The following is a 72,089-nucleotide window of genomic DNA, read 5'->3' as shown; positions in this document are numbered from 1 at the left end:
ACCTTCTAGCACTTCAGTTGTTTCTTCTAGTTGCTTATCTTGTCAGTTAGGAAAATTGGCAAAATTTCCATTAGCCTCAGTTGAACACACAAGCTGTACACCTTTTGATATTGTCCATTCTGATGTCTGGGGTCGAACTCCAATTCAAAGTAGCTTAGTGTCACGGAGTGAGGAATTTCACACGCTAACCCGCGCGGAACCTAGGCGATCTTGCTTGTGAAGATGCTAAGTAAGCCTTGAATTTTAGTATGAAAGTAACTTTGTAGCAAATAGGGAGAATAAGAGCTTGAATAATACAAGTTTGTATTGATAGTAAGTAGAGAGCTTTACAATGATTCATGTGTATTACAAATGAGGGGGGTGGGGGTTGCCTATTTATAAAGTTTCCACCTCCTCAATGAATAGTTAGGATCTATTTGATCCAATGGTTTATATTTTACATTCTAGAACTATCTACATTATTCTATACATTATAAGAAACTACTATATACATCTAGTACCTTCTAGAGAGTTCTAGAATATTCCGGATTAGTCTAGAGGATTCTAGATAATTCCTGAATAGTCCCGTGAAGAAGCTTCTAGAATGTTCCAGAACATTCTAGAGTGTTCCTAAGAATCTTAGGTGTTCTAAAGGGTTCTAGAATATTCCGAAGGATTCTAGAATGATATAGAGTGTACTAGATGATTCTAGAATGTTCTAGATGATTCTAGAATGTTTTAGAGAAGTCCAAAATATAAGGTTTATAGAATGTTCCAGTGGATTCTGGAATATGAGATTAGATAATGTTTTAGAGAGGTTTGGAACAATAACTTCTATCACATGCGAGACATTATATAGCGTGTGACATTCTCCCCCACTTAATCTCGCAACTCCCTCTTTGTGCCTTTTTCCTAGTAACGCTGAACATGGTCACAGAATTTCCATAGTAGATCTTCTCGTTCCCAACTAATCTCACTATCAGGAATATTTTTCCATTTCACCAAGTACTCGTTGTAGTTATGAACTTCACGTCTTTTTATCACACGATCGGCTAGGATGCTATCAATCTCCTTGTCAAACTCTGTGACAATAGCAGTTGGAGCTCTCCTCGACTACCCTCTCTGCGGATCATCTTTATCTTCATAATAAGGCTTTAAAAGACTCACATGAAAAACTGGGTGAATCTTGTGTTTAGGAGGGAGTTGCACTTGATAGGCAGCCTTGCCAACCCGCCTTATGATGGGAAGAGGTCTTTCGTACCGTCTTATCAAACCTTTGTGCACTTGGCAAAAGGACTTGAATTGATTGGGCAGTAGTTTTACCATTACTAGATCACCCTCGGCAAACTCTAATGGTCGCCGTTTATTATCGGCCCACTTCTTCATTTTACGAGCAACTTTGTCAAGGCAGCTTTGAGTGATATCAACTTCTTCTGGCCACTTTTTAGAAAATTTGTAAGCTGTAGGATTATTTCCTTCATAATTAGTGGCAATGGCATTCGGAGTTATGGGTTGTTGTCCCATAACAATCTGAAATGGACTTTTGCTGGTCGATTTGCTGCGTCGGAAATTATAGGTGAATTGGCCGATATCGAGCAATTTAGCCCAGTCTCGTGGATGCGCACTAACATAGTGTCTCAAATATAACTCCAATAACGCATTGATGTGCTCCGTCTGACCATCACTTTGCGGATGGAAACTTGTTGAAAAGTTTAAGTTTGTCCCCATCAATTTGAATAGTTCTCTCGAAAACTTGCCGGTGAAGCGGGGATCTCGATCGCTGATGATGCTTCATGGAATACCTCAATATTTAACAACATTTTTGAAGAATAAACATGCAGCTTCACGTCCGGGGAACATGCGATGAAAGTTGCATACTTCCTAAATCTATCAACCACTACCATGATGCTTCAACAGCCTTCAGATTTTGGTAGCGCAACAATAAAGTCCATGGAAACACTCTCCCATGGTCTTTCGGCAATAGGCAAGGGTTCCAATAAGCCAGATGGGTGTTGTTGTTCTACCTTGTCTTTTTGACATACAAGGCAGGTACGAACATAGGCCTCAATATCGTCTTGCATTAGCTGCCAGAAATAGGAATTTTGTATGAGAGCTAGCATTCGTTCCATACTTGGGTGCCCGGCCCATAATGAATCGTGGCACACGTTGAGGATCTCTTTCTGTAGACTCCCATATTTCGGAATGAATAACCTATTTCCAACCGTATGGAGTGTACCATCCTCCAACCAGAAGCGTCGTGTTTTGCCTTCATTGGATAATCTCACCACGTTCTTGGCCATCGGATCTTGTTCAAGACCTTCTTTAATGCGACCAACGAGGTCACTGTGGGGACTGCTCATGCATATTGAAGATAATTCGTCCTTTCTACTTAGTGCGTCAGCTACCACGTTTGCTTTGCCCGGTTTATACTCTAGCTTGTAATAAAACTAAGCAAGAAAGTCTTGCCAACGAGCCTGCTTCGGGCTTAGCTTCTTTTCCGTTTGAAAATAACTAGTGGCAATGTTATCTGTCATCACCACGAACTTGGTCCCGAGCAAGTAATTCCTCCATGTACGTAGGCAATGGATGATAGCATTCATTTCTTTTTCTTGGAGAGTATACCGCCGCTCTGTGTCGTTTAGCTTGCGACTTTCATAAGCGATGGCATGGTGATCTTGCATTAACACTCCTCCAATAGCAAAATCAGAAGCATCAATGTGTACTTCGAAGGGTTTTAAGTTATCGGGTAGTGCCATCACAGGTTCTTCGGAGATTACTTGCTTCAACTTCTCAAAAGCTTTCGAGCACTCTTCCGACCAATCCCATACTTTATTTTTGTTTAGCAAGTCGGTCAATGGGGCTGCTAGATTTGAGTACCCTTGGATGAACCGACGATGGTAATTAACCAACCCGAGAAAAGATCTCAATTCGGGAACTTTTGTTGGAGGTTTCCATTCTTGGATTGCTTGTACTTTTGTCGGGTCCATCATGATCTTTCCTTCCTTAATCTTGTGATCAAGGAATTATACCTCTTGTTGTGGAAAAGAATACTTCTCCACCTTGATGTATAGCTGGTTTTCGCGGAGGACTTAAAAGACTTGCTTGAGGAGTTGCACATGTTCATCTAACGTCTGGCCATACACCACAATGTCGTCCAAGTAAACAACCTCGAATTGATCTAAGAACGGATGAAACAACTTGTTCATGAGTGTGCAAAAAGTTGTGGGTGCATTTGTTAGACCAAATGGCATAACGAGGAACTCAAATGCACCATAACGCGTCACATAAGTGGTTTTTGGCTCATCTCCGGCAGCAATACGAACTTGATAGTAGCCTGACCGCAAATCGAGTTTGGAGAAGTATCTTGCTTTGCCCAATTGATGAAAGAGATCCGCTATCAAGGGATTGGGGTACTTATTCTTGATAACGATCTTATTCAATGCTCTATAGTCGATACACATGTGCAACGAACCGTCTTTGTTCTTTTGGAAGAAGACAGGTGCACCATACGGGGCTTTCGAAGGTTGAATATAGCCAGAATCTAGAAGGTCATGCAGTTTCCTTCTTAGCTCTGCCAATTCCGGTGGTGCCATGCGATAAGGGGCCATGGCAGGGGGTTTTGCACCGGGCTCTAGCTCAATCTGATGGTCCACCTCACGTCTGGGTGGAAGTTTCTTAGGCAGCTCCGAAGACAACATCCTTGTATTCATCAAGCATAACTCGGATAGATGGGTGAACTTCTTTAGGGCCAGATTGACCTTCCCCGTCGCTAAGTTCCCTTACGGTGGCAAGATAACATGGCTCCTTCTTGGCAGCGCTCTAGAATTGTAAGGCAGAAACCATTTTTGAGGATGATGTCTCCATGCATTTCGTTGGGACCATTCGTATTTTGGAGTTATCCAAAATTACAAGGGAGCATGATGCAGGAACGGGGAAAGCCAATGCCTTGTAGAAGAAAGCTAAACCCAACACGACTTTGAAATCGTCCATAGGAACAATAGAGAAGTCTAGCGTACCTTTCCAATCGCCAATTTGAGTAGTTACTCCTTCGATAATGCCAATTAGTGGTCTCGCATCGGAGTTAACAGCTTTCATAGTGCCATTCCCTTTCTTAATCTTTAGGCCCAATCGTTTGGCTTCTTTTTCATCGATGAAGTTGTGAGTGGCTCCCGTGTCGAGCATCGTACTCACATGTTTTCCTTCAATCACAGCGTTGGCGTATAGGAGGCCTTCCTCCTTTGAGGGTTTTGAGGAGAAAAGTTTTCTTATAGCATTCAATTGTTGGAGAGATCCCATAACAGATTGGGATTCCTCTTGCTGTTTGTCCTTTTGGAACTATACGGCCATAGCATTGATGGCCTTCTTGTTAGGAAAATCTCGAGTCCAATGCGGTCCATCACATATGAAGCAGGGTTTAGGCTGCTTCGAGGCATCATGATTAGTACCGAATTGTTTCACTTTTATAGCTATTCGAAGGCTTGTGCTTGTCATTTTTGCGGATTATAACCCCTTTTTGTCCATCTCTATCTCCCCCATTCTTATTCAAATTAGGCTTTTTGCTTTTGAATTGAGAAGAGTAGTCAACAAGAGATTCATCCGCAACGATAGCATCATCGAGAGACTGAACATTGCGTCTGTCTAGCTCAACTCTTGCCCAATCTTTCAACTAGTTTTTGAAGTAGAACAATTCAATTTTCAAAACAGTGGGTTAGCCGAGTTACCGATAACTAATAAGCTAACTTCACATGTCGGGCGATCCAAGTATAACCCGACCCAAATATTTTATCAAACTATAAACCAGAGTTTATAATCCCCAAAATAACTTTGATAAAATAAATATATTTATATCCAATTATAAAACATAGTTTACAATTATTAAAAATAACTTTGATAAAATAATAACCAAAATTTAGAACAGAACTCAATAGCTCACAACAGAAGTAACCAATATGATAATCAATTACTTCATTAAAATAAGTTAAGAAATTAATTTAAAGTTAACACGTAATTTTATCCAAATTAGCCCGCCAAGCCAATTTTTTTAAAAAACGACAATTATCCGAGTAATTATATGAATTTAGGTTATAAAATAAATATTGTTTTCAGATTATAAATATCAAAGTCATTCGATTTAAATTAAAACAAGCATATATATTCAGATTTAATATAATGTTATCAAATGGCAATTTAGCAATCAAAACGATAACTGAAGGTCCGATTTCAAATCGACATAACAACAAATCAATAACCTTTGATTAATAAAAATAAAATAAAACCAACCAATAACAATATTGAATCAAACATCCATAACTAATTTGAGCAACAATACAATATAATACTGCTAATTATCATTTCAGTTCAACATGAAACCAATCAAAAGAATGTGTATTTTTTTAATATAAAATATTAAACTCTTTAAGGACTATTGTTGCATATATTTAAGGACAACAAACTCTTATTCAATAGGCATTATTTGTACATGATTAAAATCAAAGGAGCATTGTTCAACGCCAACAAAAGAAATTGGTTTCTATACTCTATTTTAAATTGTTCCACCAAAACCATAATCTTAAATAAAATAAATATTCATTATTTTCTTAGTACTAAATATTACTTACTTTTATGATTTCAAATCCACCATAATTTATAACAGTAATGGCTTAAGTCATTAAACCCATTTGTTCAATATCAACGTTGGTCTTCTTTTGAATTCTAATGATTAATAAACTTAATCAAAAGACCAAATAAAACAAAGATGAGCACAACACAATAATATAATTGAGAAGAAAATAAGATACCTAAGGAGATGATCAGAGGAACGATAGTGGCTGCGACTCTTTTTTTATTTATTTATCCAGGTTTAGGTATTTGTAACCTATAAATATTCTAGGATTTTTATAAAAAAGATAAAATTCCAACTTAGCCTTATTATTATTATTATTTTTATTTTACTTTAATTTATTCATATTTATATTTTTATTATTATTTTTATTATTATACTTTAACTCTTTTTTACATTATTATTATTATTATTATTCTGAGTATTACACAACAAATGCTGGATTTTTATATAAGGCAACAAGTAATGAGAGACCAAATCCGGAGTTTATTGAACAAGTCAAACGAGACAACCGAAACACAAAAACAAGTTCGAAAACACAGGGTATTACAGGATCTCATCCACCTCCATTCTTAGTCTGCGAAGCTCTCTCTCAACAAATCCACGAAGATTTGTGAGTTCTCACACTAACCCGCGCGGCACCTAGGAGATCTTGCTTGTGAAGATGCTAAGTAAGTCTTGAATTTTAGTACGAAAGTAACTTTGTAGCAAATATGGACAATAAGAGCTTGAATAATACAAGTTTGTGTTGATAGTAAGTAGAGAGCTTTACAATGATTCGTGTGTATTACAAATGAGGGGGGGGGGGGTGTTTGCCTATTTATAAAGTTTCCACATCCTCAATAAATGCTTAGGATCTATTTGATCGAATGGTTTATATTCTACATTCTAGAACTATCTACATTATTCTATTCAATGTAAGAAACTAATATATACATCTAGTACCTTCTAGAGAGTTCTAGAGTATTCCGGATTAGTCTAGAGGATTCTAGAGAATTCCGGAATAGTCTTGTGAAGAAGCTTCTAGAATGTTCCAGAACATTCCACCGTGTTCCTAAGAATTCTAGAATATTCCGGAGGATTCTAGAATGATCTATAGTTTATTAGATGATTCTAGAATGTTTTAAAGGTTTCTAGAACATTCGAGTGGATTTTGGAACATGAGATTAGATAGTGTTTTAGAGAAGTTCGGGACAATAACCTCTATCACGTGGGAGAAATTATGTAGCGTGTGACATTAGGTTTTAGATATCTTCACTGCTGGAAAACCCATGTTTAGCGACGGGTATTTCCATCGCTAAACACAGTAAATTTGTCGCTATATCGTTTAGCGACGGATTGCCGACATATCTGATCCGTCGGCGCATTCCTCCTCGCTAAACGATTTAGCGACGAGGAAAATGGATGCTAACTAGCGACAGATCCATCCGTTGGTAAATACATCCAACCCGTCGCCAATGACAGTTTCAAACGACGTCATTGATGACAAAAGACAAGGGAATTGGCGAGGGATTTGTCCCTCGCCAATTGGTGACATATATTTTTGTCGCCAATCCCTCGGTAAACAACGATTTTGGCGTGGGAAAAATCCCTCGCCAATTCCCTTTCTTGTATTTAGCGACGGATCCGTCACTGAATACAAACAAATCTGTCGGGAAAAGTCAATATTTACGGGCAAATATTTTCCGTTTCCGACAAATTTAGAACCTGTATTATACAAATATTTCAATTTAAAAAACGTCGTATCGACAAAAATATATAATATCATAAATCCTTATCGATACAAAAATGTAATAATCACATTACAAAATAAGAAACTACTAACACAATAGAGATCAGTAGCGTCGCCATTAGTACGGGGTGGGGGTGGGGGTCGGGATGGCTGGTCACCAGACAGGCCCTGTTTACGTAGGTCCGCAACGACCTCGGCGACGAGCTGAGAGTGGGCAAGGTCCAACAATAGCTCTGTATGTACCTCGTCTCGAACCTCCGCCCGTAGCTCTGTACGTACCTCTGCCCGCAACTCTGTACAAAGCTGTTCCAAATCTGTTGCCTGCAAGGATTAAACTCCGCCAGTACGCCTACTGGAACCGGCCTGCGAGGCTACATACTCTGACCCGATGGAACCAAGCCTGTATATGCGCTGCTTCTTCACCTCTTCAAGGGCGAGAAACAGTTGGTCTGCATCCACGGGGGTTGATCCTATGCTTCCCTCCGCCTCCTGTGTGGCAGCTTTCATCCGCTCCTGAAATTGCTCTTACAAAAACAAAATGAACCCAATTAGTTTAACATCAATTTTAAAACCAAAATTAAATACAACTAAACAATTATTTCTAAGGCAATTGCGCAGCATTTCCTCTATAAATGGATCATCACCCATTTTTCAGGGACGTCCTATGAAAACTAACATTATATAATCTACTGCTCGGGGGCAACCGAGATTCCAACAACATTTTATAAGCAACAAAACATAATAGTCATATAGATATACAATTAACTTCCTAACCAAATAATAAATTAATATGAGTTACTTACAACATTCTTCTTGGCTCGCTCATCGGAAAATTATGTATGGTCGGTATTCTGCGTATGCATCCAATGATGCACCTCCGCAAGATTTGCTTCACGCCCAAGCTTTGTAGTCTGTTAGACAAATCATTTTATATTTCAAGTTACAATACAAATTTTATTAATACGTTAATTTACTAAATTATTCATACTAAAAACATACCAAAACTTCAGCATGTCTTAGGACCGACATAGAACCTCCTGTATGACAATACCGGTCCCGTCCCGTGCACGCATGGCTCTTTCATACGATTGGCTCGTGCCTTTGCCGAGTTCTCCCGGGCTTTCTCGGTGTCCTATTCCCTCTCCCATACAGCCCATGCCTCTACCAGAACTGTCGTGTCTCTCACACGACTCGTCCTCAAAGTGGTTTTATTGTCGCCGTACTGGTAACGTGCATGTTTCATGATCGTATCTCTGATAACACTCTCATCGTAAGTGTCGGTGTCCCACCAGAAATACTTCTGCAAAAGTTATAATAGTCGTATCACTGTTAATAAATGGCAAATTATAGCAATTAATTAAATAGAAATTGAATTACCTTAAATTCTTTGAAGTAAAAGGCACGGGTGACCTCGTCCAATCCGGCCCATGTGGACCCCTGGGGATCGAGCTCTAAAAATCCTCAAGCACTCTCGGGACACGCTAGAGGTGTCGAGAAATCTGTCCCTGCGTTTTGAAAGTAAATTTTAAGTTAGCTACAATAATATTATCTAAAAAAATATTTTGATAAATAAAATAAAGTTATTTGTTCTTACCTCCTCACATTGGATCTAACAAGAATCCTGCCGGTTGATGATTTTTCCAGATTAATCTTGATTTTTCCTTTAAAAAATAAAAGTGATGTTTTTCATATTTATAAGTAATTTCAATCGTTTGTTCAACTGCAATTTGATTCTTCTATCAAAGCTTTTCATTCGAATTGGTTGGGGGGGGGGGTGAATTTCAAAAAGTATACACTTATTTTAAGCAAAAAGGTATAATACATCGTATTGCGTGTACATATAAACACGAGAAAAATGGTCTATCTGAACGTAAATTACGACACATTGTTGATATCGATCTCACTTTATTTACTTTCTCACTCATCTATCCCTTTTCGATTTTGCCCATATGCCTTCAACACTAGTGTTTATTTAATTAACCAAATGCCGTCCTTGAGTGTAAATAACAATGTGCCCTTTGAAATTTTGTTTGGTAAGAAACCTTCTTACAAAAATACCAAAATCTTTTGTTGTGTTTTTTCCCCATATTTGAGGCCCTACAACAAACATAAGTTCTCTTTTCGAACAAACAAATGATTGTACATAGGAGACTCCTCCAACCACCATGGTCATTGTTGTTTAGATCTTATTACTGACAGAGTCTATATTGCTCGTCATGCTTTGTTTGATGAAAGCACATTTCCTTGCAAAGAACTTCCTGTTCAACAATCCCATCATTCAACATCGGCTGCCAACAGCCCCTAGATAACAATTTCAGCCCCCTCTACTCCTGTCGTGCACCAAGGTATGTCCCTCTCTTCACCATATATGTTTATTAATCCATCGCCATCACCTAGTTCTCTATCCTCCCGGTCAACGTCACCATTTTATACATTCTCTAAGCCATTACCATGTCCTTCTAGTACTTCTCCTCCTTCTAGTGATCTCATGGTTGATCTTTCTTCTTATAATCGACCGCCGAATCAGCTCCCTCTAGACCCATAAAGAACCATTCCATGCATCTTCGGGACACCACAATGTCTCGCCAGCATTGCCACCTTTCTACCAAGTCTAATTCCAAAGTCAATTATCTTATTTATGAACCACAAACATTTAATCAAGCCAAGTCCTACCCTGAATGGCAATGTGCAATAAGTGATGAATTAAATGCTTTGTTAACCAATAACACTTGGGAATTGGTTCCCCGTCCTCTTAACACTAATGTGGTTGATAATAAGTAGATTTGCAGGATCAAAAGAAAACCAGATGGCACTATTGACAGGTACAAAGCTTGCCTTGTGGCAAAAGGCTTCACTTAATAAGAAGGTGTTGATTACAAAGAGACATTCAGTCCGGTTGTCAAAGCTACTTCAATCTGAATCGTTCTGAAATTGGCATGGATGAAACAATGGAAAATTAAACTTGATGTTTCCAATGCATTTTTTCATGGCCACTTAATAGAAGAAATATATATGACACTTCCGGTGGTATTTACTGACTTATCCCGACCGACCTTTGTTTGAAAGCTTCGTCGGTCTCTTTATGGCCTGAAACAGGCACCTCGGGCCTGGTTCACATGTCTTGCAATTTTTTTACACAAACTACAATTAGTCTCCTCCAAGGCTGACACTTCACTATTTATTTTCAATAAAGACAGCCAGACCGTGCTCTTGTTAGTTTATGTTGATGACATAATCATCACTGGTTCTTGTTTTAAATCGGTTGATCATTTTATAGCAGCCATTCAGGCAGAATTCCCAATACGTGATCTCAGCAGTCTTCATTATTTCTCGGTGTCGAAGTTACAACGTCCACAATAGGTATGTTGCTCTCTTAATGGAAATACATCATTGACCTTCTTCAACGGCTTGGCCTTGACATCTCAAATGACTATTTAACTCCCATGGCAGTTACTCCAACTTTGTCCAAAACCAGCAGCAGCCTGATTCCAAATGATAGCGAGTGTCGTAAACATATTGGTGCCCTTCAGTACATTACTATCACCAAACCCGATATAGTGTTTTCTGTCACAAGCTTTGTCAGTTCATGCATGCCCCTACCGATGAACATTGGAAGGCATTGAAGAGATTGCTTCGTTATTTAATAGGTAAATCTGATATGGGTCTCTATATTTCTTCTTCCGGTACTTTGGAACTGACTTGTTATGCGAAAGTGATTGGGGTGGGGACACCGATGACTGTCGCTCCACTAGTGGTTATGGTATATTTTTCGGCTTATCACTTATTTCATTGATGGAAAAGAAACAGCCAACTATTGCTCGCTCTTCCACTGAGAGTGAATACAAAGCCATTGCTAATGCAAAGTCCGAACAGATATGGCTCAAATCATTACTTCATGAAATTGGATTTCCTATTCAGTCCTATATACTTTGGTGTGACAACATTGGTGCCATTTACATGTCCTCTAACCCGGTGTTTCATGCTCGCACAAAACACATTGAGTTTGATTATCATTTTGTACGAGAACTGCAAGTGGTTCCTTAATAATCCGTTTTCTGTCCACAATAAAACAACTCGCAGATATATTCACAAAGCCTTTGCCAGTCTCTCACTTCCGCACACTTTGCGATCAGTTTCCTCTTCTAGACCGCCAGGGCTTTCCAGGGGATGTTAGCGGTATAAGAGTTTCTCTATAACTCTACTGCATATAGTTGTCATTATCTCTTGTTTAGCTATAGATATATATCAATTGTATAGCTAAGAATTAGAATTGTAAACCACAGCTCATAAGTTGTTTGTAAGTTAACATATATATATTGTTTTTGCAGTAATCAAATATGTTGAGAATTTTACTCATCAAACCATAATCTCTGCACTCGCAAGGGCTACACTTCCATGGATATTAAGCTTCGTAAAAGCTTTTAGAATGTCATCGTAATAATAATTACTGGGATAGTTCTCAAAGTATATGATTGTTGGTTGAGCTGTCGAACATTGCTGATAAAGATTGCTGGTTGCTGGCGAATGAAAGGCGACTGGATGAAGGCTGACTGCAGTAGTGTCACGACCCAAATTATTGAGCCGAGATCGGCGCTAGGGAATGGGAGTGGTAGCTCAGAAACCCGTATCAAGCCTAAAATCACTAATAATATTTCGCAATTAAAACATAATATAATATATAAAACATTTTCGGAAAAACTCTTTTGAATAATATACTTATAGATATTGGAATATTATGTTAGAGTTTACATTCAAAAACAATTATTGGAAATCAATTTACCAATCATAGCCTGACACCTACTGACTACTGCAGCTCAAGGAACTCATACTTGTGCAAGTCCAATGACTTCTGGCACAATGGAGATGGTTTGTCTGATCCGACTTCTAATACCTGCAAACATCAGAGTGAGGGGTCAGTATTTGGGAAAATACTGAGTGAGTATGCAACTTATTATCGGTATTATCAAAATACACATCGCATACTCAACATATATAAATTAGTCTCAATATAATATGAAAATAGCATAATATTCACAAATAGCAGATCTGACCGAAACCCTAATCTTAAACTCCTAACTTATCTTATCCCGAATATTCGAATCAAACTGATCCAAATGGTCCGACCCGGGAGTGTTCACACTCAACCACGTCAGCCGCGACCAATCTCTTAATCTCAAAGTGTGAGTCCAACTCACTGGTGGGTCCAACCCACTAGATACGGGGCTCAGGTTACACCGTAACCGAGTTCTCACTCATATCATATTCATATCGTATGCGCATTTCATAACCTCATAGAAAATCTAGACACGCTAGACTGACTCAAATACTGGTGATCACACAGCCTATTGACACCCAATATGTAGTTGGTTTCTTCGGATCGCACACTAGATATTCATATTGAAAACAATGAATATAACAGCATTCATGTAATCTAATTCACCAAACACAACGTCTTATACGAGCGAATCATATATATTGCGATGTATTAATAATATTCATAATATATGAAAATAACTTTTATAATAATAATACGCAAAACTAAATTGCCACTCACTGTGACCGCTATCCAGAACTGCATTATCGCCACCCGAATACGTAAGATCCGTGCATCGTTTGATCTCATAGCTACTCTAGCTCGACGGCCTGGTAGCTTAACGATACGTCCAGTTCCTATTCAAGTCATATGTACGTTTAATTCATAAACGTAGACTTAATCTCAAAACCCTAAGTTATAAACTTAGGTTAATATAATCGTATTTTAAATACGATTCTTAGCTTTAATATTATTTTAATGCTTAGTCGAGATATTCATTATCTCTTATTCATGGATTCTTAGACTCGGGTTCCTTATATCCCGAAACCCTATTCGAACTCGTTATGTTTGATATCCAAATTTCTTATTTTTGGGGTCCGTGATTCACTTTTAATGTCCGGCGTACTCAAAGTCGGAAATCTAAGTCGAAACGGGTCGAAATATTCAAACAGGAGCGATGGCTGGCTGTGCGAGCGCACACATGGGTTCCGTGCGTTCGCACGGTCTGGTGTGCGTCCGCACACCAGCAGGTGTGCGTTCGCACACTGGTGTGCGTTCGCACACCATATGTGCGTCCGCACACTACGATGTGCGTTCGCACACCAACAGAAGCTCCCGGAAAATCCATTTTTTGGGCGCTTCGCCGCTCGCCGGCACTCCCGACATGCTCCCACTTCATTATAACACATATTCCAATCCAATTCTCACTAAAAACGACTATAGAAACACGATTGCGATTCGTTTAATTCGTTAAACTGAAATAACCCTTATTTACCAATTCTCAAAATAAAAACGTCAAACTTACCTTGATTTGAAGCTTAATGATGATAGAGAATCGAATTCTGAACGAATCGATATAAAGAACTCGTGATTTGGGCGAGAAACGGCAAAACCGCGGCGGAACGAATCGATCGCCAAAACCTTTCTTCGTCTCTCTGTTTCATTTCCTCGGATTCTCTTCTTCTTTCCTTACTCTTAAGGAAAGATTATATATATATGGCTAATTAACATTTTAGTCCTTTAACTCTATAACTTAAACCATTTCTCTTTTAAAGTTTCTAATTTAACCAAACGGTTAAATTATCCTTTTAACTCGAGTCCATACGTATTATTTATATTCAAATAAATAATACTATTCCGAAATTATCATTTCCCATTAATAATCTTTCAAGGGCTATTCTCGAGACTTAATTGGCTAATTTACAATTTGGTCCCTAAACTTTCGAAAATTACAATTTGGTCCCTAAACTTTCCAAATTTTAAAAGGTCTCCGATTGACCCGAAACTTTTACCATAGATACTATAAAACATTTCGCGGTCCTTGGCGAAATTATTTCATTTCGAGATTTATATGGTTAAATTACCACTTTAGTCCCTGAACTCTAGTTCAAGACTTTTCTTATCATTTTTCCTTTTAATTTAAATTCCAACTTTCGAATTGGAATATGATATTAAATTCCTTTAATTTCTTGGAAATTATTTTCGATATCGCCACCCTGGCGAATCAGAACTGGACACATAGTCCAATTAAATACTTAAATATTTTGGGGTATTACAAGTAGCTTCCATCGAGCTGGGACTAGGGTTTAGATATGGTTACTAAACTCTTTATTTTAGTCTGCAAGAAGTAAGTCTAAATCACTCTTATATATAATTGAATTTGTATATATAGTTTGGGGTAATATCATAAAAATTCACCAACTTTACACGTTTTCTCAATCTAATCGCGCTCTTTAAAACTTCTCATAAACATACACCAACTTTCATTTTTTAAATTCATACACGGTGCTTATGTGACCTTGCTTTGCGATAAAGGCAAAAGCAATATATACTGAATTAAATATAGTGCAAATTATTAGAATGAAATTAAATTAACTTAACTTATTAGAATGAAATTAGTTCTATAGTGAAAATTAAATATAAACTGAATAGCAACTTAAATTAAATTTATTATAAGTTTAATATTAAATTAGTCTAATTCAATTTATTTATTAAATATTTGCACAATAAAACAAAATATACATATATTTATATCTTACACTCTTTTTTAATACATGAGTGAGACTAGTAAAATATTTCACTTGTTAAAATTGAAAAATATAGTGGTTTGGTGGTCGGAACCGAGGTGGTCGTGGTCGGATATGTTGTAGCGGGTCCCGCCGTGGTGTAAGAAAACTCAATATAAACTCAATGACGACTTAATGTCAACTTAATGACAATTTAATGTCAACTTCATTATTTATACTATTAAAAATAATTTATACAATGACAAATAAACTAATAGTAATTTGATAGTAAATTATCTAAGTTTTTATTAAAATGAACCGAAAGTAAATTTAAAATAAGTTAACAGAAAATAAACTTAATGCAAACTCAATGTCAACTCAATATAAACTCAAAGTAAATTTAATGTGAATTCAATATAAATTCAATGTCAATTTAATGTAAATTTAATGTTCATTGAATGTCAACTCAAAATAAATGTTTTGATAAAGAATTATAAATCTAAAATGAAATAATTTTTTATTATTATAGTAAAGTTATTTTTCTATAATTTATACTTTTAAAAATAAATTAATAGTAGACTAAAAGTATATTATTTAAGATTGTTCGCAGTGATTTGTGTAAATTTAATGTCAACTCAACGTTAACTCAATGTCAACTCAATGATGACTTAATGTCAACTCAATCTAAACTTAATGTCAACTCAATGTAAATTTAATATTAAATAAAGGTCAATTCGAAGTAAATTTTTTAGTATATTATTATAATTTTATAAATAAACTTAATATCAACTCAATGTCAACTCAATGACGACTCAATGTCTACTCAATATAAACCTAATGTCAATTCAGTGTAAACCTAATGCCAACTCTATGTAAATTTAATGTCAATCCAAAGTAATTTTTTTTTAAATTATTTTAATTTTGAAATGTAACTTAAAATCAACTCAAAGTAAACTTTATATGTCACGACCCATTTTCATGAATCGCGACCGGCGCTAGGGTATGGGTAATGTAGTATCAAAACCCGTAGCTAGCCTTTCAATTAACATACAAACACATAAACCTGCAGAAAACCAATGCTCGGGGGCAACCGAGATTTCAGCCTAAATCTAGCAATTATAATATTCAACAGTTATTATAACATTCTTATCCAATTCTGAGTCTAAAATAGAGTTAACATAAACCAATGTAAATAATGTAACATGCAAAAGCAATATAACTAGTCGAACAAATCCGACAAACTATAATAATAATAAAGACGTCTAGTTACTACTGCGGTCTAAGAATAAAACAGTTTTACAGTTTATCAAAAATAAATGAAACCTCCGAAGAAAAGTAAATGCGGAGATCACCAGACTCTCTCAGATCATAACCCTGGGAAAAATTGGGAAAACAACGGGGTCAAATATACTGAGATGAGTTTATACCACTATCTACGTTTATTAAGTGGAAAACTTTTAAAACCGTTTAAAATATTTAATAACGATATTACGATTAATAGTTGGAACCCTAATCCACAATTCTAAATATATCCATAATCCAATAGGTCTTGTCCCGAGAGCTAAGCTACAACGAGTTACCACTAACCACACTTTTACCATATCCAGAGTCCCGAGAGCTGAGCTACACCGAGTTACTCTATTTGGTCCCGAGAGCTATGCTCACACCGAGTTACCGTATTTTCATATATACCTTGCCTAGATCATTATCGGTGCGCACGCAGTCTTAATGATGCCCATTAGGTAGCAAGTTCTAAATAAGAGCCATAATATAAAAACAGTTCGAAATATACGTACAGTATATATATTTAATATTAAAATTACAATTTACTTAATAAAGCGGTAAATAGTAAGTACAAACTCACTGCTTGCTAATCCACGTGATAACCGGCAAGCAACTAATCCTGGTTCACCTCTGAAGCACGAACAGTAGACGGGTCTAGACAAATAAAATAATTATTAAAAACCGACCATAACTCTAGAGAGTACTAGACACCACATAAGACTAGCACAATTAACACGTTGGAATAAAACAATATAGAACAACACAGAATACCCAAAAGGTAACAATGCACAATTATTACAAGTCTATTGAGTTCTCGCTTAAAATCCGATTTACAAATATTATTTAATAATCTTTGAATAATAATTAATTTCCAAATAGTGGGTTAGTCGAGTTACCAATAACTACCAAGTTAACCTCACTTGTCGGGTGACCCAAGTCTAACCCGACTCAAACCGTTTATCAAATATGAACCCTGATTTATATTTATTAAATAATTCGATAAGATAATAATCCATTTTAAAAGCGGAACTCAATAACTTCAATTTCAAGTAACCCAAGTTACAACCCAAAAATCTAACCATTTTAAGTTTATTAAAGTTCAGGGACTTAATTATACCTTAGCCAATTAGGGACTAAACTGTACTTTAACTAATTAGGGACTAAAATGTACTTTAGTCAATTTGATATCCGAAATCAAATTAATTGCTTTTGTTTATAATTAAAATAAATATGAAGTTACTAACCAAAAACTTAATTAAATAAGTTATAAAAATATGTCCAAGGGCTATTTGCTAAATTGTAATTCAAACGGAAATCCAAAAGTTATCCTCGATATAAAACCAATAGATAAAACTTAACTTAAATAAGTTTTTAGAAATTTTAAGGGCTAAACTGCAATTTAGCCATTTTGACATTTCAACTAAAATTAGATAAAACTACCCGAGAAATTATATTAATTCAAGTTATAAAATATTTAACGTATTCAAATTGTATATTTAAAATTAAACAAGTTCAAGTTATTATCACAACAGGATCAAATAGGTAAAACTAACTTGAAGGACCTAATTGATTTAAGCAAAACAAATTGGTAAATCAACTTGGCTAATTAGTCATCTCCTTCATTTAAAATCAAACTCATCCGCCAATATACAATACTTAAGCCAATTATGAAGTCAAAATTGAAAGAACCAAACTAACAGAACAAATCAAATTCTTGGTTCCTACTTAACAACTAACTCAGCTCTTTATCACCTAAACAAACATAACAATTTAACAACCAACAATCAGATTAATAATGAATAAGAGTACTGAGAAGAAAATGTAAGACAATCGATGATTGAACAAACATGAACAACGGAATTAAAGATCAAGCAAGGCATCAATCATTAGGTTTAGGTTAAACACTCATCAAATTATAGTCTAAGAATCACATAAATAGCCCTAGTAATTTAAAACCAATCGGCAGCAACAACATGAAACAATCTCAGTTAATAACCAAAAGAAAACGGTAAAACGGCGGCGATTGAAACGGGATTATTTACGTACCGTTTAATGAACTCAAGATAAGTAATCGTAGAGGATCGAGTGTATAACGACTGAGACGAATCGGTTCTCCAAACGATGCTAAAACGAACGAGAACAATTAAGAATACGGAAGTATCGATTTTTGCACATAAACTGAAAACAAAAACGAAAACGATGAATCCTTACCACGATTTCAGAGGAACATGAGAGTGATTTGGATAGTAAATTTTCAGTGAAGTTTATGAAGAATACGGCTAGGGTTTTACGAGGTGATGAGGCTTGATTATTAGGTTAAAAACGGAATTTAAATAAGATGGGAAAGCTAAGCCAAATAACGGCTGTGACACAGCCATGCTGGTCTCGTACGAGACAAGCAACATATTCAAAATATTTGTAAAATAGAAAAAATAATTTTTTTATAAAATTTCCATCCATTAAAAATTAAGAGCTCAACTTAACCCAACTGCTAAACGGTAATTTAAAATCTCAAATGAGAAATCTTTAATCTCAAACATTTATTCCGTAAATTCCAAAAAATTTAAAATGCTGACAGACTACAACATGATAAAATAACTTCAACGTTAAATTCTCAAAACAATGACTTATCTCATAAAATATCATTTGAAACCATCGCTTGTTAACACCAGACCCAACATAATATTTCAAAATATTTACTGGCAACTCAACCAAAAATCATCTTTTTAAGAATTTAAAATTAAACTTCTCTTATAATTTTAGGTCGAAACACAAATCAGATAAAACAATATTCTCAATAAAAATCTTTAAATCAACATGTGGTCAAACAATGCATGACCATCAAACACGTTTTAAGGTTTAAACCAAAATCTCTTTAATTGAAAAACAAGATCACATTTAAAATCAACAATCGAGGCCAAAGCCAAGATGTACTTTATTAACAAGGCAAAAGCAGTTCAACGCATCATGAAAAATAACCGTAACTATTCCATATATTCTAAATTGTTTCAGGCATAGTCGCCAAATTTATCACACAACACCATACTCAAGTATGAGTTTAGAAAAATTTACCAACCTATGATTTCCCGAGATCGAAAGCAATAATAATCACCCAAGTGAAATAATCTCAACATGATAAAACACAGCAATTAACATCCAAGTGAAATAAATGGTCAATCATAGCATCAACATCAAATAAAGACTGACATACATCCCCTATAGGATGTAGGCTAAAAGTTTGAAAATAAAAGATGACGTTTTTAAAGACAAGACACGAATCCTAATTCCGCAGTTGTTCCTAAGACACGACACCACTTATCATGCCATAACACATAACAAATAACATGCATAAGGCCTTGGTTTGAAACCAAAGCTCTGATACCAAGTTTGTCACGACCCATTTTCATGAATCGCGACCGGCGCTAGGGTATGAGTAATGTAGTACCAAAACCCGTAGCTAGCCTTTCAATTAACATACAAACACATAAACCTGCAGAAAACCAATGCTCGGGGGCAACCGAGACTTCAGCCTAAATCTAGCAGTTATAATATTCAACAGTTATTATAACATGCTTATCTAATTCTGAGTCTAAAATAGATTTAACATAAACCAATGTAAATAATGTAACATGCCAAAGCAATATAACTAGTCGAACAAATCCGACAAACTATAATAATAATAAAGACGTCTAGTTACTACTGCGGTCTAAGAATAAAACAGTTTATCAAAAATAAATGAAACCTCCGAAGAAAAGTAAATGCGGAGATCACCAGACTCTCTCAGATCATAACCCTGGAAAAAATTGGGAAAACAACGGGGTCAGATATTCTGAGATGAATTTATACCACTATCTACATTTATTAAGTGGAAAACCTTTAAAACCGTTTAAAACATTTAATAACGATGTTACGATTAATAGTTGGAACCCTAATCCACAATTCTAAATATATCCATAATCCAATAGGCCTGGTCCCGAGAGCTAAGCTACACCGAGTTACCACTAACCACACTTTTACCATATCTAGAGTCCCGAGAGCTGAGCTACACCGAGTTACTCTATTTGGTCTCGAGAGCTATGCTCACACGGAGTTACCATATTTCCATATATACCTTACCTAGATCATTACGGTGCGCACGCAGTCCTAATGATGCCCATTAGGTAGCAAGTTCCAAATAAGAGCCATAATATAAAAACAGTTCGAAATATACGTACAGTATATATATTTAATATTAAAATAACAATTTACTTAATAAAGCGGTAAATAGTAAGTACAACCCCACTGCTTGCTAATCCACGTGATAACCAGCAAGCAACTAATCATGGTTCACCTCTGAAGCACGAACAGTAGACGGGTCTAGACAAATAAAATAATTATTAAAAACCGACCCTAACTCTAGAGAATACTAGACACCACATAGGACTAGCACAATTAACACGTTGGAATAAAACAATATAGAACAACACAGAATACCCAAAAGGTAACAATGCACAATTATTACAAGTCTATTGAGTTCTCGCTTAAAATCCGATTTACAAATATTATTTAATAATCTTTGAATAATAATTAATTTCCAAATAGTGTGTTAGCCGAGTTACCAATAACTACCAAGTTAACTTCACTTGTCGGGTGACCCAATTCTAGCCCGACTCAAAACGTTTATCAAATATGAACCCGAGTTTATTTTTATAAAATAATTCGATAAGATAATAATCCATTTTAAAAGCGGAACTCAATAACTTTAATTTCAAGTAACCCAAGTTACAACCCAAAAATCTAACCATTTTAAGTTTATTAAAGTTCAGGGACTAAATTATACTTTAACCAATTAGGGACTAAATTGTACTTTAGCTAATTAGGGACTAAACTGTACTTTAGTCAATTTGATATCCGAAATCAAATTAATTGCTTTTGTTTATAATTAAAACAAATATGAAGTTATTAACCAAAAACTTAATTAAATAAGTTATAAAAATATGTTCAAGGGCTAAATTGTAATTTAACCATTTTGATATTCGAAATCCAATATAATTACTCGTTCCAATTTGCTAAATTGTAATTCAAACGAAAATCCAAAAGTTATCCTCGATATAAAACCAATAGATAAAACTTAACTTAAATAAGTTTTTTATAAACTTTAGGGGCTAAACTGCAATTTAGCCATTTTTACATTTCAACTAAAATTAGATTAATTCAAGTAATAAAATATTTAATTCAAGTAATAAAATATTTAACGTATTCAAATTGTATATTTAAAATTAAACAAGTTCAAGTTATTATCACAAGATCAAATAGGTAAAACTAACTTGAAGGACCTAATTGATTTAAGCAAAAGAAATTGGTAAATCAACTTGGCTAATTAGCCATCTCCTTCATTTAAAATCAAACTCATCCGCCAATATACAATACTTAAGCCAATTATGAAGTCAAAATTGAAAGAACCAAACTAACAGAACAAATCAAATTCTTGGTTCCTACTTAACAACTAACTCAGCTCTTTATCACCTAAACAAACATAACAATTTAACAACCAACAATCAGATTAATAATGAATAAGAGTACTGAGAAGAAAATGTAAGACAATCGATGATTGAACAAACATGAACAACGGAATTAAAGATCAAGCAAGGCATCAATCATTAGGTTTAGGTTAAACACTCATCAAATTATAGTCTAAGAATCACATAAATAGCCCTAGCAATTTAAAACCCATCGGCAGCAACAACATGAAACAATCTCAGTTAATAACCAAAAGAAAACGGTAAAACGGCGGCGATTGAAATAGGATTATTTACGTACCGTTTAATGAACTCAAGATAAGGAATCGTAGAGGATCGAGTGTATAACGACTGAGACGAATCGGTTCTCCAAACGATGCTAAAACGAACGAGAACAATTAAGAATACGGAAGTATCGATTTTTGCACATAAACTGAAAACAGAAACAAAAACGATGAATCCTTACCATGATTTCAGAGGAACATGAGAGTGATTTGGAGAGTAAATTTTCAGTGAAGTTTATGAAGAATACGGCTAGGGTTTTACGAGGCGATGAGGCTTGATTATTAGGTTAAAAACGGAATTTAAATAAGATGGGAAAGCTAACCCAAATAACGGCTGTGACACAGCCATGCTGGTCTCGTACGAGACCAGCAACGAGACATAGGTCTCGTTCGAGACTTTGAAATCTCGAACGAGAACCTGTGTAAGAAGACATGGGTCTCGTTCGAGATTTCAAGTCTCGAACGAGACTAGTCGGGAAAACGAGTCTCTTATGAGACTTCTCACACGATGCTCAACCGGATGATTGGACCAAGAGTTTGGTTCAACCACAACTTGGTTGAATCAAAACTTAAACCACACCAAACACGAATGATCCACGAATCAAACCTAGAAAAGAAAACGACCCCAAATGCCACCGAAAACTCATCGCAAAATTTTTAAATAAAGCAGGGGTATTACATTATATCAACTCAACGTCGACCCAATGTCAAATCAATGTAAATTTAATGTGAACTCAATGTAAACTTTATGTAAACTACATGTCAATTCAAAGTAAAGTTTCTAGTAAATTATTGTAATTAACTCAATAGAAATTTAACATCAACTCAATGTCGACTCAATGTCAACTCAATGACGACTGAATGTCAACTTAATGTAAACCTAATGTCAATTCAATGTAAACCTAATGTCAATTCAATGTAAACCTAATGTCTACTCTATGTAAACTTAATGTCAATCCGAAGTAATTTTTTAGTAAATTATTTTAATTATGAAATGTAACTTAAAATCAACTCAATGTAAACTTCATATCAACTCAACGTCGACTCAATGTCAACTCAATATAGACTTAATGTCAACTCAATGTAAACTTGATGTAAACTATATGTCAATCCAAAGTAAATTTTTTAGTAAATTAGTGTTGATGGATTTGGATTTATGGCGTGCGTCTTGGACCATGCAAGGTGGACAGTAGAAAGAGGATCAGTAATGGCGGATTTGGGACCCTGTAACCAGTCCGAATCTCTAGTTAGTTGGTTGTTTTAATAGGAAGAGTATATATTGGTGCGGATTTGCCGTACCTCTTGGATCATGGGCTTGTGTCCTATTTATAGTGTTTCCAGCGTATCCGTCTTCTCTTAGTCGATGTGGGATACCCTTGCGGTATTTTACTACCCCTTTTATGTTTATTCCATCATTAATCCCCCCTTTAGTTTTTGCGGTGGCTAGGTATTTATGCCTTACTTTATTTATCGCAATTTCATAGTATCGTTGTGTCCCTTTTTCTCCTTCTTCTTCTTCTTCTTATTTTTACTGTACCTCTGTTTTCTTGTCGTTCCTCGTTTTTTCAGTGTTGTCTCGTCTGTTTGTGTCTCCCGATATTCTGGTTTTCGGTGATTTGCACAACTTTATGGTTCGTTTAATTCATTTTCCAAACGTGTTTTAGTTCTCCGTTTTAGTGTGAACTGAACCGAAACAAGCTACGGAAGTGGTCGGAACGACCCTCCTCTCCGCGTTTTTCCTTTTTTTCTCAGGGTTCTTCCCGTGCTTTTTGTAACTTGTTTTGGTTTTCTGGATTTTGTTTAACCAAACCCAAACAAGCTACAAAGTGCTTGGGAAGACTCCTCTCTTCATCCTTTCCTTTTTATTTTTTTCTCTTTGTGTATGCATTTTTGACTTTTCTCTTCTTGTATTTATAGCGTCTTTGAGTAATTTTCTGCAGCTGTCTTGTCTTTCTGGATTCTCCTCTTTTTTTGCGCATCGTGCTTCTCTCTCTTGATTGTTTTCGACGGTTAGGTTGCATATGCCTCTTGGTTCCTGGTTAGCAGTAGTTGCAGTTACTTTATTGCTATTTATTACATTGTCTTTTTTACCCTTTTGTTTTCTCTTTTTTACTTTCTTGGGAAAGATTATAAATAAACCTCTCATATTTCGTTTTTTGTTTTCTTCTTTCAGAATTTTCTCTTTGATTTTCTTGCTCTTTTTCATTGTCTTTTTCCGTTTTCAGTTTCTTTTTACAAAAATGGCCAAGAACATCTTTGATGCTATGGATGCGGGTATGTTGAGCGACGATGAGGTCACCTTTACGCCCAGTCTTCTTCTGCTTGACCGACCGTCTACCCTCTTTATTTTCCTCTTGTCTGATAACGAGGATGGGCCCTCTACTACGTCCGGTGGTCTCCCTCCCCCTACAGCTACTGCCTCTTTGTCCTATCTTCCTGCTATTATGCCTGTTATTTCTTTGCCTAGGGCCATATCTTCTGTTGCTATTGATTCTGTGTCAGTTGTGGTACTGTCATCTCCGGTGCTCGCGTCGTCTGCTTCTCTTCCTTCGGTTTCTTCGGAGGGGACGAAGAAGCGTCCTGCCTCCGGTCTTTCTGACTCCTCTTGTGAACCGACTTCTCACCCGCGTCGGGATGTTCCCCGTTATACTTTCATTCTTAAAGGTGGTGTTGTGGATCGAGATTGTTTCATTCTTCCAAAAGGTTCTTTTTTGGAATCCAACCACATTCGCAATGCGTTGGCTGCATACCTTCGGAGCAAATGCCCACTGTCGGTTTTTACGTAGGTTCCCGGTACGGGAGGTGTTCCATCCCTTTATGGTAGCGCTCTTCAACTGCTGGATGGCGTGCGACAATTGAAGGATGATGGGATTCATTTGTCCTCTTATGTGAACTCCCGGTCTGACTTGAATTCCCAGTTTGACCAGATGTCCGCGGTTTTAAAGAAGGTTCGGGAATTGAGTCACCGTCAGGCGGCGGAGATTTCCTCTTTGAAGGCTTTGAATGAAGCCTTGAAGGTTGATCTCTCATGAAAACAATGTGGTTGCCTCTTCTTTGGAGAAACAGCTCGATCAGCAGGATAACCAGGTTGAGACGTTACAGGGTTCTTTTCTGGTGCAGGAGAATCATATTGCAGACTTGGAGGCCACGTTGAATAATGTTCGTTTGGACCGGGCGGAGGCGGTGGCTGAGCGTGAGCGTTTAGAGTTGCACTTCCAGGCTCTAGAGAGTCAGCTGGATGAGGCTACTGAGGTGGTTCCTCTTATGTTCCAACATTACCGTCGGTCTATTAGGTCGGCCATCTTGAAAGATTATCCGTTGGCGGATCTTTCCATTTTGCATGTCGACCTGGCTCGTTTAAAAGCTAGTGCCCAGCCACCTTGTCTGCTCAGAAGTCTACGGTAGATCCTTTGGTTGCCGCTTCTCCTTCTTCTGGAGGCGCTCCTCCTATCTCTTCCTTGGCCGGGGATCGCCCTGCTTCTCTTGCTCCTTCTCCTGTTAATGACTGCGTTTCAACCTTGATGCTGCCTGCTGTTTCCTCGTTCATTTCTTTTCCTGTGGTGACAGGTTCATTGCCTTCTTCCGGTGACGTTGTTTGATGAAGTTTTGATTCATTTCTATTTTTAGTTTGCTCCTTTTGTTGTTTTTTTATGTATTTGTATTTTTTCGGAGTGTGGCCTCTGTTTGTGTTGCGCACATATTTTTTAATAACATTCCCTTACGTAGTGTTTATATATTTTGTTATTACTTATTTGTTTTCCTTTCTCTTGTATACATTTTGCTTAGCTTTTGCCATGCGTCCTTCTTTTGTCTGGCCGTTGTCTTATGGAGTTTGTTTCTTTTATGCTTGTCGTTGCCTTTTGAGGTTTGCATCTCATGTATTTGGCCGTTGCCTTATGAGATATGTATTTCTTTTATTTGGTCGTTGCCTTAAGAGATATGTATTTCTTTTATTTGGTCGTTGCCTTAAGAGATATGTATTTCTTTTATTTGGTTGTTGCCTTAAGAGATATGTATCTCATTTGCTTGGCCGCTGCCTGAAGAGATATGTATCTCTTTTGTTAGGCCGTTGCCTTACGAGATGTGTATCTTGTTTTTATTTGGCCGTTGCCAGAGAAGATATGTATATCTTTTGTTGCTTGTTTGAGTGAGTTTACTCGCAGCTTTCGCCTATTGTTGGCCTTTCGTAGTGTTTTGCTAGTTTAGTTCTTGAAACTTTGATTGTATTAAAATTGACATGGAAAATATTAACATAACAATTAAGGCTATTATCATCATGTATTTGGCCTTCGGTTTTCAACTCTCGTCTCCTTCAGGCCGCTCTACTCTTCTATTTCTTTCATTGCAATTGTGTAGCATATTGATGCAACCTCTTGATCTCCTTTGATGCTGATGACTCCTTCTGTAGTTAGTTTTTTCATCACCAGGTAGCGGATGCTTGTAACTGCTCCCGAATCATTCAGAATCGGTCTTCCTAGTATTCCGTTGTAAGCTAGCGGCATGTCTACGATGGAGAACAACTTTTTGATTTCTTTTATCTCCTATCCTTCTCTCCTGAACACTTTTATCAAATTTACTAGACCTTTGGGGTGAATGGGCGCTCCTCCGAGTCCTACTATGGGTATCGGGCAGTATTTGAGCTTCCTCAGCTCGCCTCCTATTCCTTTGTATGCATCCCAAGTCATTAGGTTCACCGCGCTTCCTTTATCTACCACCAGCTTCATGACTAAGAAGTTTTTTATGATTGCTTCTAAAACTAAGGCACCATTATGTGGTCCCTTCTTTGCCGAAAAAGTGACTATCTTCATCGTGTCCGTCTCTCTTCCTGCTTGCTCCGTTACCTACTTCTTTCTTTTTGTCCTTGTCAGTTTCTTCTTTTCGATGTTCCTTTTCTTCCTTGTGGCTCGTGAACTTCCTCAGCGCCCCGGACTCTATTAGCCTCTCTATTTCTTTTTTTAGGTCGTAGCTTTCCTCTGTGTCATGTCCGTAATCCTCGTAGAATTTGCAGTATCGGTTTTTGTCTCTTGTTCCTATTCTATGGATCATCTTTCTGGGCCAAGTCATTGGCATTCGGCTCTCCTTGGGACACATTACCATGCTTGCCATTGTTGTATTCAACGGGGTGAACGCCTCGGCCCTGTCGCCGTATCTTGACTTGTAATCGTTGAGGTACCTGTTATCATTCCTCCAATGATTGGCATCTTCGTATGGCGTGTACCTGCTGATGCTCCGATGACTCGTGATGTAGTCTTTTCGGGAGTGGGACGACTGTCTTTGCGTGGTGCTTCCCTTGTTTTTTTCCTTTTTTAGTGCGTCGTTGTTTTTCTGTCTTCTTCTGTCGTCCATGTTTATACATTTTTAAGCCATCGCCATTACTTCTTGATAAGTTTTTGGCTTTTTCGAGCTCAGTTGTCTCCCAGTACTCCCATCTGTATGCCCTTCTTCAAGACTTGTACCACCGTGTCGTTTTTCAGGTCTTCGATCTTTATTGCTTCATTGTTGAATCTTTCAATGTATGCTCTAAGCGTCTCCCCTTCTCTTTGTCGGCATCTGTAGAGTTCCTCCGAACTTCTTTTTGGTGGGATGTTCGTGAAGAACCTTATCACAAACTCCCGGTTCAGCTGTCTCCATGTCGTAATTGATCCGGCCTTTAGCTCGTTGTGTTGTGTCGTGGAGCGTGGTTGGGAATGTTTTGCAGAGTATTGTGTTTGTAACGTCTAAGAAGATCATCTTGTTGTAGAATTTCGTGACATGACTTTCTAGGCAGCTGGTTCCATCGAAGTTACCAAAGTTAGGTATTTTGAGCCTTTCCGGCCATTTCTCTGATAGCACCCTTGTGGATAAGGACGACTTTCCACTGGTCATGTTGCTTGTTTGGATGTGTTCTCTTTACTTTTCTTTGGTTGCATTCTGCATTGCTTTTGCTATCAGCCTTTTGTACTTTCATCAGATCCATTCCTTCCGTTCCTACCTCTGACCGCCTCTTGTCGGATGTGTCCGCTACCTCCTTTTCCTCATCTTCCACTATGAGTACCTCCAGTTCTTTTCCTTCGAGGTTGTCACCTGCGCTGGTGTTTTCCCTCCATCTCCCGCTCGTCCTCCGATTGTGTCTTGACTCTTACCGCTCGGCATCTGGGATAGAATGGTCTCTATTGCAACCTTGACCACAGTAGCAACATCTTCTCGGAAGCGCCTCATCGCGCCGTCCATTGTCCGATCCATGGCTTCCTGAAAGGTATGGTTTGATCCATCTCCTAGGGTGGGCATTGGACTGCCAATCCTTGGAAGAAGATTCTGAATCTTCCTATTGCTCCTGGTGCTATGGGATTTTGCGGGCTGTCCTATGTAGATCCTCCTTGTCCGCCCTGCAGCGGGCCTTTTTATTTGGCCGTTTGTCCTGGGTTGTCTTTGTTAACGTCCGTCATTTCAAAATCCGATCAGTAAGAATTTTTCTAGGAGTTGAGTTCCCACAGACGGCGCCAAATGATGGATACGGATTTTGTGTCTTATTTATAGTGTTTCCAGCGTATCAGTTTTCTCGTAGTCGATGTGGGATTGCCTTGTGGTATTTTACTACCTCGTTTATGCTTATTCCATCAAATCTAATTTTAAAAATTAATTTAATATCAACTAAATTAACTAATATAGTTTATTTTGAGTTTACATCAGAGTTAACATTAAGTTGATGGTGTTTTTAATACAATAATTTATAAATTTATTTTAACTAAGTTTACTTTAAGTTAATATTTAATTTACACTATGATTAATTTAATTTGAATAAATTAATTTAAATTTTTACAAGCGTAATATCTTATTAGTGTTTTATAATAATATATTATTTATAATATGCCATTTTAATATGTTTATATTCATTTTACATGCTTCAGTATAGATTATTAAAGAGTAAATAAAGACAAGAATTATGTCTTGTCTTGTTGGTTAGATGCATCAACATAGAATGATCGGTCATGAGTTCAAATCCCATTGAGAATAAAATTGTGTTTTATTTAATTTTTTTAAAATCTCACCAATATAGTTGACCGGGCGGTCGGGCCGGAACTTGACCAGTGGTCAGTAGCAGTTTGTTGGTTGATCTAACCGAAATCTATAATTTCCACATGTCAACATTTTATTGATTTAAATATAAATCAATGAGATGTTGACACATATTAAAAATAATAATGTCTCTTTTCTTTATTTTGGATTGTCGGGAATTTTTAAAAACTGTTTTTTGGAGAAATTTTTGTCAAAAGTAAAATTATGAGGTAAAAATATAACGCTATGACACTTTTAAGGGATTTATATATTACCCTATGAATAATCCCAATAGATTACCAAATCCATAATAGATCTTATAGTTTTGGCTTCGGTAAATGAGAGTTATACATAAATGTAATCGAACAATAAATCTAATAGCATGAGTCGCATGTGCTATATATATATATCGATCCAACAACCATTTTCATCATCATTCCCAACACACATATTATAGAATTGCTAATAAGTTACGCTATATATAATAAACAATTAAAGTATTCTGTGCAGATATCTTTTCATATCTTTTCATATCTTCTCAAATCCATATACCTTAAAAAAATGGGCGAAATTGATATTCTCCATTGTCGGTCGCAATTAGACGACTGAAAACTAAAAAATAATCGAACTTTTATTTTTTTATTTAAGGAATTTTTTTTTATATATTTTCATATTCATCTACAAGTGTAATTTTATATATAATTTTTATTTTTATTTTGCTAAAATTAATAATTCTAACTCTAAACACACTTTATAAGATAACTATTAATATAAGTATAAATAAATTATTTATTATCTTTAATTCGTGTACAAAAGAAAAGAAAGTTGATTTTCTATATACTCAAACTATCTTTTTTTTTCTTATTTGATCAATAAACTTTAAATTATTTTATTTTAATTATTAAATGTTTCAATTTTATTTCAAATGATATTTTCCGGCCAAAATTCATACGTAACAGCTGTATTTTGAGTGGTGACAATTAAATTTTGCTAGTTTTATCTTAAATTTTTTATATATGCATAATTTCTTTTTTGAGGTGAGTTTTTTAGTCAAATTATGCAAAAACGACAAATTTAAAACTAAAGAAAACAAAATCTAGGTGCGACAGAAGTGTTTTTGCCCGGAAAACTCTCGTTAAAATAAAATTAAAGTTGTAATCAAAATGACAAAAATTAAAATTTAGCCACCAAAATAAAAAATGATATTGTAGCTACCCACATGACAATTACGGGCAAAAGAAATAGTATATTCCTTTTAAACCGAAATAGAAAAAGTATAACATTAGTCACTTGTGAGCTACTATAAATTTATGGTCTTAGCAAAAAAATGGAAACTCACAACAAACAGAATTAGCTTCTGAATCGATTTAATCAATTAAAAAAAAGATGGGAGTAAACACTTATCTTCTATGTTTCCTCCTCTTCTTTGCTTTCTCCGGCCTTGCTTCTGCTGTAAGTTCCCTTTCTTATGAGCCATTTTCAAAATGCCATACATTAGAAAACTATGATTTCTAATATGTTATAAGAAATTGCAGGTGAAGATGTGTGAGTACGAGATATACGTGAAGACAGCAAACAAGGTGGGTGCAGGAACAGACTCCAGAATTGGAGTAAAGTTGACGAGCCTCGTAAAAGATTCTTTCGAGATTCGAGATCTTGCGTCGTGGGGCAAAAAGGGACCACGATACAACTACTTTGAACGAAACGCTCTCGATCATTTCACCCACAAATTACCTTGCTTGAACGCCGAAATTTGTTCGCTTACATTAACCTCGGATGCATCCAAATTCAATGCGCCATGGTTGTGCGAGGATTTTCACCTCAGCGTAAACGACGGAGATTTCCCATACGGTCACCACTTTCGTGTGAATCAATGGCTGGATAGTCGGACGCGAAGTATTAGCATAGATAATTGTTCTCCGGCAATGGATGATGATAAGAAAAGTGTTGTTACTACTACTACTGTCAATTGAGGTTACTTTACTATGCCTGTATTGGTCTTTCTTGCTGTACTCCGTTGCTAATAAATAATTAATATCTACCGGTGGTTTATTTGGTTTTTAGTTCAGTTGGGATAAGAAAAGTGATTTTTAGTAACGGTCAATTACAATGACTATTAAAATAGATATATATACCTTCTATGATATGGTCCTGCAAATAGGATCTCGTCACAGGTCTACCACTCGGAAAATCTCGTCGATTTCTCTTGTTTTTCCTGTTTTTCGATAAACCTATTTTTGAGATGTTAATGGTGATTTGTTCAAGAGATCACCAACTCTCCTTTTCTTTATTTTTGACTGAATTATTGATTACTTTATTGAATATAAGCATCTTCTTTAAATAGAGAAGAATTAAAACTACAAAAAAAAAAGAATTCCTACATAAGAAGAATTCCTAATAAGCATAAATAATACTTTCTAAATAATAGAAAATAAAATACTTTCTAATTAAAAGTCTAGATTTTAGCTAACAAAATAGGAACTTTGTTATTACAACTGTAATAAAACAACTGTTCATAACATTACTCCCTTCTTCGAATAAGAGCTTGTCCTCAAGCTCGACCCAATCTAGCCTTCTGATTGGAAGGTTCCTTCTTCCTCGGGGTCGTATAACAAGAGGCAAAAAGGTCTCTTGCATTTATGTCCCGGAGAGTAAAGTGCATCACAGTTAAAACATTGCCCTCTTGCCCTTCGTTCTGACATCTCAGCTTTGCTTAAAAGCTTAATTGGTGGTGCAACAACCGCACTTCCTATGTTGGAAGCTGATTCAAAATTGTTGCCTTGTATTTTCTGTTCTTGGATGCCTGCAAGAGTAGGGGCTACTCCAAACTGTTTTGAGCTGGTTAAGATTGGTGGTCGCCCTACACTGAGTCCCTCTCGGCTCAGCTGCATCTTTCTCTCAAAAGCTCGTGCTAGGTTCATTGCAGTGACCAGATTTGGCGGAGATTGCATTTCCACATCCATCCGCAAGGTTTCAGTTAGCCCAGCAGTAAACAAATCCACTTACTGCTCTGAATGAACAGAAGTTGCTCTAGCCAACAAGGTCTGAAATTGGCGTTGATATTCCTCAACTGTTCCCGTTTGTTTGAAATTAACCAATTCCCCTAATGGGTTGCTGCTCAGAGGAGGTCCAAATCGCACCGAACAATAATTTTTAAATTCAGCCCATGTAAGTGTTGGTTCCTCCTGATCGACCCGATAATACCATAATTGCGCTTCGTCCGTCATGTGGAATGCTGCCAGCCCTACCTTTTCCCTCTCCTCAATCCTTTGATTATTAAAAAAATGTTCGCAACAATATAACCAGCCCAGAGGATCTCCGGTCCCATTATATGAGGGAAATTCCAGTTTAGTATATCTAGGAACATAATTATTGCCTGTAGCTGTAGATCGTACAACTCGGTCTTCTTGTTGCATTGAAGGATTTTTATTGTTGCTGCTTGTAGTTGTTGTCGCTATTTCTTTACCCTTAATACTGATCTAAAATTCCATTAATTTTTGAAGCTCCCTAATGCTATATTTTATGCCGCGCACATCTTGTTGCGTTTCTGAAACTTTGTGTTCCAGCTCTTGCATCCTAGCAGTCAATTGATTATTTTCACCCATGACGATCTGCTCTGATACCAAGTTGATATGGTCTCGCAAATAGGATCTCGTCACAGGTCTACCACTCGGAAAATCTCGTCGATTTTCCTTGTTTTTCCTGTTCTTCGATAAACCTATTTTTGAGATGTTAATGGTGATTTGCAAGAGATCACCAACTCTCCTTTTCTTTATTTTTGACTGAATTATTGATTACTTTATTGAATATAAGCATATCCTTTAAATAGAGAAGAATTAAAACTACAAAAGGAAAAGAATTCCTACATAAGAAAATTCCTAATAAGCATAAATAATACTTCCTAAATAATAGAAAATAAAATACTTCCTAATTAAAAGTCTAGATTTTAGCTAACAAAATAGGAATATTATTACAGCCGTAATAAAACAACTGTTCATAACATTCTATAAGAACTATTTTAATATCGTTTTTATATATAATTATTTTACATAATAATATTGTTGCTAATAAATGATAATACCTTTTATCTGGTTAATTACCAACGATTTAATTTGTGTCGTTTTTTAATATTACCATCTGTAACGATAAATAATTGGGCTTTTTACATAAACATATATCTTTTGTAAAAATATAACTTTTATACGGGTCACAGTTTTCAATATGAAAACTACCATGAATGCTGAAGATTATTACTTTTTTACGGACATTATATATATACTGCTACAAGTCAGACCCCTCATAAACCAAATAATTTTCTCTCTCCTCAAATTTCTCTCTCTCAACTCACCTTTTGTTCTTCGCACCAATCCGCCTCCGTCGTTTCATTTTCATCGTTTCTCTTCTATTTTCCACCTCTGCCGTTCCGCCGTTCCGTCTTCGTCTCGCTGTCATCTTTCTTTTATCGTTTTGATTTCAGATCTGGAATTTTTTGTTAATTTTTTCATTTTCAGATCTGTAATTTGTTAATTTTTTACTGTTTTTTCACCATTAAACATGTATAAATAGTATCTTTAAAGAATTTAATACTCATTTCATGTTATGTAGAATAATTTTGCGATTTTATGGAATAAAATTCTGTTATTTCTGCATTTTTCTTGTGTTTCTGCGTTTTTTTATATTCTGCAGAACGATTTGTTGATGATGATTGATTGCTGAATTATTGTAATGTCACAGTGTTGTAGATTTTATGTTGATTTTGTGTTGATATTATGTTGATATCAACCGTTTTTTTTATTTTAACATTGACAAATAAGATAATATTGTCTGTGAAATAAAGTAAAAAATTAATTAAATTAAATTGAGACTAGATAATGATATGATAGTATCGGGGAAGAAGACAAATAATGAAGTTGAATTATTGTAATGTTACAGTGTTGACATTGTGTTGATTTTCGGTTGATATTTTGTTGATTTTAGTATTGGTGAAGAAGAAAATAATGATATGCAATGTTACAATGTTGATCTTATGTTGATATTGTGTTGATATTATGTTGATATGTAGTTGATTTTATCATTAACGAAAAAGAACACATTATATGTGAAATAAAATAAAAGAAATTGAAAAAATATTAAAAAAATAAAAATTAGTGTAAAAGAAGATTGAAAAATTTAAATTAGTTAGTTTATTACATATGTTGATTTCGTGTTGATTTCATGTTGATATTAAAACTGGCGAAAAACATCAACAGTAAAAAAAAAAGTCCAAATCCAAAAAAAATTAAAAAAATTAAAAAAATTTAAATTTAAAATATGTGATAAATATTAAATGCAGGAATATAATGGTGAAAAAAAAAATTAAAAATGATGAAAAAAAATGTTGGAAAATGGGAGTTAATCTAAAAAGTAAAGTTTTTTTCAAAAAGTAGTATAAAAGAAAAGAAAGTTGGTATGAAATGTAAAGATTTAGAAGGGATGGTAAAAAAGTAAATGTTGGAGAAAAAACAGTATTTTATATAAAAAGCCCTAAATAATTTCGTTATTAAAAGAAAGAAGGAAAAGTTTAAAAGCCCACATTGAAAATAGGGTTAATTGTAAATCAAATCACGAACTTTATCGTAATTTCCAATTACAACACGAACTTTAAAACTTAACAATGTCAATAACCAACTTTTATTTTTTGGCAAATTGGTACACCGATCTAAAAAAACACTAACGTGGATATTGTAATGTACTGCCACGTGTCAAAGTTGGTTGCTGACATTGCCAAGTTTCAAAGTTCGTGTTGTAATTGCAAATTAGAGTAAAGTTCGTGATTTAATTTGCAATTAACCCTTGAAAATAAGTGAAATGAGAATGATGTATTCTCATTATAAAAGAAAACCACTTATCAACATAAAAATAACTTTTTTTACTTTAATTATAATATATTAATGAAAAAGTGAAAAATATTAAAATTTTAATAATATTTTCATTAAAAATTATAAAATTATATAACATATTAAAATAATAATTAATATTATAATGTTTTGACAGCAAATTTTTATAGTATTAATATCTTTTAACAGCCAATGTTATAGTTTTGTAAAACATATAATAACGACCATTACTAAAAAAAGTCGTTATGAAAAACATTACATTACGCTAACACGCACAACCACGTTTATCGTTATTAAAAAAATTTAATAACCATATTTTGAGTTTTCATAACGATAACTGGCGTTTTTAAAAATCAAATTACTTATAGGGTGAGCATAATTGTGAGCGGAGCGGGATTTGGGGGTCAGTCGCTCAGACTTATGGCGGGATTCTATTCTGGGAAGGATTTGAGAAAATGTGGAGTCGCCACCTAGCTCAGCTAGGAATGCCTTTTATACCGATTGGATAACCTCACTCGCTTATGGGGGAGATTTTCGTACGCCGGACCAAAAGACTAGGTTCGTGGACATCTACCGAAACTCTTGTATTTGGCTTATCAATTACATTTGCTTTTACTGGATTTATTCGTTTTATCTCATTTCAACATTCATGCAGTTCACAGTATAACTTGCTGGAATTTAAACACAGATGAAAGCAGTAAAGGGACCCAATTTAGGACGTTCATATGACTCGATTCAGGCAATTAGCAAATACTTCTATGCATTCATCTAACTTTAGAGGTTTTTAACAAATAGCAAAAGACTAGATGGTCTGGATTGATTGCATGCACAAAGCCGAAAAACTAGGTTTCTTGATTTTATTGATTTTATTTAGTTATCTTGAATAACCACTACAAGAAATCTAATTTTTAAAAACGTCAGTTATCGTTGTGAAAATTCAAAATATGGGTGTTAAATTTTTTTAATAACGATAAACGTGGTTGTGCATGTTGGCGTAATGTAATGTTCTTCATAACAGACTTGTTTTATAATGGTCGTTGCTATATGTTTTACAAAATCTATAAAATTGGTTGTTAAAAGATATTAATAAACATAAAAAGTCGTTATCAAAACATTATAATATTCATTATTATTTTAATATGTTATATAATCTTATAATTTTTTTTTAATAATTTAAAATAAAAATATTATTATAATTTAATATTTTTCACTTTTTTATTGATATACACATAAAAAGGAATAGGGGATGCAAACAACATGTACTGACATTATTTTAAAGTGTTTACAATCTAATTAAGATATTTAAATATCTGATTTCATGGTAATTTGAGCAAGAACACACCTAAGGCAAATAAGTATAAAGACCATCCTAACATACATTCTAAGCATTGTAATCGAGATAAATCTAGATATGGCATAGAAAATACATTAAAACATCCTATTAACATACTTCTTTTCGATTCGTATAGCAATATTATCAAGAACACCAAATTTGGCAATTATGACAAAAATCAACAAAATAAACTAATATGCATCCTAGTACATACAAATTCAGGGATTGCGATTAATATGGCATAAAAGTGATAGGAAATATTTGAGGATCCTCAGAAGTAACCATTCTGAGTCCTTGGCTCATTTACTAGCGAATTGGATGTGAAATCCAGGTTCAAATATGCGCGTATAGCTCGTACTGTCCACCATCAGAGGTACTCGCTCACCGTTGGTTTTGTAACGCCCTAACCTGAGCATTACCTGTCGTGGTGCATGACTCTGACTTCATGCCCCCTGGTACCGGTCTACTCCGCAATTGGCCAGGAGTAGGTCTTCTCTATGTCCTGAAGGTCGTCCATTGAGACTGAACTGCCTGTTGTGTCCCCGTAGAATAGAGCTACAAACTCTCAGTCGTCCTGAGATTTATCCAACACTACTAGAAAACAGGGGTTTAGCGACAGAATTGCAACGGAAAACGTCCGTCTCAAGATTTTTGGTCGCAAATCGTGTTTCCGACCAATTCCGAAATCTGTGGCATGCTAAATTTGACCAAATCCGTCGCAAATTGTCTACCGAAGGAGACCAAAATGGAGACTAATTTGTGACGGATTTGGAGAATTTTGCGACGGAATAACTAATTCAGTAAGCGACGGATGTCATGTGCCAATTTAGTCTCAGAATTGGCACCTTTAGCGACGGAGGCAGTCCGTCGCTAAAGGTGACATCCGTCGCATAAGTGACTATTTTTTCTTCAGAATTTTGCCATTTTCCGTAATTTTTTCCGTTCTTTCCTGTCGTTTTAAACCTGTTAAATACAGTAATTACAATTCATTTATTGTTCACAATCAATTGAAATAGAATAGTGAATATATATATATATATATATATATATATATATATATATATATATATATATATATATATATATATATATATATATAAACAAATATCAAAGTATACATGTAACGTTTGAACGAAAAAAAAAACTCAATTTGTTCGGAAACTAAACTAACACGACACTACAAATCTGTAGTGTCGTCATCGTCTGGTGGGGGAGGGGGGAACTGTGGCCGATACTTTATAGGAAGATTAGGCATCATCCTTGCAATCCTCTCTCGGATAAGATGGACCATGCTCGCCTGCTGCAGACGCTGTTGCTCCGCCAGCCTCTGCTCAACCTCCCGCAGGCCCCTCCTATATGCCGGCCCGCAAGCCCTTCTCAATTATATAATAACTAGCCGTAAGTCCAGCGTATTTACGCGGAATCAAATTAATATTTATTTAAATAATAAATTTATTAAAAAATATATGACAAAAAATCATAGGGATTATTTTCCAAATACCTGGTTTTGCCAGCATTTTGACCCATCTTTTTCTATTTTCCGTCGCTACCTAATTCGCTAACTTGTTTACTAAAAATACACAACTAACGGATGACACTTAACGATATTAGCCATAATTCATCAAACAACAGAAATTGAAAATGGAGGAACAGATCTCGCCACCACATGCTATCTACAGATCTTTCCGGCGGTTGTCAAACTTCTGCTCGTTCTCTGCCAACCTTCGCGGCGTCACCGTCGTCATCATCATCTTCAAATGAAACCGATAAAAGTAGCACTGATTATGGTTCTATGACTGGCGAGAGTTTTAAAGAAAGAGATTGGCGGTGATTATGGTGGTTGCTTCTCTGCTGCTGGCCGGAGAAGAAAAGATACGGTTTTTATGAATCAGTAGTAAGAAGAATTTCACTCTTCTGTATTCTTTTCCACTTAAATTTGGTCATAAACGGTTCTTCTTCTCCACCGTCTGTAATTGTTACATAGATTTAGAGAACTCATTCATGAATTTCATTTTCTCATTAATAAGATCATAAAACTGTGTAGGAGAACTTCACGATGTGGATTAGATGACTGCTCAACGAATGACCTTGCACCAGAAATTTGGTTTAATTGTTCTCTTCAATCATTTTGGTTGCATCGCGGTATTACTAAAATTATTTTCTGTTGTTTAGTTCTTCGCTAGGATAAATCGCAGCTTGAGGATAATGCGGTTGAGGCTATTTCACGTCATTGTCATGATCTTCAGGATCTTGACCTGCGACAAAGCTTTAACCTTAATGATTTCTCCCTGTATGCGCTAGCTCATGGTTGCCCCAACCTTACCAAACTTAACATAAGAGGGTATACATTGTTTAGTGATGGTGATCTTGAATATCTTACTGGGTTTTGCCGAAAACTAAAAATTTTGAATCTTTGTGGATGTGTTCAGGCTGCATCTGACCACGCTTTACAGGTTTAAATGAGTTACGAACTTGTTATTTCACATGCTTCTTAACAAAGAAACTGATTGCTAAGCTTGTATGAATTATCTGCAGGCCATTGGACATAACTGCTGTCAGATGCAATTGCTGAATCTGGGATGGTGTGAGAATGTTGGTGATGTTGGAGTGATGAGTTTAGCATATGGATGCCCGGATCTTAGAACTCTTGATTTGTGTGGCTGTGTCTGTATAACAGGTAATGAATGTTGATCATACTATTTAACCATTAGCATTTAACATCGTCATTTTAAATTGATTCGTGGTTGATGACTACGGTTTTATAGTCAATTTTTTATGCTACATATTTCTTACATAGTTGTTTCATAGTAGTTTGTTTAGTTGCATTATGATTGATGTTCAACTCGACTATGACTTGTGGTGTAATGTTGGTGAAATGTTGGTGTATTATTGGTGTATTGTTACTGTATTATTAGTGTATTGTTAGTGTAATATTGGTGTATTATTAGTGTCTCAATTTTGTTGTGTGCATCATATTGCTTCTCTGAATTTTCTTAACTTCATAAATATAGTGTTTACTTGAATTTGTTGTTGAAAGTAGCAATATTCAGAAATTTAAGTTGGACGTTGCAAGTCAAGGTGGAAGTAATGTTGCCAAAAGAAGGGGTGATGCTTTTGCTTGCGCATTTTCTTCTCATCTGGCAAGGTAATCCTACCGACTGATATATTCTGTTTCACGTTTATGTATCACATACATCTCTTATTACTGGTTATATCAGGATGCTGGAGTTTAAGTATTTAAGATGCTATCTTTCTAGTGTCTTTTTTATTAATAATTGGATTTATGTGCGAAGTTTGATTGAGCTTAAATGATTATTTAAGCGCCGACGTGAATAAGCGCGCGACGGCCGTCACAGTTCCGGCAGCTCGCGGTAGCCATGCTGCAGTCAATAGGCATTTGCCTGATAGCAACAACAACAACACCAATGGTAACAGCAACATTGCAGCAACTATGGCAATGAGGCCATCAGCTATAAATCATCATCATCGTTGTTCGAAAGACAACGTGATTCCACTTCGGACCGTAAGACTACCAGCAACATCTGAAGCAGAAACACCCTATTCACTAGAGATGTTCCAAAGTCCAGGGAGTTTAGGATTTTGAGGATTTGAAAATCAAATGGTGCCTTACCTGAATCAAACAAAAGATGAACCAAGGGATGAGTTGTTCTTGGAGTCATTGCTATGTTGAAAAGGAAGAGAGGAGGTCAAGTTCTATTATTTGATTATGTTTATGTTTTTGATTTTATATGTACATTTTACAACGAGTAATTTGATTTCTTAATGTTGTAGGATCATACTGGGGTAGTTTAGGAATGAATTTGTAACAGATTACATTTTTTGATTGTTTTGTTTTGGGGCTTCATGACTTCATACTCCAAACTCTTGATTCAATTTTTGTATCACACTTGATCCTATTTGTTAATTTATCCATGGATTCAGAATTAAAATTATTTACCAATTTTGTATTTAAAATGCTAAAAGTAGGTTTGCAACTTTGAATTCATTTCTAAAAATACACTGATAATATGCTCACAATACACTAAAAACATACTAAAAATACACTAATAAAACACTAATAATACCCTAAAAATACACGAAAGAAATGGGTTTTAATGAGTGTGAATTACAAATTTATCCTTTTTTCTTTACAATTCTAAATTTTCAAATAATTCAGGGTTTTTGTCAAGTTCATCACTGGCTACCATCAGATTAGATGAAAATGTTAGTTACATCCGGTCAATTTTAACAGAAAATTGGTTTAAATTATTACATAACATTTTAGGGACTTATAAAGCAAGAAATCAAGCATCACAACAGTACATAATAAGCACATATTTAAGAAACAAGAATTCCATTGCAATCTTTGAATCCAAAAGACAACAATTTACTAACTGCCAAAACTCATAAAAGATTGAATCACAAACCAAAACAACGAATCAACTTTGACTCAAAATCCCACTAATCAACCTACAAAATTCATCAGGAAAAAAGGAACTCAGTGAATTATCAATATACATAGCTTAGAGGCCATGATATTCATCAAGATCCACAGTAGTCTTAAATTGTTGCTCAAAAGAAGGAATAAGAGCACCTGTAGTAGTGCAGTTTCCATTCTCATCCATATTGACAGCAGCACAAGATCCCAATCCTGATCCCACAGGCACAGCAGTAACTTCTACTTGATCAGTCGATGATCCTGATGATCCTCCACCTTCAGATTGCATTCCCAACATTCCATCAAAAGCAGCAGCCACAGGATCAATCCTCGGAAAAGGCAAGTAAACACTATGCACAACAATCTTCAAATTCCGAATCAAGTCAGGCACCTTAACTCTCACATAGTTAATCCTCATCAGAAAAGCAGCCGCTAGACTCAAACCTCTGATACCAGCGCTAGTCACCACAAGCGACTGTCATCTTTCAAGAGTCGGTAAAATCGTCCCAATCGGCATTTTCTCCAGCTCAGCAACTGTCAAATACATGTTAAGCACAATATGAGACCTTATACTACTAATACACGAGTGAGATCTAGAGAATATTGACAAATAAAATTAGAACTCAAAGAAAAATAATTTGATAAAAATAAATTATGGTCCATAAACTTAAATAGCTGAACTTTTAATTGCTAAATAAAGAGAGAAATGCAGGGCATCCAACCCTAACGATCTGATACTACTTGATATGTTTTTGAGTTGTTTGGTGTTGTGGATAAGAACTTTAAAGTTTGACGAAGAGTTGCTACACACAGCTAACCTGCTGCCAGAAAAATTTCAAGTGCAAAGCAAACAACTTTCAAACTCATAAGAAGCAAATCATCTAGAATTCTCAAGACAAATTTAACTATATCAAGCCAAAAAAATTGTGTTGGCCGTCATGAATAAAAAGTAAAGATTTTATCATCACTTCTGAAAAATCATAGAATAACACCAAAGAAACACTAAAAAATACTAAAAATCAGTAATAAACACCAAAGAAACACTAAAAATACACTAATTGAAATTAAATACCAATTAAACACCAATTAAACACCAATTAAACATTAATTAAACACCAATTAAACACTAATTGAAATTTATCAACTAAAAAAAACACTAAAAATCAGTAACAAACACCAAAGAAACACTAAAAATACACTAATTGAAATTAAACACCAATTAAACACTAATTAAACACCAATTAAACATCAATTAAACACTAATTGAAATTTATCAAGCAATCTTAATTATATTTTGTGCCATCCTTGATACCATATTTTCCAGCCATATGAATCAAACATTTTGTATTCATCAAGTCATTCATTCAGGTTTGTTAGTTAATCGTGAAATGTCATAGAATGCAACTTTTCAGTATTTAAACTAGCAGACTCCATAAACTAACAGGATCTAATGGATTAAGCTCAAGAGCTCGTCTTTCCAAGTCTTCTCCGAGAGGCACATTTCAACGAATTTTGTAGGCAGCCAATAAAGTTTTGTAGATCAAAACATTTGGCTTAAAAGCCCAAGAAATACTAAAATACATCCAAGAAACGCCCAAAATATCAATGATACTTTGTACACCAATTAACGCCCAAAATATCAATGATACTTTGTACACCAATTAACGCCCAAAATATCAACGATGCTTTGTACACCAATTAACTAATTAAACACTAAAAGTACACCACAAAAACACTAAAAATACACCAATTAAACACCACAAAAATACTAAAAATACACCAATTTAACACCACAAAAACATTAAAAGTAAATAACACCAATTAAACACCACAAGCAGGTAATAATTACGACCTATAAAATTTGGTTTAAGTTCGGTTTATTGAATACAACTGAAAATAAACTAAGTAATAATTACGACCTATAAAAATTACAGTACATGTCCGATGATCACTTTTTAAATATTTGAATGCTAACATGTTTGACAATTACAACATGAACTAAATATTAAAAATATACGACACAAACTATTAATTTTTTTACAATTCAAAATACCGAACAAAATTCTCCGTTAAAAAGCATGATGAAATAGATGTCAGAACGGTGTACATGCTAAAGTTGATGATTTTTTTTGTAATTAACCCAACAAAATATATGGAACAGAAATACATTGACAGGTACCTTGTAATGTGTTGCTGAAAATCCCTATGAAGCTTCATTATCCTTATCTCCTGTTTTCTGTATTATGAACATCAACAAGCTATCAGATTAAGTTACAAACCCTTGAAACAGAAATTTCTAGAGTTCTACATTTCACCATTTTTTCGTTTCGAAAAAATGCTCGTAAGCTAAAAAAATTCTATATTTGTAACCTATTACTGTAGACACACCGTTCTCTTTCCGTTTCGAGAAAAGAAAAAAGAAGAAAAATGCATTTGAGAAATAATTGAACTATAACTTGCCTTGTTTAAAACAGGAGTACTAAGCAAAATCCCTTCATTTCAGAGGTTTTTATGTGCACTGCATTACAATTTATGCTCCCCATTTTCTTGAAAATCCGCAGCTTAACACTAATCAAAGTTCACTTAATCAAGCCTCCAAACTAAGATGTAGAGACGCTAAATAACATGACAATGTCAACATAAAGACTATCAAATATCAGATACGCCTTAAAAACACTTACAATATACCTAAAAACACTTAAATATCACTATGAACCATTCAAGTAAACAAATAAGCAAACAAAGAAGAACAAGCATAGAGTACACCACAAAAAGACTAAAAGTACACAATAAACACAACAAAAACAATAAAAGTACACCAATTAAACACCAATTAAATACTAATTAAACACCAATTAAACATTAATTAAACACCAATTAGGAACATGAAAGTGTTAGATTGTGAACAAACAACAAAGTTATGAATGAGGGACCTGCCCGTATCAAAACGTCCATAGATATGTTGAATAATGCCAGCTTCTAAATGGAGCATTGAGAGAATAGAAGAAGCATTTTGATAAAAACAAATTCACAATTAAGCAAAAGCCATAATCTAACCATAGATAATTCACAATTGGAGAAGTTCATCAAAGAAGCATCACTCAAGTGAATGCAATTTTCATTGAGAATTTTTATCAAATAGGTAATGAGCACAACAAAAGCTACTTGTCTCTAATATGTTGATATACCGGTGTTGAACCAACACCACCATCAATCATTTATAAATCCAAAAAAAAAAAGACAAGAGAATCAAAAAAGCTGAAAATAAGAAGAATGAGTATAGAAATTGAAATCGAAATATGAATTTGTAAGATCCAAACAATATTCTTGAGAGTAAACTGATTGATGATAAAATGAACTCAGGAACATGAACACAATTGAGGTATTCTTTCAAAACAAGCAGAATATAAGGCAGAATGATGAATTAAACATATATGATCAAAAATAACTTGAAATTGAACCTAGAACTTTCATTCGACGATAGGAAATAACTCAAATCAAACTTGAATTTGAAATCATCGATAATAATGAAAATAATCTGAAATTAAAATCTGAGACTGAACCTTCAAATCACCGATAACGATGATTCAAATCTGAAATAGAACCTTAGAAGTTAGCGATAGCAATGAGAAAGACGACCGAAGCAGTTTGCAAGGTCAGATATCCTGGAACCCAGACTCTGCGGCCTCTATTACCACTACCTCTGCCGCCTCCGCCATACCATAAAATTTTCAGAGAACTAACGCCGGAGAAGAAAGAGGAGGATATCAGCAAACTCCGGCACTGCTGGTTAAAGAAAGAGGAGCTGGAGAAAGGATGATATCAGAGAACTAACGGCAGTTAAAAGAAGAATTATTTTGGTAAATTAAAAAACAAAACAGGTAAAACTAGTTAGGGAAAAAAGTCATAAAAGAAAAGTCAAAAGTCGGAAGGTAAACTTATAAATAAGTTAGCGAAAAGTGTATTTTGAGAAATTACCACAAAATCATATGCAAATTAATAAAATATAAAAATATTTTAATATTAATAATAAATTATTCAAAAATATTGACTATCTCTAATATAAATACTCTTTTGATAATAACTTTAATGTTAGGTAAAAATCAAATAAATAAATTATAATATTAAATTAATAAAAATAAATAAATATTTATATAAAATATAAGTTTGTCAGAATTATAAATTAATTTTATGTTTTAGAAATTAATATCTAATTAAATAAATGATTTGATGAATAAATATTAAAATTAATTTAATTAAAATAAATATTCTGAAGAAAAAAGAAAGTAATAAAAAAATTGTTGTTGAGAGCTAATGAAAAATTATTTGATGATAATCGACTTAACTATTATTATTAGTGATTTGAAAAGGATAGTGATATTAACAGTATGCATTTGAGATCATTACAATATATTCTACCATCACTCCACTCCAATAAAGCTCTTGTATGAATAAAATTGCTTCTTTATCTCACTATGGATAAACTTACTTCTTCTTTTTACCTTGTACGTGTTCCAATAAATTGTTTAATACAACCAATCTTATTTAAATAAATTAATAGTAATGCTTCATACAATTATAATTTAATTGTAATGTCAGAAAAAACACTATATTTTTTGCATTTTATTTTTCTTGTGGGTAGGTTAAAATTTATGGTATAATATTGATAGCATAATTATTTAGAATTTATGAATCAATAGTAATGCTTAATACAATTATAATACAATGCTCGCATTATAAAAAATCATTAAACTAAAAGTTAATTTTTAAAATGGTGTAAGCGCGCTAAGGAAATTTTTGTTAAGTTAAGGCTTCGATTCTCCCACAATACAAACACTCCCCTTTCCAATTATTAAAAGAAACCATTGGTTATTTAAGTGGACCCGCTTTCATTTAATTGCAAAACGATGTTTGTCCTTACAAAATGAATATTTATATAGAGAGCTTCTCTCGATTTGCATGTTAAAAAAACATCTTAAAATCAAGCTTTCAGAAATTGATTAGCAATTATTCAAATATGGTCATTGTCGAAAACACTGTCATTGATTATTATTAAAATAAAATGAAAAAGACTATATCAATTAAGTTTTCTGAAATTATATATAATGATAAATTAGGAAATTTTTATATATAAAAATATTTAAAATTATAAGAAAAATTAATTAAATGAAAAAGAGAACTCATAAATACATTTTATTTTCATTAAATCAAATATAGCATTATCGCGAGTTCCATTTTATCTAAACTGCTTAATTTGATTTTAGCTTTTTAATGAGTCGCAAACTAAAAATTCTTGAGAATACTAATTTTGTTTAATAACAAATTTTATAATAGGTAAAACTTAAATTATTTATAAAATAATATTTTTATAATAAACTTATAAAAATTATAAAAAAAACATAAACATATGAGAATGTTATAACAATTAAATAAGATATTTAAAAAAAATTGAAAACACATGACAATATAAATTAGTTTAACAATGGATTTTTTTAAAAAAATACATTAGATAAAATTAAAATAAAAATAAAAATTCATAATTTTTTTAAATTTTTATTAAAATAAATAAGATAAATACTTTACACATATTAGCTATAGTAAGTTATGTTATAATGATGACTACAACAAACAGACGTGATTGACTATTGTAAAAATTTATAGAAAACGACTGAGCATATGATCATTGACCATCAAATTTAAACTCATCATATTTTTCAAACTTTATGAAATAAATAAGTTTTACCTTTTATGATGTATTCAATTGTCGAATTATCTGTTATAAATATAAAAAAATTGCATGTTTCTTCTAACGTATAATCTCCATTACCGTTTACTTGACTGTTTACTTTGTAAGTAATTTACAATTTTTTTACTATTTATACTTTCTATCCAAATAGTATTTAGTTTTTATCAAACTCATTAAAAAAATAAGTTATTCAGTTTAGATAGAGTGGAACTCATAGACTTGCTGAATTTTTTTTTTAGGATTTAATGCAAATGCATACACCAACTTTGACCTAATTTGCAATTACAACATAAACTTTTAAGCTTGGCAATGTCGGTAACCAACTTTCATTTCTTGGCAAATTGGTACACCGACCAATCATAAAACGACAAATGGCGGTTTATTACAATGTCCACGTTAGTGTTTTTTGAGTTTGGTGTATCGATTTGCCAAAAGTGTAAAGTTGGTTATTGACATTACCAAGTTTTAAAGTTTATGTTGTAATTGCAAATTACGTCAAAGTTGGTGTATGAATTTGCATTTAACCCTTTTTTTTACTATTTACACTTTCTATCCATATAGCATTTAGTTTTTATCCAACTCATTAAAAAAATAAAATTAAAATAAATTGTTTATATAAAGTGGGAACTCATAGAATTGCTCTATTTGTACATAAAATCATCTTCTATGCTATTTTCTACCATGTCATCCAATTTTCAATCTCCATCATGTGGATTACAACTTAATTAAAAAGAATTTGAAAATAAAATATAGTATATAAATTCAAAAAGATCTGTGTTGTTTTCCTTAACAACCAAATTTTTTATATTTTTTTTTCTATATTAAATAGATCAAAAGAATGATAAAATATTTATATTTCAAATGAAGAAAAATTATCAAACATAAATTTCTTTTTAGGGTTAAATAATTATCAACAAACTAACCGGTTTATTCTTGAGAAAATAAATAACAGGCCTTCATGTGAACATTTTTTATTGCCGGATTACTTTTGAAGATAAAACAAAAAAGCAAGAAGAAAGGCTATTAAAAAAATAAAAATCAAAGAAAAGATTGATAATCTGTTTTCATTCGTGCTGTAGATATAAATAGCTTATAAAAGGTAGTTTATACAAAGTGAAAAGTCATTAGAAAAACTTAATTAAGTAGTTTAAAAAATGTAATAACTTTATCTACAAAGTAGTTTAGAAAATGTGACCGTGCATAGGCAGTGCACGAACGTGCACAGGCATAGGCAGTGCACGAACGTGCACAACAGTGCACGGACGTGTAGGCCGACTCCGACAGGGTCTTTTCATGCGGCGAATCCGAGGGGACTTCGTCTAGTAGGACGGTGTGTTTACCGTCAGTTAGTAAATGTTTAAAGGTGAACATATTAAAATGATATAAGTCTATACCAAGAGTGGTATTATATATTGAACGAGAAGTTCAATATTGAGATTAGTTTATGTGTTTGTTTATAGAGTTGTCTATTAACAGAAATAGTATTTGAGTCTATCGTTTATACAATAGGACTAGAGTTAGAAATTTAATGTCTAATATTCTTTTGACATTTGAATTTTAATTAGATCCGACGAGTAGTCGATCTAGCGAGCCAAACACCAACGTGTTTGACTGACAAGCTTGCTTGGAGCTTATGTTTTTGAAAATGGGGACGACGGTACTGTGAGTTTTACTTTGTGGTTTTTACTTTTGAATATTTATATTTAAACTGTTTTAAATAACAAATCGCACTAGTATAACTTAACCATGAAAGATCCATTGGAACAAGCTTCCTATTGGTTGTCAATAGGACTGTGTGATCACTAGTAGTGTTTCTCGATACGAGCCTGTGTCTAACATAGAGGTCAGTTAATGTCATTGGGCGTTGAAAGTGCTAGCGACCCTGACTTAACAGTCTGAGACGGCAGTAACGGTTACGGTCACATGCAATATTGTGATGGCAGTTTCACGGTTACGGTCCAGACACCCGGCTTAGACGGCAGTGATTCAGTTCACGGTCTAAGGCCTATATTGTGTAGGTTGAGACCCATACAACAGTCTTACTTGTAGGGTTTCATCTGGATCGACTAATTGATAATATTTTACATATACAAATGTTTTATGTATTTGCGATTTGAATATTCAACTATAAATTTGTAGACTCACTCAGAAATATTTATATTTCTGACCCTCCCCAACATTTACCTTTCAGGTTATCAAGTACGAGGTCAGACTTCCACAGTAATTCTGGAAGTCAATGTCAGCCATACCTCTAGAGCTAGAAGTAGTCAGGTACTGGGACGTCTGTCTTTTTATTTACAGCAGTTCAAACTTATTTTGATATATTCTGATTTGAACTACTGTATATGTATATGATTGAAAAGCTGTGTGTTTTCTAAAATGTTAGGACCAGGTGTTTGAGTGATACACTGGTTTCATGTGTTTAGCATTTTAGGATTGTATTAGAAACAGAGAAGTTGCGTCAACTGAGATTGATGTTTGCACTCTGGTTTCGTTAAATACAATCGGGGTTTTACGAACCCAGTTTTCAGAAATGTGTTTTCACTAAACGAGAGAAAGGTTTTAACGATATTTTCTTAAAACAGACCATATGTGATATATGATCTTGAATTGCGATTGCGTTTTTAATAAAGGTGTTAAAGTGTTTCCGCAACGAGGTTACAAACCTTTTTATGTTTTAAAACGCGAAAAATTTACAAAGGTTTTTAGGCTTGCTACGGGTTTCGGAGCAACCACTCCCATTCCTTAGCGCCGGTCGCGACCCTCGGATTTGGGTCGTGACAAACTTGGTATCAGAGCAATAGTTCTCGGACTCGAGAATTTAAAAACATTGCTGATACATGGAAATAGAGTATGGGGTAGATGTCATAGGTACTCATAGGAACTACTGCAGCACATAGGATTCAAGTCATGTCTCCTACATATATTCTTATGTTTCATAGGTTCTCAGCCTTCCCTTTTGGGATATAAGACTGCGATATACGCGTGTGTGCGAGTCGTCTGGACAATTCGATAACGATGCTTGAATATCAAGCATGGAAATAACATGAAGACATTGTCGAAGTCATTCGATAGTAGTACAAGGAGACGATTGATATAAGAAGTACGAATTCAGAGAAGTGGAGTAGTTGTGGAGAAATCTTACTGGTTACAGAGTTTAGGGTCAGGAGGAAACTTACAAAAAAAAACCAAATGATATAACCTGTTATGGTTATTCATTTAAATGATTTTAAAAGCATAATTGTGCCTAGACATGAGACGTCATTACCCTATACACAATTATGCAGATGTTTAAAATGTGAGTTTTTAAACAAATTGTTTTAAAAACGCCGGCAAATGATTGAAATGTTTTAAACAGATTTGTTTTATTGTAAGTATTCCTAGACCAGAACTCTGTAACAAAAGTAAATACTCGAGATCAAGTAGTAAGCGATTCTCGAGGGGGAAACAGAAGCATATGAGAATGAAAGTTGGAGAATAAAAGTTATGGACAGGAAAGCACGAAGCTAGTTGTAGTTAAATGAACTACAACTTGTATCAGATAGAGATATATATATCCGAATACTTCGGACACCGATGGGAACCTTCCGAAGGACAAGAATGATGATGCAACCGACGATGGGATGGATTACTCGCGCCAGCTTCCTCCATCTCGCCCATCTTTATCACAGGCTGATTTTTCGGCCATGAGGGGCGAGATAGCTCAGGAGAACAAGCAGATGTTCGACGGTGCTATGCACCAGATGTCTGAGGTGATGAGGAACATCATGGCCGATCAGACATCGATCCAACGGCAGATCTAGGGTAATTTGGATGGCCTTAACAAGGCGATGGAAAACCTGGGATGACTCTTTTCTGGACAGTCCACTACCGACCAGGGTTACAAACGGGCCGAACAAAACCAGACACCGAATCGATTCGGGTATCCAGGTGGTTCGGTCGAAACAGGGAAGCAACCCAGTAAGTTAGGGTATACATATGGATCGATCAAGCTCTTGACGAGGCATGAGGCCGAATCTGCTGGAAGGACCGATCACCCGGGGGCAAGCACTTCGAACCCTCAAGGCGAGCCCAGACCACAGGGAGCTGCCACTGGAGCTAACACCCAAGAGCCCAATATGGGCGAACGTTCATCTTCTGAAGGGGGCAATCCAAATATTTACAACCAGGGACAACTTGTGGACATGCTAGAGAGACTTGGGGTAGACCTGAGACCAATGCCTCGCCCGTCATACATGAAGCCTTATCCAGACTGGATCGATAAGTTATACCCTTTCCCAAAGGAATACAAAGTACCTAAATTCAGTTTGTTCTCGGGCGAGGAAAAGGGGCAATTGACGGTCGAACATGTCGCCCGGTTTTCAGCCCAGTGTGGCGAAGCTGCGGTACATGATTTTTGGAAACTCCGGTTGTTCGCCAGTTCTCTAACCAAGATGGCATTCACGTGGTACTCAAGGTTATCACCGAACTCAGTGGACACTTGGAAAGATCTTGAAATCCTCTTTCATGAAGAATTTTACAGAGCACCACCAGATGTCACCCTTGCTGATTTGGCCCGAATCTCTCAATTACCAAGCGAATCGGCAGAGAAATACATCGGCCGGTTCAGGAACCTTAGAACAAGGTGCTCTACTAAGATGTCTGAGGCCGATTGTGTCCCGATTGTGGTAAGAGGAATGAGCTTCGCCATGAGGGAGCATTTCGAAGGTTATCGATTCCGTGACTTGTTTGAACTAACAAACAGGGTGACGAGTTACGAAAGGCTTCTTCAAGAGAAGGAGCAGAGGCGAGGCACTTCTAAAGGAACCAACTACAAGCACCAACTCGACGTGGCCGTAGTGTCAGACAGTGAAGATAGTAGCTCCGAGGATGAAGTCAACAAGGCCGAATTCTTGGGAACTAAGCCTCTAGAGTGTTCGGCTTTGAGAAAGCCAGGCTTTGTTAAGAAGTACAAAACTGCAGTAGTACAGAAGGAATACTCCTTCGATTTAACCAAGGCCGACGAAATCTTCGATGCCTTGTTCAAGGAAGGGCAGATCGCCCTCAGTGAGGGTCATGTAATCCCACCGCCAGAAGAGCTGGTCAGAAAGGATTATTGCAAATACCATAATTCCTGGAGGCACAACACGAATAATTGTGTGAACTTCAGAAATGTGATCCAGAAGGCGATCAACGGGGGAAACTCTTGTTTCCAACGAGGAAAGAGGCTGATGCAAAGTACGTCTCCATTAATACCGTTCGGCCTCACTTCGACAGTTTCCTGGAGAAGGGACATATCCAGAGTAAGTGGAATTCGAGAAGACCTAAGCCCAGGATGGAGACCGATGGTTCCAAATGGCGAGGAGAAAAAGGGTGATCTCAGCAACAGAAGAGGAAACGCCATAGCTCGCCTACTGCGGAGATAACTTGCCCATCATACAATACTTGTTTCAAAGCTAAGAGGGCCGAAAAAGTAAGGGAGCATCCCAAGACGTTCAAGCCTAAATCGCCCACGAAACAGTGGCAGAAGCATCAGCCACATCGGGAGTCTAATACAACCGTGTTCAAAAGGAATTTTCGGCCAACTGAGGAGACCCCTCGTATGACGAGAACCCAAAAGAGGCGTATGCAGAGGTTAAGGCAAGAGTCGAGGGCGAACCATAGCACACGATTTGCACCAGAGGCCGAGCAGAGGGGCAAAACCATAGCCGAAAGATTGGGCAATAGGGTCTGGAATGAAACTATCGCTGAGCCACATGAACAAAGAACCTCTAAAGTAAGAAAGATATGGGTCCCAAAGCAGGTGGGTCGAACAGAAGAGTTGACCAACACGACTGAAAAGATAGAAGCCCATAGGAGCAAAGCAGATACTGGCGAGAAACAATCTTACAAGGACGTACTTGTTACTCACCAAGATGGTCAGTTAAAAGAAAAATTACCCAGAGATCGTGAGGTAATCGTCTCACACAAAAAAGGGGTGTTGAAAGCGTGGGTCCCGGTTGTTAGGGACGAATACGGAGTGAAAGTGGTCACACTTCCTAATTATTATAGAAGCAAGCCTAGGCAAAAGGCGACATTGGAAGGCGATGTGATCGTCCCAGAAGGTGATAGTGCCGATAGCGCGGCAGTAGTATCACTTAGTAAACCCCCAACGAGGATGACAAGGCATATTCGGCCGCTATACATCAAGGCTGATTTGAACGAGGTATCAGTCAACGGGGTCCTTATTGATAACGGAGCTGAGGTCAATATACTACCGGCAAAGATGCTCAAGAAGCTCGGCATAGATCGAGATCAGCTAGACCCAACTGACGTTTACATGACCAATTTCGCCGGAGGCGAGACGCCGGCTGAGGATACATTACCCTCCGGATAAAAGTTGGGCGAGTAGAGACCGAAGAGAGGTTCTTCGTGGTCAACGCCCGGAGCAACTACAACATATTGCTCGGCCGAGATTGGATACACTCCAATATGTGCATACCGTCAACCATGCATCAAATGCTATTCATATGGCGAGAGGACGGTGAAGACGAAGTTGTACAGGGCGATCCCAACCCCTTCGGCGAAGACCATAATGTACTCGAGGCACGTTTATATGAAGAGGAAGTGAGAAACATACAGTCCCTTAGTTCCAAAGGGGAGGCGAGTGTACCCCGCTTATTAGTCAACTCGGATCGGCCTGTACCATCGACCCTTGGGGGCAACGGCCGATCCACTATCATCAAACGTTTAGAATGATAGCACGACACAAGGAATTAAGGGAGAAGATCAGACAGCTAGCCTCTCTATATGACGTTGCATCAGCCGAATGCATCTACGAGGATCAGGATCAAGACCCAACAGGATCGTTGAGAATTGGGGATATACAGCTGGCAACAGGGAAACTGGAAGATGATCTCGCCCAAGTACAAGACGACTTGTTAGAAGTGAACTTGGGCACGGACGAATCGCCCAGACCTGTATATATTAACGCCGGGTTAGATGGAGAGTTCAAAGGACGGATGATTGCTCTACTCATCGAATTCCGCGACTGTTTCGCCTGGTCGTATGATGAAATGCCGGGCCTCGACCCAGAAATCGCCGAACACAAGCTCCCTCTGAAAAGCGGATTTCAGCCATTTCGACAGCCCCCCGACGAATGTCAAGAGAAGTGGATACCCTTATCCAAGACAAAATTAAACGGTTGGAAGATGCCAAATTTATTCGAGAAGCTCAGTACACCGAATGGCTATCTAACATTGTCCATGTGATGAAGAAAAACGGCAAATTGAGGGTATGTGTGGATTTTCGAAACCTCAACCTGGCCACGCCTAAAGACGAATATCCCATGCCTGTGGCCGATATGCTGATAGATAGAGCAGCAGGGCATACGGTGCTTAGCTTCCTTGACGCACACTCCGGGTACAATCAAGTCCCAATCAGCAAGGAAGACGTATCTAAAACAGCTTTCAGATGTCCCGGGCCGATTGGAGCTTAAGAATAGGTCGTTATGCCTTTTGGCTTGAAGAATGCGGGGGCGACCTACCAAAGAGCGATGAACAAAATGTTCAGAGGGCTTGATTGCCTTGAAGTTTACATCGACGATGTGGTGGTAAAGTCTAATTTCGAGGAAGTTCACCTGGCCGATATGAGGAAAGGGTTTGAGCGCATACGGTCTAACGGGCTAAAAATGAACCCTCTTAAATATGCATTCGGTGTTTCGGCTGGAAACTTCTTGGGTTTCTTGGTTCACCAGCGGGGAGTAGAGATAGATAAAAACAAAACCAAGGCGATCATCAATGCTGAACCACCCAAAACCAAGAAGCAGCTCCAGTGGCTCATTGGTCAAATAAATTTCCTAAGGCGATTCATAGCAAACACAGCAGGCCGACTTCGCAGTTGGAGTGTTCTGCTACGAGGAAAAGAGACCGATCACTGGATATGGACGGACGAGCAGCAGAAGGTGTTCGACAATTTAAAAGAGTACTTGGACAAACCTCCAGTCATGACCCCTCCAAAGCCGAATAAACCATTGTTGCTTTATTTATCGGCTGCACATGAGTCCCTGGGGTGTATGCTCGCCCAAGAGGATAGCGGGGTCGAAAGAGCGGTCTATTATCTGAGCCGTGGGCTGATCGATACTGAGGTTCGCTATACCGACATAGAGAAGATGTGTCTGTGTTTGTACTTCACGTGTTGCAAGCTACGATATTACATGTTGCCGGTAGTAGTGTACGTATTATCCCAGACCGATATCATTAAGTATATTCTGTCAAAACCATACTTAAGAAATCAGATTGGGAAGTGGGCGATCACTATGTCCGAGTTTACATTGGTGTACGTTCTCCAGAGAGCAGTAAAAGGACAAGTGTTGGACGATTTCCTGGCCGATCATCTTGGTATCACCCTTAGGGAGGAAACAATTAGTTGCTGCGGCATAGCCATATGAGAGATGTGGTTCGATGGGTCCAGGACTAGCCAGGGGGCAGGCACCGGAGTACACATCTTCTCGCCCTTGGGGGTATCTTATCAACTGTCGTTCAAACTCCAGTTTGAATGTACCAACAACCAAGCAGAATATGAGGCCCTGATATTCGGTCTCGAAATTTTGGCCGAACTGGGGGCAAAGGCAATCAATGTTAGAGGCGATTCCTTGTTGGTCATCAAACAAGTGATTGGGGAGTTCAAGTGCGAGTTCGAGCTATTGGTAAGGTATTGCAACAAGGCAAAACATCTGATCGAAGGCTTTCAAGATACAAGGCTGGGCTGATAACAATATCGCAAATGATCGGGCTCAACACGGCAGCGGGTACAAGATGAATCTCCAGTTCGACGCAATCGAAAGAGAAACGCCGAATCTCCATATTGTGGGCATCACCATCGATGAAAATTATTTTTCGGTCTACCAATTGGATATCACCCAAGATTGGAGGACCGAAATCTTGAGATGGTTCGAAAAACCAGATCAGGCCAATAGGAGACTGAGGACCTTGCCCCTAAACTACGTTGTCCTGGCGGGCGAACTATACAAAAAGGGTTTTGAAGGGCTACTCTTCAGATGCATCGGCCCAAAGGAAGCAATGTTAGCAATGGCCGAAGTACATGAAGGGATAGCAGGCGCTCACCAGGCAGGCCCCAGAATGAGATGGTTGATCCATAAGTACGGCTTCTATTGGCCGAAAATGGAACAAGACTGCATAAGATATGCTAAAGGGTGCGAAGCCTGTCAGAAATGTGGCCCAATACAGCACATCCCGGCTGAGGAATTGCATTCCATCATCAAGCCGTGGCCATTTAGAGGATGGGCGGTCGACCTCATAGGGAAAATATATCCTGGCTCGTCAGATGGCCATACGTTTGTCATCATCGCCACTTGCTATTTCACAAAATGGGTCGAAGCAAAGCCTCTGAAATTGCCCACGCAAGAAGCTGTGATCAAGTTCTTTAAGGAGTACATCGTTCACCGACATGGCTTGCCCGAATCAATAACCACAGTTCAGGGGACGATGTTCACGGGAGGCGATATAGTTTGGTGGGCTTCTCAGATGAAGATTAAAATGTTGCACTCAACACCATACTATGCGCAAGCCAACAGACAGGCCGAGGCGATGAACAAGGCTATTAAGCTTATCGTTCAGAAAATGATTGAAGAAAACCCAAGACAATGGCATGTGTTGTTGTCATAAGCGGTTTGGGCGAGTAGGACCAGCCAGAAGTCGGCCACAGGAACCTCACCTTTTCGGATGGTGTATGGGTATGATGCGATGTTGCCAATGGAGCTTACGGCAATGTCCACTCGCCGTTTGTACCAGAGTAAATTACCCAAGGACGATTATTTTGACAAAATGGTAATAGACTCCTTGGATCTCGACAAGGAGAGATTGGCAGAATTAGATCACCTTGAGGCCCAGAAAAGGAGGGTTGAAAGGGCATACAATAAGCGGGTAAAACCAAAGTCATTCGCCATAGGCGATATGGTATGGAAGGCGTTCCTACCTATTGGCCATAAAGACAAGCGACTTGGTAAATGGAGTCTGAATTGGGAAGGTCTGTTTATTGTAACCACCAAGTTGACAGGCGGTGCTTATGTTTTGGCGAATATCGACGGCGAGGAGCATGACGGGGCGATCAACGGTCAGTTCTTAAAGAAATACGTTCCCAGATGTTGGGAAAACATTGACCGACGATTGTTTGGAGCCGACGAAAAATGATGCCTGCCATAGGCGTTTATCGGACGTTTTCATCGATAAGTGTTTTCATCAAGGCCGATAAATGAAAATGTTTTATATTCGGCTGGTGATTTTTTATAGTCTGTATAAAGGCCGATAAACAAACAGATTACTGTCATTTCCGCCATGTATTGTTACAGTTCAGTTTTTTCAACGGGTCTCCGTTTTTCTCAACTATTTAATGTAATGATATATGAAAAACACAAGTTTATAATATCGGCTGTATCAAAAACCAATAACGTGATAAAAAATGATGGTAACATAAAACACAAAGGTGAGCAATGACAAAATTTTAAGCCCCCTGGCCGATTAACATACAAAAACTAAAAGCAATGTTTAGAATATAACAAGATACGGCCACCAGACCGATCAATGAGTACTAATATTCAAATATTACAAAGCAAAACTAAAATTGTTCTGGACTTGCAAATCTAGAAATGACTGAAAATATCGCCCATCTCGCTGCGAAGAGTGCTGAATTGCGTACGAGCTTCCGCCACTTTCGGTTTTATCTTCGCGATGCTTTGCTTCAGGGCATTCTGATTATTCTTGAAAGCGATACCCTCGAGTAGATCCTTGTCCATAGAAACTTCAAGCTCGCTAATGGCTTTCTCTTCGGTCTCCAGCTCCAACTTCATAGCGGCAATTTTCTCTTGAAGTTCCTTGTCATGATCTCGGCGGGACGTAAGGGTCGAGACGGCCGATTTCACGCTCACTTTTAGCACCTCCAACTTCTCTTTGGCGTCGTTCTCCTGGACGATTAAGTTGTCATGCTCAGACTGGATCGCCGTCGATTCTTCGTGAATTGTGCGGAAAGCTGGGAGCGACGCCGACAACTTGGCCATGTCACTACGAGCTTTTTCGCCGATAACCTCTGGAGGAGCATCGGCCAGGACAGTTGCCGACTTCTGAAGGTTCTCGAAATCCTTGGGTGAATAGAAAAGAGCAGTGCCTTGGGACTTCAGCGCAGAGACGACGTCCAAATGATCGCCACAATTTTCAGAAGATCCACTGGTCACCTCACGCATCTCACTTTCCGGAATGGGCGAATCATCTTCCTCGGTGTCAGAATTCAGGAAAGCAACTGCTTTCGCCGCTACATCGTCACGATCAGCCGGAGCATCATCAGGAATCTGCCAAGTTTTGCCACAATAAAAAATCAGCTGCTAGTTTACTATTAGGGCGATAAAAAACAAATACGGGGTACCTTAGTCTTGGCATCGAGCCGTGCCAGTAGGTTAGCCAAAGATGAGCTCAATAGCGATAGCAGTTTTGGCAACGGTGAGAAAGTGAGCATTTGAGATACAGTGGGGGTCACCTCAGATGGAGTCTTATGGGAAAGTGATTGCTGAACCGAACGACCTTCATCCCCAGTCTGTTCATCGACCGTTTCAGTATCGCCCCTTGAAGAAGAATGAGCACTTGAGGGCTGGGTAGATGGAACCTCATTAGGAGTAGGGTCGAACATGCGAGACCCTGATGATTCCTTTTTCGCCTTCTTAGCCTTGGGTTCACTCTTTGATGACTTTTTCGCAGGGAGCTTATGTTTCGCCTTCTTCGACTCAACGTTTTCTTTGCCATCAGTATAAAAAACGTCGCCTTTGTTCCACCGTGGGACACCAACTGAGGAAGAAAAAACAAAGTTAAAAGGCGAACTTAATAGGATCTTAAAAAAGAAAACATTCAATTTACCTTGTATCCTATTATAGCCGACTCGGACAAGTTCGGCTATCGCCTCGACATCAGAAGGGCATCTGATGCCGGTATAAGTTACGCCTTCGCTCGTTATTTCAGGTTTACATTTTTTCACTCTTTTCTTAGGAAGTTTTATCGGGTCAACGGTGGACATATTGACTTTGGGTACTGGTGGACTCTTGTACTTAAACTTAGGGCAAATATGGGCGAGATAAAACTCATATGAGTATTTATGTTCGTAGTGTTCTTTCCAGACCTTCTTTATTTTTTCATCATATTTTAACCTAGCTCTGTGCCTATGTTTTTGCATTTTACGGTTCATACCAGGGCGATCTAAAGGATCATATTTAAACTTATAAAAACGCCCAAATTTAGCTATTTCGAAAAGATGGAAGAGATTACCTTCAAATTTGGAACGTTTTGGTGCCTGCAAAAGAAACAAATCGGCATGAGTAGGGTTTCGTGATAAAGGAGGTAATGAAAAATTATGAAGACTGGGGATTTCTTTTGGCGAGAGGTAAAAGTAAGACTCTATGACTGAAGCCCACCAGTTTTCGTACTCAGGGGTATGAGTTAAAGATGAAGAAGGACGAGAAATTTCAGAAATAGGGGGGAGGTATGCCCTATTGAGGCGACAAATGAATTGAAGGTCTGGATAGTTTTCTAAAGAAGGCTTATAGGTCCCGCAATTATTGACGGAGATCAGTAAAGGACAGGGAATTCCTTGACTGTAGCCGAACTGACGGGTAACATAGTTAGGGCAGTATGCCTCAATGCTGCTACGATTGTATTCCAATCCGGCAATCAGATTACGTGACTTCAGGGCACTACCCCAATATTGGGCGCCAAGTTTTAACTGAGGATCGGCCTTTGCTTCTTCAGTATCGTCGCTATTCCAGGGGGGATACAACCAAGTAGGAGGATACTGCAGGGATAAAATGGGGCAGAATAACTCGGAGGCTCTGACAGAATTAGTGAAGACTTCCAATACGTCTAGCACATGAGGAAGGCGAGTTCCGGCGGCGATCAGTTGGTAGCCACACAATTCGGCCTTGATTTGGGGACTAACTTCAAAGAGTTCTAGGAAGTAGGGGGCGAGCCACAGCTGCAATACCCATAAGGGACCACTTGGGCATTGAAAAACCCGGGTATCGCCATGAGGAGCGATCTCATTGAGACTTCTATACAGGTGAGCAAGCATGAATTCTCCAAGATTGCACTTTCGGCCTTCAGCAAGGGCAGTGGCAAGGGTGAAGCAGTCAGTGGTGACTCTAAAACAAGATGTGCAGAGGACGAATTTCGCCACGAAGAAAGCAAGAAAGGCGATATGCTCTCTAGTATCTGGCTTGTAATGTTCTTCGCCCATAAAAAGTTTGACAAAGGGGCCATAACTTCATTGAGCCTTTATCAGTTTGAAGTTGGGAACTTCGGCGTCCAGGTGGGGCGAAATACGTTCGCCGATGATTGGAATGTTGAGCATAGTCACCATGTCAAGAAGAGTGATGGTCATCATACCAAACTTGAAGCAAAAGCAATGAACAGTGGTCGACCAGAAGAGTGAGGTACCCATAATGTAATGCTTTGCTATTGGCCTGCTCGCCTTGCAAAGACCGATCATGTCATATATACCGACGTCTTTCCATAATTGGCCGAAATGTGGTTTCAATCTGTTTACCGAATCTTGATACCCTTTGTGTCCGGTCGGCCAGTTTCTGAACATGGTGTTAACCCAAACGGAAGACTGATGAGGGAGCAAAAAGCGTGGTGGGACTTCTTCATGGAACGGAGTGGCTATCTCGCATAGATGACTGGGCGAGACAAGGATCGGATCGACACATTCTTTATCATCGGTGGTTTTGACTATTACCTGGAAATCTGTAGTTGGAGCAGCAACGCGGATCTCATTGATTTTGTCGGTCACTTGAGTGGCGATTGCGTCGTTGGGAGCAGCCTTGGTAACTGGAAACAAAAGCACCTCAGTTAGGCGAATGCCTAGAAAAGCGATTCATAAATAAGAAAGGCGAGGACGAGTGCTTACCAGGAGAGACTTTGTAGAGAACTTGAGGTTGCTTAGAGAGAGAAAGTCTTGAAAGATTGCAGAAAAGTAGATAATGAGAAAGAAAGTGATTATTTTTCTTAAAAGTGCAAAATGAGTAGAAGCCGAAGGGGTTATGCCGTTACTACGTGTCATCGTGGGCCACAGCTGGAGGTGACGTGGAAAAATGGGGTACCGAACGGTCAATAAATGCGCACCCCTTTAATCTGGATATGAAGTGATTGGGTCATATTGCTCGGCCATGAGGCATCAGAGATGGGCCTAAGAGGGGAACAAGCCCAAAATAAGTGTTTCAGGCTTGTTGGGGGCATTGTTTACACCGGCCCAAAATTACCTTGAATCAGAACCTAACATGGGCTTATTAAGGGAGTTGGGCCCAACAGAAGCCTTTTTCAGATTAGTTTTATGCTTCATTAGAGTTTTTCTTTCTAGAGTTTTAGTTCTAGTTGAATTAGGAACTTCGATTGTGAGGAGCTATAAATAGCTCAGATCTTCATTATTTTTGTATCAACAAATCAATCAATCAAAAACCAAGCCCATTGCTTTTTATCTCGCAATCCCCGAATTGTTTTAATTTAGGAGTAGTTTTCGGTATTAATCTCGTCTGAGTTCGTAGCTCCCAGATTATTACTAGTAGATAACGTGGTCAAGTGTTTTTAACCAAACAAGCCCTGCGAATATCTGCATAGGTTCGTTAAAGTATCAAACCTCAAACCGACCCCGATTGTAAATTCAAAGATTCGAGTCCGGAATATTTCCAGGCGAACAGTAAGTTTTACTGAAAAATTCTCTTGTTATTTAATTGTAACTTTTTAAAAATAAATAAGTCTTTTATTTAAGTTGGGAACTAATGAGAGTGCTCCTTTGTTTCTCTCAATTATATATTTTTAAAAATAAATAAGTCTTTTATGCAAGTTGGAAACTAATGAGAGTATATATTGTTCTTTTAAGGAAGTTGATTTAATTTAGGAATGTTATTCTATAAATTTAAAATTTAATTAAAATAAGTGTTTTTAAAAAGTTGGAAACTATAAGAGAACTCTATATGCTGAGAATGAATGAGAGAGCTCTATTTGCTGAGAATTAATGAGAGAGTTCTATTTGCTGAGAATCAATGAGAAGCCTCCGTTAGTCCTCTCAATTATATAAGTATATATAAACTCATCATATTTTTCAAACTTATAAAATAAATAAGTTTTACCTTTTATGATGTATTCAATTGTTTCGAATTATCTGTTATAAATATAAAAAAATTGCATGTTTCTTCTAACGTATAATCTCCATTATCGTTTACTTGACTGTTTACTTTGTAAGTAATTTACAATTTTTTTACTATTTATACTTTATATCCAAATAGTATTTAGTTTTTATCAAACTCATTAAAAAAATAAGTTATTCAGTTTAGATAGAGTGGAACTCATAGACTTGCTGTATTTTTTTTACTATTTACGCTTTCTATCCATATAACATTTAATTTTTATCCAACTCATTAAAAAAATAAAATTAAAATAAGTTGTTTATATAAAGTGCAAACTCATAGAATTGCTCTATTTGGTGAGAATCAATGAGAGAGCTTTGTTGGTCCTCTCAATTATATAATATATAGATATAGATTAAAATAAGTATTTTAAAAAAAGTGGAAACTAATGTGACTTATTAATTAGTTTCAATTTCTAATTTAAAAATTAAATATAATTGAAGTAGTTTAAAAAGGTTGGAAACTATGAGAATGCTCTATTTGGTGAGAATCAATGAGGGAGCTCCGTTGGTCTTCTCAATTATATAATATATAGATAGATATAGATATATAGATAATATATTTCTAGGATATGTTGCCACTGATTGCCGAAGTGAAAATAAGTTTATTTAAAAAATTAAAATAACTTGAGATAGAATTTGAAATTTTTCGTATCATTTTATACTAAATTGAAACTTAAAATAAAATCTTTAAATTGGAACTAATTTTATGTATACATATATTATGTTTAGGTGGTTGTGGTGCTTGTGTTGTTCTGCTCTCCAAAGTATGATCCAATGCGTGACAAAATTGAGGATTTCACAATCTGTTCATGTCTGACACTGCTTTGCAGTATAAATGGATGCTCGGCTACAACATCTGAAGGCCTTGGAAACAAAAAAAATGGGTTCCATTTAATTCACTGGAGAATTTCAGGATTCGACGCTTCTCAATGCAGATTCTTTACTCCCAAAATGTGCATGTCACTCTTCGGAGATCTTCTTAACAATGAAAAGGCGACGGATTGTCCAGAGCCTTCGTCAAGATCAGGGATTTCCAAGCTGGCAGTTATTGAAACTAAAAAAGCTATTTCCGGAGATCTTTGTCGGTGCACCATGTATCAACCCATTGCTGATGTATGCAAAAGTTTTGCAGGTGATTTTGATTTGGAAGACTTGGGATTCAATTCTTTTTGGAACAAAAAAGATTGTCAGGAAACAAAAATTAGCAGATTACCTTTCTATGTCAAGAAACAAATTATATACTTCTCGTGAATTCTTAAAATCCCAAGCTATCAAATCTCCGTTTGTTTTGAATTCTGATGAAGGTTTTCCCTGGAACTTATCTATTTCTCGTGAATTCAGGAGCTTCAGAATATTTTAAAATCCAATGGTAGTGACGCAGTTTCAATAAAACTAGTTGTTAGTAATACAAGCGTAAGTTATTTCAAGGAACTCGAGCAGTATGATAACTACATTGATCTCTCAGGCATTCCTAAGCTATCAATTATTAGAAAGAATTAGTCGGGAGTTGAAATTGGGTCTGTTGTGTCGATCTAAAGTTATCGAACCTTTGAAGGAAGAACAAATTCCATATAAATCTGCGACGGATTACAGGATGGTGTTGAAAAAGATTGCACTTCACATGGAGAACATAGCTTCACCATTATTCTTGTTAGGCAACTCCACTATTTATTATATATCTTAATTATAGAATCGCTTCTAGTACTCCTTGTCTAATCTTGATTCTCCTTTACAGACTTGCAGTAGGCTAAAGACCACAAAACGGAATCAAAAGACAGGCCCTGTGAACTACCTTTTCTTCTTCTCACGAGTTTGCCCGGTTCCTTTCTTCAGATATAGATGCCATTGGAGTCAAGAATGTTGAGGAATTTTTAGCTAGGAAAAAGCTAATTGTTTCTCTTCTTTATGAAGCAGCTAAATTGATAAAAACTATAGTAGTGCCTGAAAATGGAACTTTATATCCTGCTTATAAAACAAGCTTAGCTTTCTGTTTTCTTTATGATTTTCTACGCCCTTTAATCGGTACCTTTCAGAACGGTTTGTCCAATAGACATTTCAGTAGTTCAATGGTCGAAGAAGCAAACCTGAAACAAAATAGTAATTAGATGATCGTGTTAAATTCCCAACTTTGATTTCATCAGTAGTGCAAGTAGTCCCTGCAGATAAAGAATATCATCATGTAGGTGCACCGATTGCAAAGTAATTTCAAGCTTCAGGTTCGTAGTAATTTCAAAATATACAATGCCAGAACCTAAATGTTCGTGTTGAAATTGTAAAATACGCTATATTTCATGTTTTATTATGATTGAGCCCTTCATCAAATTATTCTCTTCTGTGCAGGCGAGGCTGTTTATGCAGAAGACATTCCTTCTCTAGAAAATTGTCTACATGGATCATTCATTTACAGTGATGTAATACCCCGTATTTTTTTTACGTTCCGCCGTATTTGTTGTGAAATAATAATAATAATAATAATAATAATAATAAAGTATAATATGAAACCAAAGCCCATGCACTTACTTAAGTTAGCCACGTACTAAATTTTGTTAGCGCATGCACATTTAAGCCCAAATAATGTGAGCAACCTATTTAAGCACAAATAATGTGAGCAACCTATATTCTTGTTCTAATTGCAGCTTCTCTGCATATTCTTCATCATAAATAAAACGTTTTGTAACCCTATATTATTTCACCTAATCTTTTCTAATTTTATAAACAAAACCCTAGCCGACCTCACACATAAAACGCTCTAATATCATACGTCCCTTCTCGTTCGCAAATCAAGTCATCTTGATAAGTAATTCACGTTACTTTCATATAATCAATTCGATATCGTCAATAACGTTCTTGATACATCTCGTTTGTTTTAGTATCGTTTTGAGATCTGTTTCGTCACTGCATCAGTTTTCATTATCCCCGACAATCCTAACGCGTTGGAATCAATTTTGGTACGTTATTCTATCCGTTTTAGCCGACGTAGATTCATCGTTTTTCTTGGTTCATTGCTGCCGATTTTCATGTGTGTTGCTGCCGATTTCTATGACAATTTTTTTGGTTTGATTCTTGCTGTTTTGGGGACTTCAATCTAATGTTTTGCTAGTTGTAATTGAATCATTGTGGTTTGCTTCAAATCTTTTGGTTTTATGTGGTCGCGGTTCATCGTTCTTTTGATTCATTGGTTACGGTTTCTTAAACTGATTTTCTACTTGTTGTCCTTTAACTTGCTACTGTGATTCATAGGTTATTGAAGTTGTTTAATGTTGGGCTTAAGGTTTGTGTACTATTCAAATACGTTTTGGCTAAGATTTCTAACGTAGCTTCTGAGCGTGGTTTGTTAATTAAGATTTATTATTGCCACTGTTAACTTATGTGCATGACTAGGAGGAAAATTCAAATTGGTTGAGTAATTGATTTCACAATTGTTTGTTTCAATCTGAGTGGTCATGCAAATATGAGTTATGAAGGTTTCATTGGCTTATGTAATGTTTGTTTACTGTTGCGTGGGAATCATTCTTTCATAATTCCATATTTTTGGCTACAATTTGAGGTGGTTCTTGATTTGAACCTTTAATTTCATTGGCTAATTGTTAATCATGGCTAATTGTTAATCATGGCTAATTTGTCTTTTGTTTAACTTGAACTTGATTTTGGCGGGTTGGCTTATTCTTTTTCAAACCAAATATGTTGGCTTGCTTTTGTTAAATTGGAGATGATGGGACATGGTTAAGTAATTAGTTTTCATTGTTATTATTTAAAAGATATTAATTTATTTTAAATTGTTATTTTTTTATCGATTTTAATTTTGGACTTTTGAATTTTGTTTTGATTTCTAATTTGGCAATTTGATAGCATTATTTTAAATCTAAAAATAATGTTAGTTTTATTTATTATATAATTTATTTTGATTATTGTAAACGGAAAGCGAATAATTATATTTTTAACCAATAATATATAATTACTCGGGTAATTATTAAATCTTGAAATTATTGACTAAACTTGTCAATTTGACGTTTTAGATTTTAAATATTTTCTAAACTTATTTCAGTTAAGTTTTGATGGTAACTAATGGTTACTTAAGTTATAAGTTATTGAGTTCCGTTTTAAATTTTGATTATTATTTTATCAAAATTGTTCTATAATTATAAACTATGACTTATAATTGGATATAAATATATTTATTTTATCAAGTTATTTTTGGAATTATAAACCCTGGTTTATATTTGATAAAATATTTGGGTCGGATTAGACTTGGGTCACCCGACATGTGAGGCAGCTTGGTAGTTATCGGTAACTCGGCAGACCCAATTTTTGGAAATTGATTTATTTTATTATTTAAATAATATTTAAATAATATTTTCTGAAACGAATTTTAAAGCGGAAACTCAATAGACTTGACTAATTGTGGACTTATTAATTATTTGAGTATTGTATTACTCTATGTTGTTAGTATTTTGACTCAGATGGTGTTGTGGTTAATTGTCCATTCTGGTTGGCTATACTTGTGTTTGACTCGGTTTTGTGCTAGTCCTATGTGGTGTTTAGTACTCTCTAGAGTTAGGGATTAATTTTAATATTGGTTTCTACTCTGTTCTTAGACTTGTCGACTACTCGTGCTTTAGAGCCGAATCAGGTTTTGTCGCTTGCCAGGTTTTCACGTGGATTAGCAAGCAGTGAGTTTGTAGTGCTATTTACCGCTTTATTAAGTACCGCATCATATTTTAATATTATAAATGTTTGTGAATTGTTTTTACGGATTATGGATCTGGATTGAAACGAGTTACTCGATAGGCTTGTATCGAGACTGTGTGCACCGGTAAGTACTCTGGGAAACGGCAGACTAAAGTCTTGCTTACGCTGGTATAAATATATGACGAGGATTTGTTCCCGTCCACTCTGGGTTTATCGGTATGCTATGTCATACTTACGCTGGGATCATTTCAATACTGTTTTCCATAATCATATTATATTAGTATAAAAATGTTTTGATTTAAGGGTTTTAAACTTAATAAATGTAAATAGTATTGCGAACTCATCTCAGTATATCTGACCCCGTTGTTTTCCCAAATTTTCCAGGTTTATGATTTGAAAGCTGGTCCACTCCGATTCTTTTGATTCCTCGGAGGTTTTTATGTTATTTAAACTAGTTACTGTTTTCGAACTCTTAGACCGCAGTAGAACTAGTTTATATATTACATTTGATATTGCACTTTGGGATTATCGGTTGTTCGATTATTTATTCTTGGCATGTTCACTCTGGATTATTTTATTATTATATCTAAGGCATGTCGTTGAACGTTTCTAATACTAAGTTATTTATATTAGAACTGTAATATAAATTGCTAGACTTAGGTTGGAGTCTCGGTTGCCCCGAGCAGTTTTCTGCAGGTTTAAATGTTTATTTGATTTCCGCGAGGCTTGCCACGGGTTTTGGTACTACCATACCCATACCCTAGCGCCGGTCACGATTCATGAAATTGGGTCGTGACAAGTGAAAAGCCTTTAGTAAGAGTGAAAAACATAGAACTCAATAAATCACAACGAGTTGGAGTCACTACAGTTTTTCTTACAGTGACAAAATCTGCACGAATTTCCTGATAATATCCATAAATGGCTTGTTTTTGGTAAGAGATGGACATTACTATATGTAAATTCAGGCGCATGGTATACATCAACACTCCAGTGCATTTCGCCTTCTGAATCGGAATAAATAGGTTTTCGAACCTCCCGAATCCAGGGAGAACATAGTATCTAACACCAATTTTGGTCTCAAACCTTTGTTTGCCGACGAGTTTACTCGATATTCGGGTCATCGTCTAGCTCTTATGGTGAGTAAAAATGTTTTACTTGCTGGGCTAATTTTATATGCAGTGGATGATTTTGCTAATCTAGATTATCTAATGGTTTTTATAGGTTACAGATACACATAAACATGCAGAATTGGCATCTAATCTTGCAGAGGTTTATTATGATGTGGAAGGTTTAGAATCTCCGATTTTAACAACAGAAGAAGCTGTCAAGAAATTGATCTTTTTCGAGTTCGAGATGTTGAAACCTGTTGGTGATATAGTCAAAGGAATGGCTGAAGCTGATCATAAAATCCTCTGTGCTAAGGTAATTTTCCTATACCTTTTAGCTATGGGAATTTCTCGAGTCTTACAGTTTTATGAACATAAATGTTTTTAAACCTCAAAAACTCTAATATTATAATCTATTCCCGTAAAAAATGAAGTTTTCCCAATTCTTGCTTCAGTGTTTCTGTTTCAGTGCTATGAGTTAAACTTTTTTTAATTTCTAAACTATGACACGTAGTAGAAATTAGAGTCACAATATTTCTTCTATATGGAGAAACAAACAGCAATCGCTGTGCCGGATGAAGACAACTGCATAGTGGCTTATAGTGCAACTCAATGCCCTCAGTATCACATACTGTAATTGCAAGATGCCTTGGTATTCCTGAACATAATGCGCGTGTCATTACAAGAAGAATCAGAGGCATCATTGGTGGAAAAGCCACAAAATCCATGCCTGTCAAATATTAAACGGAAATTTCTTGAATTTTTTATTTCATCATTTGATTTTCGTTATAGAAACTACTTTAAAAACTCTGAAACTCAATATTTATAACCTATTCTTATAAAAAATGATGTTTTTCTATTTCTCATTTCAACATGTTTTGTTTCGGTATTTATGTTTCCGTTCTACATATCACCATACTAATCTATAAGGTTGCTACAGCATGTGGTCTTGCTGCAAATAAGTTATAGCGCCCAGACAAAATGTATCTCAGTCGTAAGGCCGATATGAAAATGCCTGGAGGAAGACATCCTGTTGGAATATGCCTAGAATTCTAATTGGTATTTGGACTCTGTTTGTGGAGTATTTGGATAAAAGATGATTTTGTTATCATTGGCTAATTAGGAAGTATAATCCAATTAGGATTAATACTCATAATACCATATAGATTATTTATTCCCTATAAGTATATTACCTCATTCGTCTTTTAGAATACCCAGAACCAAAAGAACCGAACACACAATGTATACATTGATGTGAATAACGGGAAAAGAGGGTGCGATGTGAGGAATATAAGTTAATCCTAACCCTTTTTTGGTTACTTCTTGTAGAGAGTAAAAACACTTCGTGGGTTTTTATTCTAAAGGTATATTTATTAGAGAAGTTCTCTATATGGTGATTCTCCACCAATTTTATTCTCCTTTTGATGATTAGTGGATGACTCGATTCTTTCGCCCGTGAATGTACGCTTTAATCCGGAACCACGTAAATCTCTTGTGCTATTTATTTATTTTGCTATATTGTTATTTGTTGATCAAATACATAAATATAAACCTACCGAATGGTTTCGATTCCGATGCGCATACGAATCCGGTCACGACAATTGGTACCAAGGATTCAACAATCGGTATCAATGTTACAACAATTGGTATCAGAGCCAATTTGGTTTTCAAAGGATTATGATAATTATATTATTATTTGGAAGATTTCGCAATTTAAAGGAGAAATTACTGACACAACGGAATTTATTTAGAAATAGAGAAACCACCACTTTTGAAATACCGAAAGTTGTTGATTGAAGACAGACTTGGATATAAAAAATTTCAGGGCGAATTTTGTGATGAAGATGAATATGCTACTTTATTCTACAAAGAAGAAAGGTATGACTTTTTTTTGTAAACACACACTTTAAAGATTTTATACAAATATTTTAAGATGAATGATTGAGGTAATCTCTTTATACTCTTTTGATACTATTTTAGTGATTTGAGTTTAATAATTGCTTTTAAGAGGACTTTAAATAAAGAGTTTGTTTGGGCATAGTTAGATTTTGATAAAATCATGACAATGCAAAAGATATTTTGTTTTAAATAAGTAGAAATCATATACATAGTATGGATTACAGCGTTTGTAATTTGGACGGCGTCACTATTGGATCACTCATTAGTCAATTTGTTTGGAGATAGACATGATATTTTTTGATCCAAAATTTATGCAGATTCAGGTTGTTCATATCACATGTGTGACAATTTTGATTGGTTTTCCGACTATAACTGAGTTCATAATGGAGGGTAGTTATGTTCAGCAGTCAATACATGTAGAATTTTGGGATATTAGTTTAATCAAGGGAAAGATGCATAATGAGGTGGTTAGACAATAATGTATATTCAACATGATTTCTAGATGCACATGTCGGATATCTAAATATATAAAACTACGAGTTTTATGGATTATTTGGTGATTAAGTGAGATTGGATGTTGCACTTGTGATGTATACTCATTGCGTTGGTCGACTTTTGAAGATTAGGGATATGCTACGACCTCAACATTTGTTATTTGATTTAATCATCATAGGCTACCAATGACCTTTGTTTCCAGTATCAGTTTTAAGACCAACAAAATTCTAAACTTCGTGAAATTTTGTTTGATACACCCGAAAATAGTAAATATTCAAGTCATTTTGGTTTCAGCAAGTTCAAAACTGTAATACCCCGCATTATTGGTAAAAATATATATTGGATTATTTTTCTTATTTTAGCCAATTAAAGATAAAAATAACGAAATTTCCGAAATTTGAATGGAAAAATAAAAGTTTGACGAGGATTAGAATATTAATAAAGTTGGATTATGTTATTGGATTAAATTAATAGGAATTAAAATTTATCTCATATTTGGATATCGAGATAGTCATGTCAGGATTAAATTTGAAATTTGGAAAAATTTCCATTAAATAAGAATTGAGGTCTTTTAAGTGGATCTTTTAGATAATATTCGTATTTTGTCATTTGGATTATTTTAAGAAAAATCATAAATATTTGGAAAATTATTTTTGTATACGGGTTTAAGTGTGACAAATAAATTATACGGTTAAATAACAAAATTTTAAGGAAAAGTTATGAATAAGATTATTTTGGATTATTTAAAAGGACTCCGTATAATTTAAAGTCGTTTGAAAATTGGATTTAAGCTCGGTACTTGTCACGACCCATTTTCATGAATCGCGACCGGCGCTAGGGTATGGGTAATGTAGTACCGAAACCCGTAGCTAGCCTTCCATTTATCACATAAACACATAAACCTGCAGAAAACCAATACTCGGGGGCAACCGAGACTTCAGCCTAAAACTAACAATTATAATATTCAACAGTTATATAACATGCTTAATCAATTCCGAGCCTAAAATAGGTTTACCATCAACCAATGTAAATAATATAACATGCCAAAGCAATAAAAATCAGTCGAACCAACCCGATAAAAATATAATAATAATAAAGACGTCTAGTTACTACTGCGGTCTAAGAATAAAACAGTTTTACAGTTTTATTAAAATAAAAGAAACCTCCGAGGAAAAGTAAATGCGGAGATCACCAGACTCTCTCAGATCATAACCCTGGGGAAAATTGGGAAAACAACGGGGTCAGATATACTGAGATGAGTTTATACCACTATCTACATTTATTAAGTGGAAAACCTTTAAAACCGTTTAAAACGTTTAAATACGATATTACGAATAATAGTTGGAACCCTAATCCACAATTCTAAATAATAAACATAATCCAACAGGTCTGGTCCTGATGGATACGCAGTTGACCCCAGTACATATAGTCAAATGAGTATAGTAGACAGCAGATACCAAACAGCTGTCATTAGTCAGTAGACGCAGATCCTAGCTGATATGATCTTGGGAATCCGGAAAGATTGGGATTGACTTAAATCCCTATTTTCCAGCATGAGTCCGAATTAAACACAATCACAAGAAGATGACCTCGAGTCAATTACTGAGAAAGGATTCTATATAAGTAGACCGAAGACCAAAGGTAAACCCTAATTCATTCTCTTTAAACTACGTCATTTATCATTGAACCTTACAAGGTATCTGACTTAGGCATCGGAGTGAGGTCGGACACAACGTCCGACTCATTCTAACCTGTGTTCGTGATCTCAGGTTGATAAGAGAAGATCCTATCATTCGCAGAACCATCATTTGGCGCCGTCTGTGGGAAACGATTTGTTCTTTCCTAAAAATCAACTAATTTTGGTTCTACGAGCTGAAACAAACTCATGGACAACCATGATGAACCACCACCACCTGGAGTCGGAGTCAGAGATAGAGAGATGGCCGGAGGCAGCAATCCAACTCTGTTAGCAAGAACAGACGGAATGGTCTTTCCCCTTCACCCACCTCCGACGGGAGCCGCGGGAACGACGGGTCCTTTGAGGACAAACGCGGGAATCCCAGTGGGAATCGGAGCCGCAAGTGCGAGCATCACACCACCGGTTTCCATACCCGGGTCAACAGCAGGGCTGATGGGCAGAGGAGCGCAACTACCCGGAACTAGTCAGCAAGTTGGCCACAGACGTATACCCCATGGGGTAGCCAGTACCACCAGGGATATCAAAGACCCACCGCACCGATTCCTTTTCCGTCCCTAGACGCAGAAGGAACCGTCACAGCGGTAACAGCTGGATACATTCCACCATATGTACCACCAGGAGCCCAGCTACCACCGCTCT

General features: G+C 36.2%; 3 protein-coding genes, 1 long non-coding RNA gene and 1 pseudogene across 5 annotated transcripts; 3 read left to right on the top strand and 2 right to left on the bottom strand.

Annotated features, from left to right (window-relative positions):
• The first annotated feature begins 30,291 nt into the window (after positions 1 to 30,291).
• LOC126656481 (PLAT domain-containing protein 2-like) lies at positions 30,292 to 31,034 on the top strand. The gene is made up of 2 exons (XM_050351059.2): positions 30,292 to 30,423; positions 30,507 to 31,034. The coding sequence occupies exons 1-2, from the start codon at positions 30,358 to 30,360 to the stop codon at positions 30,942 to 30,944; spliced, it is 504 nt and encodes a 167-aa protein (XP_050207016.1). The 5' UTR covers positions 30,292 to 30,357; the 3' UTR covers positions 30,945 to 31,034.
• A 7,213-nt stretch (positions 31,035 to 38,247) lies between these two features.
• On the top strand, positions 38,248 to 40,133 carry LOC126656833 (F-box protein SKP2A-like). Its single transcript, XM_050351455.1, has 4 exons — positions 38,248 to 38,322; positions 38,364 to 38,633; positions 38,716 to 38,857; positions 39,221 to 40,133. The coding sequence occupies exons 1-4, from the start codon at positions 38,248 to 38,250 to the stop codon at positions 39,340 to 39,342; spliced, it is 609 nt and encodes a 202-aa protein (XP_050207412.1). The 3' UTR covers positions 39,343 to 40,133.
• A 384-nt stretch (positions 40,134 to 40,517) lies between these two features.
• Positions 40,518 to 42,857, bottom strand: LOC126654948 (uncharacterized). Of its 2 annotated transcripts, XM_050348951.2 has the most exons (3): positions 42,798 to 42,838; positions 41,341 to 41,439; positions 40,518 to 41,152 (listed from the first exon to the last, which is right to left on the bottom strand). In XM_050348951.2, the coding sequence occupies exon 3, from the start codon at positions 41,034 to 41,036 to the stop codon at positions 40,704 to 40,706; it is 333 nt and encodes a 110-aa protein (XP_050204908.1). In that variant the 5' UTR covers positions 41,037 to 41,152; positions 41,341 to 41,439; positions 42,798 to 42,838; the 3' UTR covers positions 40,518 to 40,703. The 2 variants fall into 2 exon arrangements, with proteins under 2 accessions (XP_050204908.1, XP_050204906.1); XM_050348949.2 differs by lacking the exon at positions 41,341 to 41,439 and having other exon boundaries at positions 42,798 to 42,857.
• Positions 42,858 to 43,078: 221 nt separating this feature from the next.
• LOC130015736 (uncharacterized) lies at positions 43,079 to 44,507 on the bottom strand. Its single transcript, XR_008791082.1, has 2 exons — positions 44,182 to 44,507; positions 43,079 to 43,186 (listed from the first exon to the last, which is right to left on the bottom strand). It is a non-coding gene; the product is annotated as an uncharacterized LOC130015736 (long non-coding RNA).
• A 17,546-nt stretch (positions 44,508 to 62,053) lies between these two features.
• Positions 62,054 to 70,005, top strand: LOC126656832 (aldehyde oxidase 4-like; annotated as a pseudogene).
• Positions 70,006 to 72,089: the final 2,084 nt, after the last annotated feature.

The sequence above is a fragment of the Mercurialis annua genome, linkage group LG7 (assembly GCF_937616625.2).
Source record: "Mercurialis annua linkage group LG7, ddMerAnnu1.2, whole genome shotgun sequence".
NCBI lineage: Eukaryota > Viridiplantae > Streptophyta > Magnoliopsida > Malpighiales > Euphorbiaceae > Mercurialis > Mercurialis annua.
Note: the sequence above shows the minus strand (reverse complement) of the source record. Positions and strands in the feature narration are given on the sequence as shown.

What these genes read in the sequence shown, in the direction of transcription:
- LOC126656481 (XM_050351059.2), top strand. Translation starts at nt 30,358, where the DNA reads ATGGGAGTAAACACTTATCTTCTATGTTTCCTCCTCTTCTTTGCTTTC. An exon ending in TCTCCGGCCTTGCTTCTGCT is followed by an intron (nt 30,424 to 30,506) that starts GTAAGTTCCCTT and finishes AAGAAATTGCAG; the next exon opens with GTGAAGATGTGTGAGTACGA.
- LOC126656833 (XM_050351455.1), top strand. Translation starts at nt 38,248, where the DNA reads ATGACTGCTCAACGAATGACCTTGCACCAGAAATTTGGTTTAATTGTT. An exon ending in CATCTGACCACGCTTTACAG is followed by an intron (nt 38,634 to 38,715) that starts GTTTAAATGAGT and finishes AATTATCTGCAG; the next exon opens with GCCATTGGACATAACTGCTG. An exon ending in TGGCTGTGTCTGTATAACAG is followed by an intron (nt 38,858 to 39,220) that starts GTAATGAATGTT and finishes TGTTGAAAGTAG; the next exon opens with CAATATTCAGAAATTTAAGT.
- LOC126654948 (XM_050348949.2), bottom strand. Translation starts at nt 41,036, where the DNA reads ATGAGGATTAACTATGTGAGAGTTAAGGTGCCTGACTTGATTCGGAAT.